The following is a 72089-nucleotide window of genomic DNA, read 5'->3' as shown; positions in this document are numbered from 1 at the left end:
CATTTTGCCATAGCTCGCTTCGTTTCCGAGATATTTGCAGATTTATCTCAAGGGAAGGGGCCTGACGGACATATTTCGAGATATTTCTTCTTCTTGTTGTTCTTCTTCTGCACAGCTAAGCTGGAAGTGGCATTTGCGGCTCGCACTAGTGCAGAGTTATCTCAAAGAAAGGGGCCACGGTGTTTCTGTATCTCTATTATGTTGGTGCGGCTTCGGAACTTTTAAATATCTTGATATATCTCGAGAACTACGCATCTGATCAAAAAATATCATAGAACATAAAAAGTAGGAAACTTAATTCTCTACAAATAAGGTCTCTTAACATTTTGCCATAGCTCGCTTCGTTTCCGAGATATTTGCAGATTTATCTCAAGGGAAGGGGTCTGACGGACATATTCCGAGATATTTCTTCTTCTTGTTGTTCCACTTCTGCACAGCTAAGCTGGAAGTGGCATTTGCAGCTCGCAAAAGTGCAGAGTTATCTCAAAGAAAGAGGCCACGGTGTTTCTGTACCTCTATTATGTTGGTGCAGCTTCGGAACTTTTAAATATCTTGATATATCTCGAGAACTACGCATCTGATCAAAAAATATCATAGAACATAAAAAGTAGGAAACCTAATTCTCTACAAAAGAGGTCTCTTAACATTTTGCCGTAGCTCGCTTCGTTTCCGAGATATTTGCACATTTATGTCAAGGGAAGGGGCCTGACGGACATATTTCGAGATATTTCTTCTTCTTGTTGTTCTTCTTCTGCACAGCTAAGCTGGAAGTGGCATTTGCCGCTCGCACTAGTGCACAGTTATCTCAAAGAAAGGGGCCACGGTGTTTCTGTATCTCTATTATGTTGGTGCGTCTTCGGAACTTTTAAATATCTCGATATATCTCGAAAACTACGCTTCTGATCAAAAAATATCATAGAATATAAATTGTAGGAAACATAATTCTCTACAAAAAACGCCTCTTAACATTTTGCCATAGCTCGCTTCGTTTCCGAGATATTTGCAGATTCAGCTCAAAGGAACTGGCCTGACGGACATATTTCGAGATATTTCTTCTTCTTGTTGTTCTTCCTCTGCACAGCTAAGCTGGAAGTGGCATTTGCAGCTCGCAATAGTGCAGAGTTATCTCAAAGAAAGGGGCCACGGTGTTTCTGTATCTCTATTATGTTGGTGCGGCTTCGGAACTTTTAAATATCTTGATATATCTCGAGAACTACGCGTCTGATCAAAAAATATCATAGAACATAAAAAGTAGGAAACTTAATTCTCTACAAAAAAGGTCTCTTAACATTTTGCCATAGATCGCTTCGTTTCCGAGATATTTGCAGATTTATCTCAAGGGAAGGGGCCTAACGGACATATTTCGAGATATTTCTTCTTCTTGATGTTCTTCTTCTGCACAGCTAAACTGGAAGTGGCATTTCCAGCTCGCAATAGTGCAGAGTTATCTCAAAGAAAGGGGCCACGGTGTTTCTGTATCTCTATTATGTTGGTGCGGCTTCGGAACTTTTAAATATCTGGATATATCTCGAGAACTACGCATCTGATCAAAAAATATCATAGAACATAAAAAGTAGGAAACTTAATTCTCTACAAAAAAGGTCTCTTAACATTTTGCCATAGCTCGCTTCGTTTCCGAGATATTTGCAGATTTATCTCAAGGGAAGGGGCCTGACGGACATATTTCGAGATATTTCTTCTTCTTGTTGTTCTTCTTCTGCACAGCTAAGCTGGAAGTGGCATTTGCTGCTCGCACTAGTGCAGAGTTATCTCAAAGAAAGGGGCCACGGTGTTTCTGTATCTCTATTATGTTGGTGCGGCTTCGGAACTTTTAAATATCTTGATATATCTCGAGAACTGCGCATCTGATCAAAAAATATCATAGAACATAAAAAGTAGGAAACTTAATTCTCTACAAAAAAGGTCTCTTACCATTTTGCCATAGCTCGCTTCGTTTCCGAGATATTTGCAGATTTATCTCGCGGGAAGGGGCCTAACGGACATATTTCGAGATATTTCTTCTTCTTGATGTTCTTCTTCTGCACAGCTAAACTGGAAGTGGCATTTCCAGCTCGCAATAGTGCAGAGTTATCTCAAAGAAAGGGGCCACGGTGTTTCTGTATCTCTATTATGTTGGTGCGGCTTCGGAACTTTTAAATATCTTGATATATCTCGAGAACTACGCATCTGATCAAAAAATATCATAGAACATAAAAAGTAGGAAACTTAATTCTCTGCAAAAAAGGTCTCTTAACATTTTGCCATAGCTCGCTTCGTTTCCGAGATATTTGCAGATTTATCTCAAGGGAAGGGGCCTGACGGACATATTTCGAGATATTTCTTCTTCTTGTTGTTCTTCTTCTGCACAGCTAAGCTGGAAGTGGCATTTGCGGCTCGCACTAGTGCAGAGTTATCTCAAAGAAAGGGGCCACGGTGTTTCTGTATCTCTATTATGTTGGTGCGGCTTCGGAACTTTTAAATATCTTGATATATCTCGAGAACTACGCATCTGATCAAAAAATATCATAGAACATAAAAAGTAGGAAACTTAATTCTCTTCCAAAAATGTCTCTTAACATTTTGCCATAGCTCGCTTCGTTTCCGAGATATTTGCAGATTTATCTCGAGGGAAGGGGCCTGACGGACATATTTCGAGATATTTCTTCTTCTTGTTGTTCTTCTTCTGCACAGCTAAGCTGGAAGTGGCATTTGCGGCTCGCACTAGTGCAGAGTTATCTCAAAGAAAGGGGCCACGGTGTTTCTGTATCTCTATTATGTTGGTGCGGCTTCGGAACTTTTAAATATCTCGATATATCTCGAAAACTACGCTTCTGATCAAAAAATATCATAGAACATAAATTGTAGGAAACATAATTCTCTACAAAAAAGGTCTCTTAACATTTTGCCATAGCTCGCTTCGTTTCCGAGATATTTGCAGATTTATCTCAAGGGAAGGGGCCTGACGGACATATTTCGAGATATTTCTTCTTCTTGTTGTTCTTCTTCTGCACAGCTAAGCTGGAAGTGGCATTTGCGGCTCGCACTAGTGCACAGTTATCTCAAAGAAAGGGGCCACGGTGTTTCTGTATCTCTATTATGTTGGTGCGTCTTCGGAACTTTTAAATATCTCGATATATCTCGAAAACTACGCTTCTGATCAAAAAATATCATAGAATATAAATTGTAGGAAACATAATTCTCTACAAAAAACGTCTCTTAACATTTTGCCATAGCTCGCTTCGTTTCCGAGATATTTGCAGATTCAGCTCAAAGGAACTGGCCTGACGGACATATTTCGAGATATTTCTTCTTCTTGTTGTTCTTCCTCTGCACAGCTAAGCTGGAAGTGGCATTTGCAGCTCGCAATAGTGCAGAGTTATCTCAAAGAAAGGGGCCACGGTGTTTCTGTATCTCTATTATGTTGGTGCGGCTTCGGAACTTTTAAATATCTTGATATATCTCGAGAACTGCGCATCTGATCAAAAAATATCATAGAACATAAAAAGTAGGAAACTTAATTCTCTACAAAAAAGGTCTCTTAACATTTTGCCATAGCTCGCTTCGTTTCCGAGATATTTGCAGATTTATCTCAAGGGAAGGGGCCTAACGGACATATTTCTAGATATTTCTTCTTCTTGATGTTCTTCTTCTGCACAGCTAAACTGGAAGTGGCATTTCCAGCTCGCAATAGTGCAGAGTTATCTCAAAGAAAGGGGCCACGGTGTTTCTGTATCTCTATTATGTTGGTGCGGCTTCGGAACTTTTGAATATCTTGATATATCTCGAGAACTACGCATCTGATCAAAAAATATCATAGAACATAAAAAGTAGGAAACTTAATTCTCTACAAAAAAGGTCTCTTAACATTTTGCCATAGCTCGCTTCGTTTCCGAGATATTTGCAGATTTATCTCAAGGGAAGGGGCCTGACGGACATATTTCGAGATATTTCTTCTTCTTGTTGTTCTTCTTCTGCACAGCTAAGCTGGAAGTGGCATTTGCGGCTCGCACTAGCGCAGAGTTATCTCAAAGAAAGGGGCCACGGTGTTTCTGTATCTCTATTATGTTGGTGCGGCTTCGGAACTTTTAAATATCTTGATATATCTCGAGAACTGCGCATCTGATCAAAAAATATCATAGAACATAAAAAGTAGGAAACTTAATTCTCTACAAAAAAGGTCTCTTAACATTTTGCCATAGCTCGCTTCGTTCCCGAGATATTTGCAGATTTATCTCGCGGGAAGGGGCCTAACGGACATATTTCGAGATATTTCTTCTTCTTGATGTTCTTCTTCTGCACAGCTAAACTGGAAGTGGCATTTCCAGCTCGCAATAGTGCAGAGTTATCTCAAAGAAAGGGGCCACGGTGTTTCTGTATCTCTATTATGTTGGTGCGGCTTCGGAACTTTTAAATATCTTGATATATCTCGAGAACTACGCATCTGATCAAAAAATATCATAGAACATAAAAAGTAGGAAACTTAATTCTCTACAAAAAAGGTCTCTTAACATTTTGCCATAGCTCGCTTCGTTTCCGAGATATTTGCAGATTTATCTCAAGGGAAGGGGCCTGACGGACATATTTCGAGATATTTCTTCTTCTTGTTGTTCTTCTTCTGCACAGCTAAGCTGGAAGTGGCATTTGCGGCTCGCACTAGTGCAGAGTTATCTCAAAGAAAGGGGCCACGGTGTTTCTGTATCTCTATTATGTTGGTGCGGCTTCGGAACTTTTAAATATCTTGATATATCTCGAGAACTACGCATCTGATCAAAAAATATCATAGAACATAAAAAGTAGGAAACTTAATTCTCTTCCAAAAATGTCTCTTAACATTTTGCCATAGCTCGCTTCGTTTCCGAGATATTTGCAGATATATCTCAAGGGAAGGGGCCTGACGGACATATCTCGAGATATTTCTTCTTCTTGTTGTTCTTCTTCTGCACAGCTAAGCTGGAAGTGGCATTTACAGCTCGCAATAGTGCAGAGTTATCTCAAAGAAAGGGGCCACGGTGTTTCTGTATCTCTATTATGTTGGTGCGGCTTCGGAACTTTTAAATATCTTGATATATCTCGAGAACTACGCATCTGATCAAAAAATATCATAGAACATAAAAAGTAGGAAACTTAATTCTCTACAAAAAAGGTCTCTTAACATTTTGCCATAGCTCGCTTCGTTTCCGAGATATTTGCAGATTTATCTCAAGGGAAGGGGCCTGACGGACATATTTCGAGATATTTCTTCTTCTTGTTGTTCTTCTTCTGCACAGCTAAGCTGGAAGTGGCATTTGCGGCTCGCACTAGTGCAGAGTTATCTCAAAGAAAGGGGCCACGGTGTTTCTGTATCTCTATTATGTTGGTGCGGCTTCGGAACTTTTAAATATCTTGATATATCTCGAGAACTACGCATCTGATCAAAAAATATCATAGAACATAAAAAGTAGGAAACTTAATTCTCTTCCAAAAATGTCTCTTAACATTTTGCCATAGCTCGCTTCGTTTCCGAGATATTTGCAGATATATCTCAAGGGAAGGGGCCTGACGGACATATTTCGAGATATTTCTTCTTCTTGTTGTTCTTCTTCTGCACAGCTAAGCTGGAAGTGGCATTTACAGCTCGCAATAGTGCAGAGTTATCTCAAAGAAAGGGGCCACGGTGTTTCTGTATCTCTATTATGTTGGTGCGGCTTCGGAACTTTTAAATATCTTGATATATCTCGAGAACTACGCATCTGATCAAAAAATATCATAGAACATAAAAAGTAGGAAACTTAATTCTCTACAAAAAAGGTCTCTTAACATTTTGCCATAGCTCGCTTCGTTTCCGAGATATTTGCAGATTTATCTCAAGGGAAGGGGCCTGACGGACATATTTCGAGATATTTCTTCTTCTTGTTGTTCTTCTTCTGCACAGCTAAGCTGGAAGTGGCATTTGCGGCTCGCACTAGTGCAGAGTTATCTCAAAGAAAGGGGCCACGGTGTTTCTGTATCTCTATTATGTTGGTGCGGCTTCGGAACTTTTAAATATCTCGATATATCTCGAAAACTACGCTTCTGATCAAAAAATATCATAGAACATAAATTGTAGGAAACATAATTCTCTACAAAAAAGGTCTCTTAACATTTTGCCATAGCTCGCTTCGTTTCCGTGATATTTGCAGATATATCTCAAGGGAAGGGGCCTGACGGACATATTTCGAGATATTTCTTCTTCTTGTTGTTCTTCTTCTGCACAGCTAAGCTGGAAGTGGCATTTACAGCTCGCAATAGTGCCGAGTTATCTCAAAGAAAGGGGCCACGGTGTTTCTGTATCTCTATTATGTTGGTGCGGCTTCGGAACTTTTAAATATCTTGATATATCTCGAGAACTACGCATCTGATCAAAAAATATCATAGAACATGAAAAGTAGGAAACTTAATTCTCTACAAAAAAGGTCTCTTAACATTTGGCCATAGCTCTCTTCGTTTCCGAGATATTTGCAGATTTATCTCAAGGGAAGGGGCCTGACGGACATATTTCGAGATATTTCTTCTTCTTGTTGTTCTTCTTCCGCACAGCTAAGCTGGAAGTGGCATTTCCAGCTCGCAATAGTGCAGAGTTATCTCAAAGAAAGGGGCCACGGTGTTTCTGTATCTCTATTATGTTGGTGCGGCTTCGGAACTTTTAAATATCTTGATATATCTCGAGAACTGCGCATCTGATCAAAAAATATCATAGAACATAAAAAGTAGGAAACTTAATTCTCTACAAAAAAGGTCTCTTAACATTTTGCCATAGCTCGCTTCGTTTCCGAGATATTTGCAGATTTATCTCAAGGGAAGGGGCCTGACGGACATATTTCGAGATATTTCTTCTTCTTGTTGTTCTTCTTCTGCACAGCTAAGCTGGAAGCGGCATTTACAGCTCGCAATAGTGCAGAGTTATCTCAAAGAAAGGGACCACGGTGTTTCTGTATCTCTATTATGTTGGTGCGGCTTCGGAACTTTTAAATATCTTGATATATCTCGAGAACTACGCATCTGATCAAAAAATATCATACAACATAAAAAGTAGGAAACTTAATTCTCTACAAAAACTGTCTCTTAACATTTTGCCATAGCTCGCTTCGTTTCCGAGATATTTGCAGATATATCTCAAGGGAAGGGGCCTGACGGACATATTTCGAGATATTTCTTCTTCTTGTTGTCCTTCTTCTGCACAGCTAAGCTGGAAGTGGCATTTGCGGCTCGCACTAGTGCACAGTTATCTCAAAGAAAGGGGCCACGGTGTTTCTGTATCTCTATTATGTTGGTGCGTCTTCGGAACTTTTAAATATCTCGATATATCTCGAAAACTACGCTTCTGATCAAAAAATATCATAGAATATAAATTGTAGGAAACATAATTCTCTACAAAAAACGTCTCTTAACATTTTGCCATAGCTCGCTTCGTTTCCGAGATATTTGCAGATTCAGCTCAAAGGAACTGGCCTGACGGACATATTTCGAGATATTTCGTCTTCTTGTTGTTCTTCCTCTGCACAGCTAAGCTGGAAGTGGCATTTGCAGCTCGCAATAGTGCAGAGTTATCTCAAAGAAAGGGGCCACGGTGTTTCTGTATCTCTATTATGTTGGTGCGGCTTCGGAACTTTTAAATATCTCGATATATCTCGAAAACTACGCTTCTGATCAAAAAATATCATAGAACATAAAAAGTAGGAAACTTAATTCTCTACAAAAAACGTCTCTTAACATTTTGCCATAGCTCGCTTCGTTTCCGAGATATTTGCAGATTTATCTCAAGGGAAGGGGCCTAACGGACATATTTCGAGATATTTCTTCTTCTTGTTGTTCTTCTTCTGCACAGCTAAACTGGAAGTGGCATTTCCAGCTCGCAATAGTGCAGAGTTATCTCAAAGAAAGGGGCCACGGTGTTTCTGTATCTCTATTATGTTGGTGCGGCTTCGGAACTTTTAAATATCTTGATATATCTCGAGAACTGCGCATCTGATCAAAAAATATCATAGAACATAAAAAGTAGGAAACTTAATTCTCTACAAAAAAGGTCTCTTAACATTTTGCCATAGCTCGCTTCGTTCCCGAGATATTTGCAGATTTATCTCAAGGGAAGGGGCCTAACGGACATATTTCGAGATATTTCTTCTTCTTGATGTTCTTCTTCTGCACAGCTAAACTGGAAGTGGCATTTCCAGCTCGCAATAGTGCAGAGTTATCTCAAAGAAAGGGGCCACGGTGTTTCTGTATCTCTATTATGTTGGTGCGGCTTCGGAACTTTTAAATATCTTGATATATCTCGAGAACTACGCATCTGATCAAAAAATATCATAGAACATAAAAAGTAGGAAACTTAATTCTCTTCCAAAAATGTCTCTTAACATTTTGCCATAGCTCGCTTCGTTTCCGAGATATTTGCAGATATATCTCAAGGGAAGGGGCCTGACGGACATATTTCGAGATATTTCTTCTTCTTGTTGTTCTTCTTCTGCACAGCTAAGCTGGAAGTGGCATTTGCGGCTCGCACTAGTGCAGAGTTATCTCAAAGAAAGGGGCCACGGTGTTTCTGTATCTCTATTATGTTGGTGCGGCTTCGGAACTTTTAAATATCTTGATATATCTCGAGAACTACGCATCTGATCAAAAAATATCATAGAACATAAAAAGTAGGAAACTTAATTCTCTTCCAAAAATGTCTCTTAACATTTTGCCATAGCTCGCTTCGTTTCCGAGATATTTGCAGATATATCTCAAGGGAAGGGGCCTGACGGACATATTTCGAGATATTTCTTCTTCTTGTTGTTCTTCTTCTGCACAGCTAAGCTGGAAGTGGCATTTACAGCTCGCAATAGTGCAGAGTTATCTCAAAGAAAGGGGCCACGGTGTTTCTGTATCTCTATTATGTTGGTGCGGCTTCGGAACTTTTAAATATCTTGATATATCTCGAGAACTACGCATCTGATCAAAAAATATCATAGAACATAAAAAGTAGGAAACTTAATTCTCTACAAAAAAGGTCTCTTAACATTTTGCCATAGCTCGCTTCGTTTCCGAGATATTTGCAGATTTATCTCAAGGGAAGGGGCCTGACGGACATATTTCGAGATATTTCTTCTTCTTGTTGTTCTTCTTCTGCACAGCTAAGCTGGAAGTGGCATTTGCGGCTCGCACTAGTGCAGAGTTATCTCAAAGAAAGGGGCCACGGTGTTTCTGTATCTCTATTATGTTGGTGCGGCTTCGGAACTTTTAAATATCTCGATATATCTCGAAAACTACGCTTCTGATCAAAAAATATCATAGAACATAAATTGTAGGAAACATAATTCTCTACAAAAAAGGTCTCTTAACATTTTGCCATAGCTCGCTTCGTTTCCGTGATATTTGCAGATATATCTCAAGGGAAGGGGCCTGACGGACATATTTCGAGATATTTCTTCTTCTTGTTGTTCTTCTTCTGCACAGCTAAGCTGGAAGTGGCATTTACAGCTCGCAATAGTGCCGAGTTATCTCAAAGAAAGGGGCCACGGTGTTTCTGTATCTCTATTATGTTGGTGCGGCTTCGGAACTTTTAAATATCTTGATATATCTCGAGAACTACGCATCTGATCAAAAAATATCATAGAACATGAAAAGTAGGAAACTTAATTCTCTACAAAAAAGGTCTCTTAACATTTGGCCATAGCTCTCTTCGTTTCCGAGATATTTGCAGATTTATCTCAAGGGAAGGGGCCTGACGGACATATTTCGAGATATTTCTTCTTCTTGTTGTTCTTCTTCTGCACAGCTAAGCTGGAAGTGGCATTTCCAGCTCGCAATAGTGCAGAGTTATCTCAAAGAAAGGGGCCACGGTGTTTCTGTATCTCTATTATGTTGGTGCGGCTTCGGAACTTTTAAATATCTTGATATATCTCGAGAACTGCGCATCTGATCAAAAAATATCATAGAACATAAAAAGTAGGAAACTTAATTCTCTACAAAAAAGGTCTCTTAACATTTTGCCATAGCTCGCTTCGTTTCCGAGATATTTGCAGATTTATCTCAAGGGAAGGGGCCTGACGGACATATTTCGAGATATTTCTTCTTCTTGTTGTTCTTCTTCTGCACAGCTAAGCTGGAAGCGGCATTTACAGCTCGCAATAGTGCAGAGTTATCTCAAAGAAAGGGACCACGGTGTTTCTGTATCTCTATTATGTTGGTGCGGCTTCGGAACTTTTAAATATCTTGATATATCTCGAGAACTACGCATCTGATCAAAAAATATCATACAACATAAAAAGTAGGAAACTTAATTCTCTACAAAAACTGTCTCTTAACATTTTGCCATAGCTCGCTTCGTTTCCGAGATATTTGCAGATATATCTCAAGGGAAGGGGCCTGACGGACATATTTCGAGATATTTCTTCTTCTTGTTGTCCTTCTTCTGCACAGCTAAGCTGGAAGTGGCATTTGCGGCTCGCACTAGTGCACAGTTATCTCAAAGAAAGGGGCCACGGTGTTTCTGTATCTCTATTATGTTGGTGCGTCTTCGGAACTTTTAAATATCTCGATATATCTCGAAAACTACGCTTCTGATCAAAAAATATCATAGAATATAAATTGTAGGAAACATAATTCTCTACAAAAAACGTCTCTTAACATTTTGCCATAGCTCGCTTCGTTTCCGAGATATTTGCAGATTCAGCTCAAAGGAACTGGCCTGACGGACATATTTCGAGATATTTCGTCTTCTTGTTGTTCTTCCTCTGCACAGCTAAGCTGGAAGTGGCATTTGCAGCTCGCAATAGTGCAGAGTTATCTCAAAGAAAGGGGCCACGGTGTTTCTGTATCTCTATTATGTTGGTGCGGCTTCGGAACTTTTAAATATCTTGATATATCTCGAGAACTACGCGTCTGATCAAAAAATATCATAGAACATAAAAAGTAGGAAACTTAATTCTCTACAAAAAAGGTCTCTTAACATTTTGCCATAGCTCGCTTCGTTTCCGAGATATTTGCATATTTATCTCAAGGGAAGGGGCCTGACGGACATATTTCGAGATATTTCTTCTTCTTGTTGTTCTTCTTCTGCACAGCTAAGCTGGAAGTGGCATTTGCGGCTCGCACTAGTGCAGAGTTATCTCAAAGAAAGGGGCCACGGTGTTTCTGTATCTCTATTATGTTGGTGCGGCTTCGGAACTTTTAAATATCTCGATATATCTCGAAAACTACGCTTCTGATCAAAAAATATCATAGAACATAAAAAGTAGGAAACTTAATTCTCTACAAAAAACGTCTCTTAACATTTTGCCATAGCTCGCTTCGTTTCCGAGATATTTGCAGATTTATCTCAAGGGAAGGGGCCTAACGGACATATTTCGAGATATTTCTTCTTCTTGTTGTTCTTCTTCTGCACAGCTAAACTGGAAGTGGCATTTCCAGCTCGCAATAGTGCAGAGTTATCTCAAAGAAAGGGGCCACGGTGTTTCTGTATCTCTATTATGTTGGTGCGGCTTCGGAACTTTTAAATATCTTGATATATCTCGAGAACTGCGCATCTGATCAAAAAATATCATAGAACATAAAAAGTAGGAAACTTAATTCTCTACAAAAAAGGTCTCTTAACATTTTGCCATAGCTCGCTTCGTTTCCGAGATATTTGCAGATTTATCTCAAGGGAAGGGGCCTAACGGACATATTTCGAGATATTTCTTCTTCTTGATGTTCTTCTTCTGCACAGCTAAACTGGAAGTGGCATTTCCAGCTCGCAATAGTGCAGAGTTATCTCAAAGAAAGGGGCCACGGTGTTTCTGTATCTCTATTATGTTGGTGCGGCTTCGGAACTTTTAAATATCTTGATATATCTCGAGAACTACGCATCTGATCAAAAAATATCATAGAACATAAAAAGTAGGAAACTTAATTCTCTACAAAAAAGGTCTCTTCACATTTTGCCATAGCTCGCTTCGTTTCCGAGATATTTGCAGATTTATCTCAAGGGAAGGGGCCTAACGGACATATTTCGAGATATTTCTTCTTCTTGTTGTTCTTCTTCTGCACAGCTAAACTGGAAGTGGCATTTCCAGCTCGCAATAGTGCAGAGTTATCTCAAAGAAAGGGGCCACGGTGTTTCTGTATCTCTATTATGTTGGTGCGGCTTCGGAACTTTTAAATATCTTGATATATCTCGAGAACTGCGCATCTGATCAAAAAATATCATAGAACATAAAAAGTAGGAAACTTAATTCTCTACAAAAAAGGTCTCTTAACATTTTGCCATAGCTCGCTTCGTTTCCGAGATATTTGCAGATTTATCTCAAGGGAAGGGGCCTGACGGACATCTTTCGAGATATTTCTTCTTCTTGTTGTTCTTCTTCTGCACAGCTAAGCTGGAAGCGGCATTTACAGCTCGCAATAGTGCAGAGTTATCTCAAAGAAAGGGACCACGGTGTTTCTGTATCTCTATTATGTTGGTGCGGCTTCGGAACTTTTAAATATCTTGATATATCTCGAGAACTACGCATCTGATCAAAAAATATCATAGAACATGAAAAGTAGGAAACTTAATTCTCTACAAAAAAGGTCTCTTAACATTTTGCCATAGCTCTCTTCGTTTCCGAGATATTTGCAGATATATCTCAAGGGAAGGGGCCTGACGGACATATTTCGAGATATTTCTTCTTCTTGTTGTTCTTCTTCTGCACAGCTAAGCTGGAAGTGGCATTTGCGGCTCGCACTAGTGCACAGTTATCTCAAAGAAAGGGGCCACGGTGTTTCTGTATCTCTATTATGTTGGTGCGGCTTCGGAACTTTTAAATATCTTGATATATCTCGAGAACTACGCGTCTGATCAAAAAATATCATAGAACATAAAAAGTAGGAAACTTAATTCTCTACAAAAAAGGTCTCTTAACATTTTGCCATAGCTCGCTTCGTTTCCGAGATATTTGCATATTTATCTCACGGGAAGGGGCCTGACGGACATATTTCGAGATATTTCTTCTTCTTGTTGTTCTTCTTCAGCACAGCTAAGCTGGAAGTGGCATTTGCGGCTCGCACTAGTGCAGAGTTATCTCAAAGAAAGGGGCCACGGTGTTTCTGTATCTCTATTATGTTGGTGCGGCTTCGGAACTTTTAAATATCTTGATATATCTCGAGAACTACGCATCTGATCAAAAAATATCATAGAACATAAAAAGTAGGAAACTTAATTCTCTACAAAAAAGGTCTCTTAACATTTTGCCATAGCTCGCTTCGTTTCCGAGATATTTGCATATTTATCTCACGGGAAGGGGCCTGACGGACATATTTCGAGATATTTCTTCTTCTTGTTGTTCTTCTTCAGCACAGCTAAGCTGGAAGTGGCATTTGCGGCTCGCACTAGTGCAGAGTTATCTCAAAGAAAGGGGCCACGGTGTTTCTGTATCTCTATTATGTTGGTGCGGCTTCGGAACTTTTAAATATCTTGATATATCTCGAGAACTACGCATCTGATCAAAAAATATCATAGAACATGAAAAGTAGGAAACTTAATTCTCTACAAAAAAGGTCTCTTAACATTTTGCCATAGCTCTCTTCGTTTCCGAGATATTTGCAGATATATCTCAAGGGAAGGGGCCTGACGGACATATTTCGAGATATTTCTTCTTCTTGTTGTTCTTCTTCTGCACAGCTAAGCTGGAAGCGGCATTTACAGCTCGCAATAGTGCAGAGTTATCTCAAAGAAAGGGACCACGGTGTTTCTGTATCTCTATTATGTTGGTGCGGCTTCGGAACTTTTAAATATCTTGATATATCTCGAGAACTACGCATCTGATCAAAAAATATCATAGAACATGAAAAGTAGGAAACTTAATTCTCTACAAAAAAGGTCTCTTAACATTTTGCCATAGCTCTCTTCGTTTCCGAGATATTTGCAGATATATCTCAAGGGAAGGGGCCTGACGGACATATTTCGAGATATTTCTTCTTCTTGTTGTTCTTCTTCTGCACAGCTAAGCTGGAAGTGGCATTTGCGGCTCGCACTAGTGCACAGTTATCTCAAAGAAAGGGGCCACGGTGTTTCTGTATCTCTATTATGTTGGTGCGGCTTCGGAACTTTTAAATATCTTGATATATCTCGAGAACTACGCGTCTGATCAAAAAATATCATAGAACATAAAAAGTAGGAAACTTAATTCTCTACAAAAAAGGTCTCTTAACATTTTGCCATAGCTCGCTTCGTTTCCGAGATATTTGCATATTTATCTCACGGGAAGGGGCCTGACGGACATATTTCGAGATATTTCTTCTTCTTGTTGTTCTTCTTCAGCACAGCTAAGCTGGAAGTGGCATTTGCGGCTCGCACTAGTGCAGAGTTATCTCAAAGAAAGGGGCCACGGTGTTTCTGTATCTCTATTATGTTGGTGCGGCTTCGGAACTTTTAAATATCTTGATATATCTCGAGAACTACGCATCTGATCAAAAAATATCATAGAACATGAAAAGTAGGAAACTTAATTCTCTACAAAAAAGGTCTCTTAACATTTTGCCATAGCTCTCTTCGTTTCCGAGATATTTGCAGATATATCTCAAGGGAAGGGGCCTGACGGACATATTTCGAGATATTTCTTCTTCTTGTTGTTCTTCTTCTGCACAGCTAAGCTGGAAGTGGCATTTGCGGCTCGCACTAGTGCACAGTTGTCTCAAAGAAAGGGGCCACGGTGTTTCTGTATCTCTATTATGTTGGTGCGGCTTCGGAACTTTTAAATATCTTGATATATCTCGAGAACTACGCGTCTGATCAAAAAATATCATAGAACATAAAAAGTAGGAAACTTAATTCTCTACAAAAACTGTCTCTTAACATTTTGCCATAGCTCGCTTCGTTTCCGAGATATTTGCAGATATATCTCAAGGGAAGGGGCCTGACGGACATATTTCGAGATATTTCTTCTTCTTGTTGTTCTTCTTCTGCACAGCTAAGCTGGAAGTGGCATTTGCGGCTCGCACTAGTGCACAGTTATCTCAAAGAAAGGGGCCACGGTGTTTCTGTATCTCTATTATGTTGGTGCGGCTTCGGAACTTTTAAATATCTTGATATATCTCGAGAACTACGCGTCTGATCAAAAAATATCATAGAACATAAAAAGTAGGAAACTTAATTCTCTACAAAAAAGGTCTCTTAACATTTTGCCATAGCTCGCTTCGTTTCCGAGATATTTGCATATTTATCTCACGGGAAGGGGCCTGACGGACATATTTCGAGATATTTCTTCTTCTTGTTGTTCTTCTTCAGCACAGCTAAGCTGGAAGTGGCATTTGCGGCTCGCACTAGTGCAGAGTTATCTCAAAGAAAGGGGCCACGGTGTTTCTGTATCCCTATTATGTTGGTGCGGCTTCGGAACTTTTAAATATCTCGATATATCTCGAAAACTACGCTTCTGATCAAAAAATATCATAGAACATAAAAAGTAGGAAACTTAATTCTCTACAAAAAACGTCTCTTAACATTTTGCCATAGCTCGCTTCGTTTCCGAGATATTTGCAGATTTATCTCAAGGGAAGGGGCCTAACGGACATATTTCGAGATATTTCTTCTTCTTGTTGTTCTTCTTCTGCACAGCTAAACTGGAAGTGGCATTTCCAGCTCGCAATAGTGCAGAGTTATCTCAAAGAAAGGGGCCACGGTGTTTCTGTATCTCTATTATGTTGGTGCGGCTTCGGAACTTTTAAATATCTTGATATATCTCGAGAACTGCGCATCTGATCAAAAAATATCATAGAACATAAAAAGTAGGAAACTTAATTCTCTACAAAAAAGGTCTCTTAACATTTTGCCATAGCTCGCTTCGTTTCCGAGATATTTGCAGATTTATCTCAAGGGAAGGGGCCTAACGGACATATTTCGAGATATTTCTTCTTCTTGATGTTCTTCTTCTGCACAGCTAAACTGGAAGTGGCATTTCCAGCTCGCAATAGTGCAGAGTTATCTCAAAGAAAGGGGCCACGGTGTTTCTGTATCTCTATTATGTTGGTGCGGCTTCGGAACTTTTAAATATCTTGATATATCTCGAGAACTACTCGTCTGATCAAAAAATATCGTAGAACATAAAAAGTAGGAAACTTAATTCTCTACAAAAACTGTCTCTTAACATTTTGCCATAGCTCGCTTCGTTTCCGAGATATTTGCAGATATATCTCAAGGGAAGGGGCCTGACGGACATATTTCGAGATATTTCTTCTTCTTGTTGTTCTTCTTCAGCACAGCTAAGCTGGAAGTGGCATTTGCGGCTCGCACTAGTGCAGAGTTATCTCAAAGAAAGGGGCCACGGTGTTTCTGTATCTCTATTATGTTGGTGCGGCTTCGGAACTTTTAAATATCTTGATATATCTCGAGAACTACGCATCTGATCAAAAAATATCATAGAACATGAAAAGTAGGAAACTTAATTCTCTACAAAAAAGGTCTCTTAACATTTTGCCATAGCTCTCTTCGTTTCCGAGATATTTGCAGATATATCTCAAGGGAAGGGGCCTGACGGACATATTTCGAGATATTTCTTCTTCTTGTTGTTCTTCTTCTGCACAGCTAAGCTGGAAGCGGCATTTACAGCTCGCAATAGTGCAGAGTTATCTCAAAGAAAGGGACCACGGTGTTTCTGTATCTCTATTATGTTGGTGCGGCTTCGGAACTTTTAAATATCTTGATATATCTCGAGAACTACGCATCTGATCAAAAAATATCATAGAACATGAAAAGTAGGAAACTTAATTCTCTACAAAAAAGGTCTCTTAACATTTTGCCATAGCTCTCTTCGTTTCCGAGATATTTGCAGATATATCTCAAGGGAAGGGGCCTGACGGACATATTTCGAGATATTTCTTCTTCTTGTTGTTCTTCTTCTGCACAGCTAAGCTGGAAGTGGCATTTGCGGCTCGCACTAGTGCACAGTTATCTCAAAGAAAGGGGCCACGGTGTTTCTGTATCTCTATTATGTTGGTGCGGCTTCGGAACTTTTAAATATCTTGATATATCTCGAGAACTACGCGTCTGATCAAAAAATATCATAGAACATAAAAAGTAGGAAACTTAATTCTCTACAAAAAAGGTCTCTTAACATTTTGCCATAGCTCGCTTCGTTTCCGAGATATTTGCATATTTATCTCACGGGAAGGGGCCTGACGGACATATTTCGAGATATTTCTTCTTCTTGTTGTTCTTCTTCAGCACAGCTAAGCTGGAAGTGGCATTTGCGGCTCGCACTAGTGCAGAGTTATCTCAAAGAAAGGGGCCACGGTGTTTCTGTATCTCTATTATGTTGGTGCGGCTTCGGAACTTTTAAATATCTTGATATATCTCGAGAACTACGCATCTGATCAAAAAATATCATAGAACATGAAAAGTAGGAAACTTAATTCTCTACAAAAAAGGTCTCTTAACATTTTGCCATAGCTCTCTTCGTTTCCGAGATATTTGCAGATATATCTCAAGGGAAGGGGCCTGACGGACATATTTCGAGATATTTCTTCTTCTTGTTGTTCTTCTTCTGCACAGCTAAGCTGGAAGTGGCATTTGCGGCTCGCACTAGTGCACAGTTATCTCAAAGAAAGGGGCCACGGTGTTTCTGTATCTCTATTATGTTGGTGCGGCTTCGGAACTTTTAAATATCTTGATATATCTCGAGAACTACGCGTCTGATCAAAAAATATCATAGAACATAAAAAGTAGGAAACTTAATTCTCTACAAAAACTGTCTCTTAACATTTTGCCATAGCTCGCTTCGTTTCCGAGATATTTGCAGATATATCTCAAGGGAAGGGGCCTGACGGACATATTTCGAGATATTTCTTCTTCTTGTTGTTCTTCTTCTGCACAGCTAAGCTGGAAGTGGCATTTGCGGCTCGCACTAGTGCACAGTTATCTCAAAGAAAGGGGCCACGGTGTTTCTGTATCTCTATTATGTTGGTGCGGCTTCGGAACTTTTAAATATCTTGATATATCTCGAGAACTACGCGTCTGATCAAAAAATATCATAGAACATAAAAAGTAGGAAACTTAATTCTCTACAAAAAAGGTCTCTTAACATTTTGCCATAGCTCGCTTCGTTTCCGAGATATTTGCATATTTATCTCACGGGAAGGGGCCTGACGGACATATTTCGAGATATTTCTTCTTCTTGTTGTTCTTCTTCAGCACAGCTAAGCTGGAAGTGGCATTTGCGGCTCGCACTAGTGCAGAGTTATCTCAAAGAAAGGGGCCACGGTGTTTCTGTATCCCTATTATGTTGGTGCGGCTTCGGAACTTTTAAATATCTCGATATATCTCGAAAACTACGCTTCTGATCAAAAAATATCATAGAACATAAAAAGTAGGAAACTTAATTCTCTACAAAAAACGTCTCTTAACATTTTGCCATAGCTCGCTTCGTTTCCGAGATATTTGCAGATTTATCTCAAGGGAAGGGGCCTAACGGACATATTTCGAGATATTTCTTCTTCTTGTTGTTCTTCTTCTGCACAGCTAAACTGGAAGTGGCATTTCCAGCTCGCAATAGTGCAGAGTTATCTCAAAGAAAGGGGCCACGGTGTTTCTGTATCTCTATTATGTTGGTGCGGCTTCGGAACTTTTAAATATCTTGATATATCTCGAGAACTGCGCATCTGATCAAAAAATATCATAGAACATAAAAAGTAGGAAACTTAATTCTCTACAAAAAAGGTCTCTTAACATTTTGCCATAGCTCGCTTCGTTTCCGAGATATTTGCAGATTTATCTCAAGGGAAGGGGCCTAACGGACATATTTCGAGATATTTCTTCTTCTTGATGTTCTTCTTCTGCACAGCTAAACTGGAAGTGGCATTTCCAGCTCGCAATAGTGCAGAGTTATCTCAAAGAAAGGGGCCACGGTGTTTCTGTATCTCTATTATGTTGGTGCGGCTTCGGAACTTTTAAATATCTTGATATATCTCGAGAACTACTCGTCTGATCAAAAAATATCGTAGAACATAAAAAGTAGGAAACTTAATTCTCTACAAAAACTGTCTCTTAACATTTTGCCATAGCTCGCTTCGTTTCCGAGATATTTGCAGATATATCTCAAGGGAAGGGGCCTGACGGACATATTTCGAGATATTTCTTCTTCTTGTTGTTCTTCTTCTGCACAGCTAAGCTGGAAGTGGCATTTCCAGCTCGCAATAGTGCAGAGTTATCTCAAAGAAAGGAGCCACGGTGTTTCTGTATCTCTATTATGTTGGTGCGGCTTCGGAACTTTTAAATATCTTGATATATCTCGAGAACTACGCATCTGATCGAAAAATATCATAGAACATAAAAAGTAGGAAACTTAATTATCTACAAAAAAGGTCTCTTAACATTTTGCCATAGCTCGCTTCGTTTCCGAGATATTTGCAGATTTATCTCAAGGGAAGGGGCCTGACGGACATATTTCGAGATATTTCTTCTTCTTGTTGTTCTTGTTCTGCACAGCTAAGCTGGAAGTGGCATTTGCGGCTCGCACTAGTGCAGAGTTATCTCAAAGAAAGGGGCCACGGTGTTTCTGTATCTCTATTATGTTGGTGCGGCTTCGGAACTTTTAAATATCTTGATATATCTCGAGAACTACGCATCTGATCAAAAAATATCATAGAACATAAAAAGTAGGAAACTTAATTCTCTACAAAAAAGGTCTCTTAACATTTTGCCATAGCTCGCTTCGCTTCCGAGATATTTGCAGATTTATCTCAAGGGAAGGGGCCTAACGGACATATTTCGAGATATTTCTTCTTCTTGTTGTTCTTCTTCTGCACAGCTAAGCTGGAAGTGGCACTTGCGGCTCGCACTATTGCAGAGTTATCTCAAAGAAAGGGGCCACGGTGTTTCTGTATCTCTATTATGTTGGTGCGGCTTCGGAACTTTTAAATATCTTGATATATCTCGAGAACTACGCGTCTGATCAAAAAATATCATAGAACATAAAAAGTAGGAAACATAATTCTCTACAAAAAAGGTCTCTTAACATTTTGCCATAGCTCGCTTCGTTTCCGAGATATTTGCCGATTTATCTCAAGGGACGTGGCCTGACGGACATATTTCGAGATATTTCTTCTTCTTGTTGTTCTTCTTCTGCACAGCTAAGCTGGAAGTGGCATTTGCAGCTCGCAATAGTGCAGAGTTATCCCAAAGAAAGGGGCCACGGTGTGTCTGTATCTCTATTATGTTGGTGCGGCTTCGGAACTTTTAAATATCTCAATATATCTCGAAAACTACGCTTCTGATCAAAAAATCTCATAGAACATAAATTGTAGGAAACATAATTCTCTACAAAAAAGGTCTCTTAACATTTTGCCATAGCTCGCTTCGTTTCCGAGATATTTGCAGATTTATCTCAAGGGAAGGGTCCTGATGGACATATTTCGAGATATTTCTTCTTCTTGTTGTTCTTCTTCTGCACAGCTAAACTGGAAGTGGCATTTACAGCTCGCAATCGTGCAGGGTTATCTCAAAGAAAGGGGCCACGGTGTTTCTGTATCTCTATTATGTTGGTGCGGCTTCGGAACTTTTAAATATCTTGATATATCTCGAGAACTACGCATCTGATCAAAAAATATCATACTACATAAAAAGTAGGAAACTTAATTCTCTACAACAAAGGTCTCTAAACATTTTGCCATAGCTCGCTTCGTTTCCGAGATATTTGCAGATTTATCTCAAGGGAAGGGGCGTGACGGACATATTTCGAGATATTTCTTCTTCTTGTTGTTCTTCTTCTGCACAGCTAAGCTGGAAGTGGCATTTGCAGCTCGCAATAGTGCAGAGTTATCTCAAAGAAAGGGGCCACGGTGTTTCTGTATCTCTATTATGTTGGTGCGGCTTCGGAACTTTTAAATATCTTGATATATCTCGAGAACTGCGCATCTGATCAAAAAATATCATAGAACATAAAAAGTAGGAAACTTAATTCTCTACAAAAAAGGTCTCTTAACATTTTGCCATAGCTCGCTTCGTTTCCGAGATATTTGCAGATTTATCTCAAGGGAAGGGGCCTGACGGACATATTTCGAGATATTTCTTCTTCTTGTTGTTCTTCTTCTGCACAGCTAAGCGGGAAGTGGCATTTCCAGCTCGCAATAGTGCAGAGTTATCTCAAAGAAAGGAGCCACGGTGTTTCTGTATCTCTATTATGTTGGTGCGGCTTCGGAACTTTTAAATATCTTCATATATCTCGAGAACTACGCATCTGATCGAAAAATATCATAGAACATAAAAAGTAGGAAACTTAATTATCTACAAAAAAGGTCTCTTAACATTTTGCCATAGCTCGCTTCGTTTCCGAGATATTTGCAGATTTATCTCAAGGGAAGGGGCCTGACGGACATATTTCGAGATATTTCTTCTTCTTGTTGTTCTTCTTCTGCACAGCTAAGCTGGAAGTGGCATTTGCGGCTCGCACTAGTGCAGAGTTATCTCAAAGAAAGGGGCCACGGTGTTTCTGTATCTCTATTATGTTGGTGCGGCTTCGGAACTTTTAAATATCTTGATATATCTCGAGAACTACGCGTCTGATCAAAAAATATCATAGAACACAAAAAGTAGGAAACATAATTCTCTACAAAAAAGGTCTCTTAACATTTTGCCATAGCTCGCTTCGTTTCCGAGATATTTGCCGATTTATCTCAAGGGAAGTGGCCTGACGGACATATTTCGAGATATTTCTTCTTCTTGTTGTTCTTCTTCTGCACAGCTAAGCTGGAAGTGGCATTTGCAGCTCGCAATAGTGCAGAGTTATCCCAAAGAAAGGGGCCACGGTGTGTCTGTATCTCTATTATGTTGGTGCGGCTTCGGAACTTTTAAATATCTCAATATATCTCGAAAACTACGCTTCTGATCAAAAAATATCATAGAACATAAATTGTAGGAAACATAATTCTCTACAAAAAAGGTCTCTTAACATTTTGCCATAGCTCGCTTCGTTTCCGAGATATTTGCAGATTTATCTCAAGGGAAGGGTCCTGATGGACATATTTCGAGATATTTCTTCTTCTTGTTGTTCTTCTTCTGCACAGCTAAGCTGGAAGTGGCATTTGCAGCTCGCAATAGTGCAGAGTTATCTCAAAGAAAGGGGCCACGGTGTTTCTGTATCTCTATTATGTTGGTGCGGCTTCGGAACTTTTAAATATCTTGATATATCTCGAGAACTGCGCATCTGATCAAAAAATATCATAGAACATAAAAAGTAGGAAACTTAATTCTCTACAAAAAAGGTCTCTTAACATTTTGCCATAGCTCGCTTCGCTTCCGAGATATTTGCAGATTTATCTCAAGGGAAGGGGCCTAACGGACATATTTCGAGATATTTCTTCTTCTTGTTGTTCTTCTTCTGCACAGCTAAGCTGGAAGTGGCACTTGCGGCTCGCACTATTGCAGAGTCATCTCAAAGAAAGGGGCCACGGTGTTTCTGTATCTCTATTATGTTGGTGCGGCTTCGGAACTTTTAAATATCTTGATATATCTCGAGAACTACGCATCTGATCGAAAAATATCATAGAACATAAAAAGTAGGAAACTTAATTCTCTACAAAAAAGGTCTCTTAACATTTTGCCATAGCTCGCTTCGTTTCCGAGATATTTGCAGATTTATCTCAAGGGAAGGGGCCTGACGGACATATTTCGAGATATTTCTTCTTCTTGTTGTTCTTCTTCTGCACAGCTAAGCTGGAAGTGGCATTTGCGGCTCGCACTAGTGCAGAGTTATCTCAAAGAAAGGGGCCACGGTGTTTCTGTATCTCTATTATGTTGGTGCGGCTTCGGAACTTTTAATTATCTTGATATATCTCGAGAACTACGCATCTGATCAAAAAATATCATACTACATAAAAAGTAGGAAACTTAATTCTCTACAAGAAAGGTCTCTAAACATTTTGCCATAGCTCGCTTCGTTTCCGAGATATTTGCAGATTTATCTCAAGGGAAGGGGCGTGACGGACATATTTCGAGATATTTCTTCTTCTTGTTGTTCTTCTTCTGCACAGCTAAGCTGGAAGTGGCATTTGCAGCTCGCAATAGTGCAGAGTTATCTCAAAGAAAGGGGCCACGGTGTTTCTGTATCTCTATTATGTTGGTGCGGCTTCGGAACTTTTAAATATCTTGATATATCTCGAGAACTGCGCATCTGATCAAAAAATATCATAGAACATAAAAAGTAGGAAACTTAATTCTCTACAAAAAAGGTCTCTTAACATTTTGCCATAGCTCGCTTCGTTTCCGAGATATTTGCAGAGTTATCTCAAGGGAAGGGGCCTGACGGACATATTTCGAGATATTTCTTCTTCTTGTTGTTCTTCTTCTGCACAGCTAAGCTGGAAGTGGCATTTGCAGCTCGCAATAGTGCAGAGTTATCTCAAAGAAAGGGGCCACGGTGTTTCTGTATCTCTATTATGTTGGTGCGGCTTCGGAACTTTTAAATATCTTGATATATCTCGGGAACTACGCATCTGATCAAAAAATATCATAGAACATAAAAAGTAGGAAACTTAATTCTCTACAAAAAAGGTCTCTTAACATTTTGCCATAGCTCGCTTCGTTTCCGAGATATTTGCAGATTTATCTCAAGGGAAGGGGCCTGACGGACATATTTCGAGATATTTCTTCTTCTTGTTGTTCTTCTTCTGCACAGCTAAGCTGGAAGTGGCATTTGCGGCTCGCACTAGTGCAGAGTTATCTCAAAGAAAGGGGCCACGGTGTTTCTGTATCTCTATTATGTTGGTGCGGCTTCGGAACTTTTAAATATCTTGATATATCTCGAGAACTACGCATCTGATCAAAAAATATCATAGAACATAAAAAGTAGGAAACTTAATTCTCTACAAAAAAGGTCTCTTAACATTTTGCCATAGCTCGCTTCGCTTCCGAGATATTTGCAGATATATCTCAAGGGAAGGGGCCTAACGGACATATTTCGAGATATTTCTTCTTCTTGTTGTTCTTCTTCTGCACAGCTAAGCTGGAAGTGGCATTTGCGGCTCGCACTATTGCAGAGTTATCTCAAAGAAAGGGGCCACGGTGTTTCTGTATCTCTATTATGTTGGTGCGGCTTCGGAACTTTTAAATATCTTGATATATCTCGAGAACTACGCGTCTGATCAAAAAATATCATAGAACATAAAAAGTAGGAAACATAATTCTCTACAAAAAAGGTCTCTTAACATTTTGCCATAGCTCGCTTCGTTTCCGAGATATTTGCAGATTTATCTCAAGGGAAGGGGCCTGACGGACATATTTCGAGATATTTCTTCTTCTTGTTGTTCTTCTTCTGCACAGCTAAGCTGGAAGTGGCATTTGCGGCTCGCACTAGTGCAGAGTTATCTCAAAGAAAGGGGCCACGGTGTTTCTGTATATTATGTTGGTGCGGCTTAGGAACTTTTAAATATCTCGATATATCTCGAAAACTACGCTTCTGATCAAAAAATATGATAGAACATAAAAAGTAGGAAACTTAATTCTCTACAAAAAAGGTCTCTTAACATTTTGCCATAGCTCGCATCGTTTCCGAGATATTTGCAGATTTATCTTAAGGGAAGGGGCCTGACGGACATATTTCGAGATATTTCTTCTTCTTGTTGTTCTTCTTCCGCACAGCTAAGCTGGAAGTGGCATTTGCGGCTCGCACTAGTGCAGAGTTATCTCAAAGAAAGGGGCCACGGTGTTTCTGTATCTGTATTATGTTGGTGCGGCTTCGGAACTTTTAAATATCTTGATATATCTCGAGAACTACGCATCTGATCAAAAAATATCATAGAAGATAAAAAGTAGGAAACTTAATTCTCTACAAAAAAGGTCTCTTAACATTTCGCCATAGCTCGCTTCGTTTCCGAGATATTTGCAGATTTATCTCAAGGGAAGGGGCCTGTCGGACATATTTCGAGATATTTCTTCTTCTTGTTGTTCTTCTTCTGCACAGCTAAGCTGGAAGTGGCATTTGCGGCTCGCACTAGTGCAGAGTTATCTCAAAGAAAGGGGCCACGGTGTTTCTGTATCTCTATTATGTTGGTGCGGCTTCGGAACTTTTAAATATCTTGATATATCTCGAGAACTACGCATCTGATCAAAAAATATCATAGAACATAAAAAGTAGGAAACTTAATTCTCTACAAAAAAGGTCTCTCAACATTTTGCCATAGCTCGCTTCGTTTCCGAGATATTTGCAGATTTATCTCAAGGGAAGGGGCCTGACGGACATATTTCGAGATATTTCTTCTTCTTGTTGTTCTTCTTCTGCACAGCTAAGCTGGAAGTGGCATTTGCGGCTCGCACTAGTGCAGAGTTATCTCAAAGAAAGGGGCCACGGTGTTTCTGTATCTCTATTATGTTGGTGCGGCTTTGGAACTTTTAAATATCTTGATATATCTCGAGAACTACGCATCTGATCAAAAAATATCATAGAAGATAAAAAGTAGGAAACTTAATTCTCTACAAAAAAGGTCTCTTAACATTTCGCCATAGCTCGCTTCGTTTCCGAGATATTTGCAGATTTATCTCAAGGGAAGGGGCGTGACGGACATATTTCGAGATATTTCTTCTTCTTGTTGTTCTTCTTCTGCACAGCTAAGCTGGAAGTGGCATTTGCAGCTCACAATAGTGCAGAGTTATCTCAAAGAAAGGGGCCACGGTGTTTCTGTATCTCTATTATGTTGGTGCGGCTTCGGAACTTTTAAATATCTTGATATATCTCGGGAACTACGCATCTGATCAAAAAATATCATAGAACATAAAAAGTAGGAAACTTAATTCTCTACAAAAAAGGTCTCTTAACATTTTGCCATAGCTCGCTTCGTTTCCGAGATATTTGCAGATTTATCTCAAGGGAAGGGGCCTAACGGACATATTTCGAGATATTTCTTCTTCTTGTTGTTCTTCTTCTGCACAGCTAAGCTGGAAGTGGCATTTGCGGCTCGCACTATTGCAGAGTTATCTCAAAGAAAGGGGCCACGGTGTTTCTGTATCTCTATTATGTTGGTGCGGCTTCGGAACTTTTGAATATCTTGATATATCTCGAGAACTACGCATCTGATCAAAAAATATCATAGAACATAAAAAGTAGGAAACATAATTCTCTACAAAAAAGGTCTCTTAACATTTTGCCATAGCTCGCTTCGTTTCCGAGATATTTGCAGATTTATCTCAAGGGAAGGGGCCTGACGGACATATTTCGAGATATTTCTTCTTCTTGTTGTTCTTCTTCTGCACAGCTAAGCTGGAAGTGGCATTTGCGGCTCGCACTAGTGCAGAGTTATCTCAAAGAAAGGGGCCACGGTGTTTCTGTATATTATGTTGGTGCGGCTTAGGAACTTTTAAATATCTCGATATATCTCGAAAACTACGCTTCTGATCAAAAAATATCATAGAACATAAAAAGTAGGAAACTTAATTCTCTACAAAAAAGGTCTCTTAACATTTTGCCATAGCTCGCATCGTTTCCGAGATATTTGCAGATTTATCTTAAGGGAAGGGGCCTGACGGACATATTTCGAGATATTTCTTCTTCTTGTTGTTCTTCTTCTGCACAGCTAAGCTGGAAGTGGCATTTGCAGCTCGCAATAGTGCAGAGTTATCTCAAAGAAAGGGGCCACGGTGTTTCTGTATCTCTATTATGTTGGTGCGGCTTCGGAACTTTTAAATATCTTGATATATCTCGGGAACTACGCATCTGATCAAAAAATATCATAGAACATAAAAAGTAGGAAACTTAATTCTCTACAAAAAAGGTCTCTTAACATTTTGCCATAGCTCGCTTCGTTTCCGAGATATTTGCAGATTTATCTCAAGGGAAGGGGCCTGACGGACATATTTCGAGATATTTCTTCTTCTTGTTGTTCTTCTTCTGCACAGCTAAGCTGGAAGTGGCATTTGCGGCTCGCACTAGTGCAGAGTTATCTCAAAGAAAGGGGCCACGGTGTTTCTGTATCTCTATTATGTTGGTGCGGCTTCGGAACTTTTAAATATCTTGATATATCTCGAGAACTGCGCATCTGATCAAAAAATATCATAGAACATAAAAAGTAGGAAACTTAATTCTCTACAAAAAACGTGTCTTAACATTTCGCCATAGCTCGCTTCGTTTCCGAGATATTTGCAGATTTATCTCAAGGGAAGGGGCCTGTCGGACATATTTCGAGATATTTCTTCTTCTTGTTGTTCTTCTTCTGCACAGCTAAGCTGGAAGTGGCATTTGCGGCTCGCACTAGTGCAGAGTTATCTCAAAGAAAGGGGCCACGGTGTTTCTGTATCTCTATTATGTTGGTGCGGCTTCGGAACTTTTAAATATCTCGATATATCTCGAAAACTACGCTTCTGATCAAAAAATATCATAGAACATATATTGTAGGAAACATAATTCTCTACAAAAAACGTCTCTTAACATTTTGCCATAGCTCGCTTCGTTTCCGAGATATTTGCAGATTCAGCGCAAAGGAACGGGCCTGACGGACATATTTCGAGATACTTCTTTTTCTTGTTGTTCTTCCTCTGCACAGCTAAGCTGGAAGTGGCATTTGCAGCTCGCAATAATGCAGAATTATCTCAAAGAAAGGGGCCACGGTGTTTCTGTATCTCTATTATGTTGGTGCGGCTTCGGAACTTTTAAATATCTTGATATATCTCGAGAACTACGCATCTGATCAAAAAATATCATAGAACATAAAAAGTAGGAAACTTAATTCTCTACAAAAAAGGTCTCTTAACATTTTGCCATAGCTCGCTTCGTTTCCGAGATATTTGCAGATTTATCTCAAGGGAAGGGGCCTGACGGACATATTTCGAGATATTTCTTCTTCTTGTTGTTCTTCTTCTGCACAGCTAAGCTGGAAGTGGCATTTGCGGCTCGCACTAGTGCAGAGTTATCTCAAAGAAAGGTGCCACGGTGTTTCTGTATCTCTATTATGTTGGTGCGGCTTTGGAACTTTTAAATATCTTGATATATCTCGAGAACTACGCATCTGACCAAAAAATATCATAGAAGATAAAAAGTAGGAAACTTAATTCTCTACAAAAAAGGTCTCTTAACATTTCGCCATAGCTCGCTTCGTTTCCGAGATATTTGCAGATTTATCTCAAGGGAAGGGGCCTGACGGACATATTTCGAGATATTTCTTCTTCTTGTTGTTCTTCTTCTGCACAGCTAAGCTGGAAGTGGCATTTGCAGCTCGCAATAGTGCAGAGTTATCTCAAAGAAAGGGGCCACGGTGTTTCTGTATCTCTATTATGTTGGTGCGGCTTCGGAACTTTTAAATATATTGATATATCTCGGGAACTACGCATCTGATCAAAAAATATCATAGAACATAAAAAGTAGGAAACTTAATTCTCTACAAAAAAGGTCTCTTAACATTTTGCCATAGCTCGCTTCGTTTCCGAGATATTTGCAGATTTATCTCAAGGGAAGGGGCCTAACGGACATATTTCGAGATATTTCTTCTTCTTGTTGTTCTTCTTCTGCACAGCTAAGCTGGAAGTGGCATTTGCAGCTCGCAATAGTGCAGAGTTATCTCAAAGAAAGGGGCCACGGTGTTTCTGTATCTCTATTATGTTGGTGCGGCTTCGGAACTTTTAAATATCTTGATATATCTCGGGAACTACGCATCTGATCAAAAAATATCATAGAACATAAAAAGTAGGAAACTTAATTCTCTACAAAACAGGTCTCTTAACATTTTGCCATAGCTCGCTTCGTTTCCGAGATATTTGCAGATTTATCTCAAGGGAAGGGGCCTGACGGACATATTTCGAGATACTTCTTCTTCTTGTTGTTCTTCTTCTGCACAGCTAAGCTGGAAGTGGCATTTGCGGCTCGCACTAGTGCAGAGTTATCTCAAAGAAAGGGGCCACGGTGTTTCTGTATCTCTATTATGTTGGTGCGGCTTCGGAACTTTTAAATATCTTGATATATCTCGAGAACTACGCATCTGATCAAAAAATATCATAGAACATAAAAAGTAGGAAACTTAATTCTCTACAAAAAAGGTCTCTTAACATTTCGCCATAGCTCGCTTCGTTTCCGAGATATTTGCAGATTTATCTCAAGGGAAGGGGCCTGTCGGACATATTTCGAGATATTTCTTCTTCTTGTTGTTCTTCTTCTGCACAGCTAAGCTGGAAGTGGCATTGCGGCTCGCACTAGTGCAGAGTTATCTCAAAGAAAGGGGCCACGGTGTTTCTGTATCTCTATTATTTTGGTGCGGCTTCGGAACTTTTAAATATCTCGATATATCTCGAAAACTACGCTTCTGATCAAAAAATATCATAGAACATAAATTGTAGGAAACATAATTCTCTACAAAAAACGTCTCTTAACATTTTGCCATAGCTCGCTTCGTTTCCGAGATATTTGCAGATTCAGCTCAAAGGAACGGGCCTGACGGACATATTTCGAGATACTTCTTTTTCTTGTTGTTCTTCCTCTGCACAGCTAAGCTGGAAGTGGCATTTGCAGCTCGCAATAATGCAGAGTTATCTCAAAGAAAGGGGCCACGGTGTTTCTGTATCTCTATTATGTTGGTGCGGCTTCGGAACTTTTAAATATCTTGATATATCTCGAGAACTACGCATCTGATCAAAAAATATCATAGAACATAAAAAGTAGGAAACTTAATTCTCTACAAAAAAGGTCTCTGAACATTTCGCCATAGCTCGCTTCGTTTCCGAGATATTTGCAGATTTATCTCAAGGGAAGGGGCGTGACGGACATATTTCGAGATATTTCTTCTTCTTGTTGTTCTTCTTCTGCACAGCTAAGCTGGAAGTGGCATTTGCAGCTCGCAATAGTGCAGAGTTATCTCAAAGAAAGGGGCCACGGTGTTTCTGTATCTCTATTATGTTGGTGCGGCTTCGGAACTTTTAAATATCTTGATATATCTCGGGAACTACGCATCTGATCAAAAAATATCATAGAACATAAAAAGTAGGAAACTTAATTCTCTACAAAAAAGGTCTCTTAACATTTTGCCATAGCTCGCTTCGTTTCCGAGATATTTGCAGATTTATCTCAAGGGAAGGGGCCTAACGGACATATTTCGAGATATTTCTTCTTCTTGTTGTTCTTCTTCTGCACAGCTAAACTGGAAGTGGCATTTCCAGTTCGCAATAGTGCAGAGTTATCTCAAAGAAAGGAGCCACGATGTTTCTGTATCTCTATTATGTTGGTGCGGCTTCGGAACTTTTAAATATCTTGATATATCTCGAGAACTACGCATCTGATCAAAAAATATCATAGAACATAAAAAGTAGGAAACTTAATTCTCCACAAAAAAGGTCTCTTAACATTTTGCCATAGCTCGCTTCGTTTCCGAGATATTTGCAGATTTATCTCAAGGGAAGGGGCCTGACGGACATATTTCGAGATATTTCTTCTTCTTGTTGTTCTTCTTCTGCACAGCTAAGCTGGAAGTGGCATTTGCAGCTCGCAATAGTGCAGAGTTATCTCAAAGAAAGGGGCCACGGTGTTTCTGTATCTCTATTATGTTGGTGCGGCTTCGGAACTTTTAAATATCTTGATATATCTCGAGAACTACGCATCTGATCAAAAAATATCATAGAACATAAAAAGTAGGAAACTTAATTCTCTACAAAAAAGGTCTCTTAACATTTTGCCATAGCTCGCTTCGTTTCCGAGATATTTGCAGATTTATCTCAAGGGAAGGGGCCTGACGGACATATTTCGAGATATTTCTTCTTCTTGTTGTTCTTCTTCTGCACAGCTAAGCTGGAAGTGGCATTTGCGGCTCGCACTAGTGCAGAGTTATCTCAAAGAAAGGGGCCACGGTGTTTCTGTATCTCTATTATGTTGGTGCGGCTTTGGAACTTTTAAATATCTTGATATATCTCGAGAACTATGCATCTGATCAAAAAATATCATAGAAGATAAAAAGTAGGAAACTGAATTCTCTACAAAAAAGGTCTCTTAACATTTCGCCATAGCTCGCTTCCTTTCCGAGATATTTGCAGATTTATCTCAAGGGAAGGGGCCTGACGGACATATTTCGAGATATTTCTTCTTCTTGTTGTTCTTCTTCTGCACAGCTAAGCTGGAAGTGGCATTTGCGGCTCGCACTAGTGCAGAGTTATCTCAAAGAAAGGGGCCACGGTGTTTCTGTATCTCTATTATGTTGGTGCGGCTTTGGAACTTTTAAATATCTTGATATATCTCGAGAACTACGCATCTGATCAAAAAATATCATAGAAGATAAAAAGTAGCAAACTTAATTCTCTACAAAAAAGGTCTCTCAACATTTCTCCATAGCTCGCTTCGTTTCCGAGATATTTGCAGATTTATCTCAAGGGAAGGGGCGTGACGGACATATTTCGAGATATTTCTTCTTCTTGTTGTTCTTCTTCTGCACAGCTAAGCTGGAAGTGGCATTTGCAGCTCGCAATAGTGCAGAGTTATCTCAAAGAAAGGGGCCACGGTGTTTCTGTATCTCTATTATGTTGGTGCGGCTTCGGAAATTTTAAATATCTTGATATATCTCGGGAACTACGCATCTGATCAAAAAATATCATAGAACATAAAAAGTAGGAAACTTAATTCTCTACAAAAAAGGTCTCTTAACATTTTGCCATAGCTCGCTTCGTTTCCGAGATATTTGCAGATTTATCTCAAGGGAAGGGGCCTAACGGACATATTTCGAGATATTTCTTCTTCTTGTTGATCTTCTTCTGCACAGCTAAACTGGAAGTGGCATTTCCAGCTCGCAATAGTGCAGAGTGATCTCAAAGAAAGGAGCCACGATGTTTCTGTATCTCTATTATGTTGGTGCGGTTTCGGAACTTTTAAATATCTTGATATATCTCGAGAACTACGCATCTGATCAAAAAATATCATAGAACATAAAAAGTAGGAAACTTAATTCTCTACAAAAAAGGTCTCTTAACATTTTGCCATAGCTCGCTTCGTTTCCGAGATATTTGCAGATTTATCTCAAGGGAAGGGGCCTGACGGACATATTTCGAGATATTTCTTCTTCTTGTTGTTCTTCTTCTGCACAGCTAAGCTGGAAGTGGCATTTGCAGCTCGCAATAGTGCAGAGTTATCTCAAAGAAAGGGGCCACGGTGTTTCTGTATCTCTATTATGTTGGTGCGGCTTCGGAACTTTTAAATATCTTGATATATCTCGAGAACTACGCATCTGATCGAAAAACATCATAGAACATAAAAAGTAGGAAACTTAATTCTCTGCAAAAAAGGTCTCTTAACATTTTGCCATAGCTCGCTTCGTTTCCGAGATATTTGCAGATTTATCTCAAGGGAAGGGGCCTGTCGGACATATTTCGAGATATTTCTTCTTCTTGTTGTTCTTCTTCTGCACAGCTAAGCTGGAAGTGGCATTTGCGGCTCGCACTAGTGCAGAGTTATCTCAAAGAAAGGGGCCACGGTGTTTCTGTATCTCTATTATGTTGGTGCGGCTTCGGAACTTTCAAATATCTTGATATATCTCGAGAACTACGCATCTGATCAAAAAATATCATAGAACATAAAAAGTAGGAAACTTAATTCTCTACAAAAAAGGTCTCTTAACATTTTGCCATAGCTCGCTTCGTTTCCGAGATATTTGCAGATTTATCTCAAGGGAAGGGGCCTGACGGACATATTTCGAGATATTTCTTCTTCTTGTTGTTCTTCTTCTGCACAGCTAAGCTGGAAGTGGCATTTGCGGCTCGCACTAGTGCAGAGTTATCTCAAAGAAAGGGGCCACGGTGTTTCTGTATCTCTATTATGTTGGTGCGGCTTTGGAACTTTTAAATATCTTGATATATCTCGAGAACTACGCATCTGATCAAAAAATATCATAGAAGATAAAAAGTAGGAAACTTAATTCTCTACAAAAAAGGTCTCTTAACATTTCGCCATAGCTCGCTTCGTTTCCGAGATATTTGCAGATTTATCTCAAGGGAAGGGGCGTGACGGACATATTTCGAGATATTTCTTCTTCTTGTTGTTCTTCTTCTGCACAGCTAAGCTGGAAGTGGCATTTGCAGCTCGCAATAGTGCAGAGTTATCTCAAAGAAAGGGGCCACGGTGTTTCTGTATCTCTATTATGTTGGTGCGGCTTCGGAACTTTTAAATATCTTGATATATCTCGGGAACTACGCATCTGATCAAAAAATATCATAGAACATAAAAAGTAGGAAACTTAATTCTCTACAAAAAAGGTCTCTTAACATTTTGCCATAGCTCGCTTCGTTTCCGAGATATTTGCAGATTTATCTCAAGGGAAGGGGCCTAACGGACATATTTCGAGATATTTCTTCTTCTTGTTGTTCTTCTTCTGCACAGCTAAGCTGGAAGTGGCATTTGCGGCTCGCACTATTGCAGAGTTATCTCAAAGAAAGGGGCCACGGTGTTTCTGTATCTCTATTATGTTGGTGCGGCTTCGGAACTTTTAAATATCTTGATATATCTCGAGAACTACGCATCTGATCAAAAAATATCATAGAACATAAAAAGTAGGAAACATAATTCTCTACAAAAAAGGTCTCTTAACATTTTGCCATAGCTCGCTTCGTTTCCGAGATATTTGCAGATTTATCTCAAGGGAAGGGGCCTGACGGACATATTTCGAGATATTTCTTCTTCTTGTTGTTCTTCTTCTGCACAGCTAAGCTGGAAGTGGCATTTGCGGCTCGCACTAGTGCAGAGTTATCTCAAAGAAAGGGGCCACGGTGTTTCTGTATATTATGTTGGTGCGGCTTAGGAACTTTTAAATATCTCGATATATCTCGAAAACTACGCTTCTGATCAAAAAATATCATAGAACATATATTGTAGGAAACATAATTCTCTACAAAAAACGTCTCTTAACATTTTGCCATAGCTCGCTTCGTTTCCGAGATATTTGCAGATTCAGCGCAAAGGAACGGGCCTGACGGACATATTTCGAGATACTTCTTTTTCTTGTTGTTCTTCCTCTGCACAGCTAAGCTGGAAGTGGCATTTGCAGCTCGCAATAATGCAGAATTATCTCAAAGAAAGGGGCCACGGTGTTTCTGTATCTCTATTATGTTGGTGCGGCTTCGGAACTTTTAAATATCTTGATATATCTCGAGAACTACGCATCTGATCAAAAAATATCATAGAACATAAAAAGTAGGAAACTTAATTCTCTACAAGAAAGGTCTCTTAACATTTTGCCATAGCTCGCTTCGTTTCCGAGATATTTGCAGATTTATCTCAAGGGAAGGGGCCTGACGGACATATTTCGAGATATTTCTTCTTCTTGTTGTTCTTCTTCTGCACAGCTAAGCTGGAAGTGGCATTTGCGGCTCGCACTAGTGCAGAGTTATCTCAAAGAAAGGTGCCACGGTGTTTCTGTATCTCTATTATGTTGGTGCGGCTTTGGAACTTTTAAATATCTTGATATATCTCGAGAACTACGCATCTGACCAAAAAATATCATAGAAGATAAAAAGTAGGAAACTTAATTCTCTACAAAAAAGGTCTCTTAACATTTCGCCATAGCTCGCTTCGTTTCCGAGATATTTGCAGATTTATCTCAAGGGAAGGGGCCTGACGGACATATTTCGAGATATTTCTTCTTCTTGTTGTTCTTCTTCTGCACAGCTAAGCTGGAAGTGGCATTTGCAGCTCGCAATAGTGCAGAGTTATCTCAAAGAAAGGGGCCACGGTGTTTCTGTATCTCTATTATGTTGGTGCGGCTTCGGAACTTTTAAATATATTGATATATCTCGGGAACTACGCATCTGATCAAAAAATATCATAGAACATAAAAAGTAGGAAACTTAATTCTCTACAAAAAAGGTCTCTTAACATTTTGCCATAGCTCGCTTCGTTTCCGAGATATTTGCAGATTTATCTCAAGGGAAGGGGCCTAACGGACATATTTCGAGATATTTCTTCTTCTTGTTGTTCTTCTTCTGCACAGCTAAGCTGGAAGTGGCATTTGCAGCTCGCAATAGTGCAGAGTTATCTCAAAGAAAGGGGCCACGGTGTTTCTGTATCTCTATTATGTTGGTGCGGCTTCGGAACTTTTAAATATCTTGATATATCTCGGGAACTACGCATCTGATCAAAAAATATCATAGAACATAAAAAGTAGGAAACTTAATTCTCTACAAAAAAGGTCTCTTAACATTTTGCCATAGCTCGCTTCGTTTCCGAGATATTTGCAGATTTATCTCAAGGGAAGGGGCCTAACGGACATATTTCGAGATATTTCTTCTTCTTGTTGTTCTTCTTCTGCACAGCTAAACTGGAAGTGGCATTTCTAGCTCGCAATAGTGCAGAGTTATCTCAAAGAAAGGAGCCACGGTGTTTCTGTATCTCTATTATGTTGGTGCGGCTTCGGAACTTTTAAATATCTTGATATATCTCGAGAACTACGCATCTGATCGAAAAATATCATAGAACATAAAAAGTAGGAAACTTAATTCTCTACAAAAAAGGTCTCTTAACATTTTGCCATAGCTCGCTTCGTTTCCGAGATATTTGCAGATTTATCTCAAGGGAAGGGGCCTGACGGACATATTTCGAGATATTTCTTCTTCTTGTTGTTCTTCTTCTGCACAGCTAAGCTGGAAGAGGCATTTGCGGCTCGCACTAGTGCAGAGTTATCTCAAAGAAAGGGGCCACGGTGTTTCTGTATCTCTATTATGTTGGTGCGGCTTCGGAACTTTTAAATATCTTGATATATCTCGAGAACTGCGCATCTGATCAAAAAATATCATAGAACATAAAAAGTAGGAAACCTAATTCTCTACAAAAAAGGTCTCTTAACATTTTGCCATAGCTCGCTTCGTTTCCGAGATATTTGCAGATTTATCTCAAGGGAAGGGGCCTGACGGACATATTTCGAGATACTTCTTCTTCTTGTTGTTCTTCTTCTGCACAGCTAAGCTGGAAGTGGCATTTGCGGCTCGCACTAGTGCAGAGTTATCTCAAAGAAAGGGGCCACGGTGTTTCTGTATCTCTATTATGTTGGTGCGGCTTCGGAACTTTTAAATATCTTGATATATCTCGAGAACTGCGCATCTGATCAAAAAATATCATAGAACATAAAAAGTAGGAAACTTAATTCTCTACAAAAAACGTCTCTTAACATTTCGCCATAGCTCGCTTCGTTTCCGAGATATTTGCAGATTTATCTCAAGGGAAGGGGCCTGTCGGACATATTTCGAGATATTTCTTCTTCTTGTTGTTCTTCTTCTGCACAGCTAAGCTGGAAGTGGCATTTGCGGCTCGCACTAGTGCAGAGTTATCTCAAAGAAAGGGGCCACGGTGTTTCTGTATCTCTATTATGTTGGTGCGGCTTCGGAACTTTTAAATATCTCGATATATCTCGAAAACTACGCTTCTGATCAAAAAATATCATAGAACATATATTGTAGGAAACATAATTCTCTACAAAAAACGTCTCTTAACATTTTGCCATAGCTCGCTTCGTTTCCGAGATATTTGCAGATTCAGCGCAAAGGAACGGGCCTGACGGACATATTTCGAGATACTTCTTTTTCTTGTTGTTCTTCCTCTGCACAGCTAAGCTGGAAGTGGCATTTGCAGCTCGCAATAATGCAGAATTATCTCAAAGAAAGGGGCCACGGTGTTTCTGTATCTCTATTATGTTGGTGCGGCTTCGGAACTTTTAAATATCTTGATATATCTCGAGAACTACGCATCTGATCAAAAAATATCATAGAACATAAAAAGTAGGAAACTTAATTCTCTACAAGAAAGGTCTCTTAACATTTTGCCATAGCTCGCTTCGTTTCCGAGATATTTGCAGATTTATCTCAAGGAAAGGGGCCTGACGGACATATTTCGAGATATTTCTTCTTCTTGTTGTTCTTCTTCTGCACAGCTAAGCTGGAAGAGGCATTTGCGGCTCGCACTAGTGCAGAGTTATCTCAAAGAAAGGGGCCACGGTGTTTCTGTATCTCTATTATGTTGGTGCGGCTTCGGAACTTTTAAATATCTTGATATATCTCGAGAACTGCGCATCTGATCAAAAAATATCATAGAACATAAAAAGTAGGAAACCTAATTCTCTACAAAAAAGGTCTCTTAACATTTTGCCATAGCTCGCTTCGTTTCCGAGATATTTGCAGATTTATCTCAAGGGAAGGGGCCTGACGGACATATTTCGAGATACTTCTTCTTCTTGTTGTTCTTCTTCTGCACAGCTAAGCTGGAAGTGGCATTTGCGGCTCGCACTAGTGCAGAGTTATCTCAAAGAAAGGGGCCACGGTGTTTCTGTATCTCTATTATGTTGGTGCGGCTTCGGAACTTTTAAATATCTTGATATATCTCGAGAACTGCGCATCTGATCAAAAAATATCATAGAACATAAAAAGTAGGAAACTTAATTCTCTACAAAAAACGTCTCTTAACATTTCGCCATAGCTCGCTTCGTTTCCGAGATATTTGCAGATTTATCTCAAGGGAAGGGGCCTGTCGGACATATTTCGAGATATTTCTTCTTCTTGTTGTTCTTCTTCTGCACAGCTAAGCTGGAAGTGGCATTTGCGGCTCGCACTAGTGCAGAGTTATCTCAAAGAAAGGGGCCACGGTGTTTCTGTATCTCTATTATGTTGGTGCGGCTTCGGAACTTTTAAATATCTCGATATATCTCGAAAACTACGCTTCTGATCAAAAAATATCATAGAACATATATTGTAGGAAACATAATTCTCTACAAAAAACGTCTCTTAACATTTTGCCATAGCTCGCTTCGTTTCCGAGATATTTGCAGATTCAGCGCAAAGGAACGGGCCTGACGGACATATTTCGAGATACTTCTTTTTCTTGTTGTTCTTCCTCTGCACAGCTAAGCTGGAAGTGGCATTTGCAGCTCGCAATAATGCAGAATTATCTCAAAGAAAGGGGCCACGGTGTTTCTGTATCTCTATTATGTTGGTGCGGCTTCGGAACTTTTAAATATCTTGATATATCTCGAGAACTACGCATCTGATCAAAAAATATCATAGAACATAAAAAGTAGGAAACTTAATTCTCTACAAGAAAGGTCTCTTAACATTTTGCCATAGCTCGCTTCGTTTCCGAGATATTTGCAGATTTATCTCAAGGGAAGGGGCCTGACGGACATATTTCGAGATATTTCTTCTTCTTGTTGTTCTTCTTCTGCACAGCTAAGCTGGAAGTGGCATTTGCGGCTCGCACTAGTGCAGAGTTATCTCAAAGAAAGGTGCCACGGTGTTTCTGTATCTCTATTATGTTGGTGCGGCTTTGGAACTTTTAAATATCTTGATATATCTCGAGAACTACGCATCTGACCAAAAAATATCATAGAAGATAAAAAGTAGGAAACTTAATTCTCTACAAAAAAGGTCTCTTAACATTTCGCCATAGCTCGCTTCGTTTCCGAGATATTTGCAGATTTATCTCAAGGGAAGGGTCCTGACGGACATATTTCGAGATATTTCTTCTTCTTGTTGTTCTTCTTCTGCACAGCTAAGCTGGAAGTGGCATTTGCAGCTCGCAATAGTGCAGAGTTATCTCAAAGAAAGGGGCCACGGTGTTTCTGTATCTCTATTATGTTGGTGCGGCTTCGGAACTTTTAAATATATTGATATATCTCGGGAACTACGCATCTGATCAAAAAATATCATAGAACATAAAAAGTAGGAAACTTAATTCTCTACAAAAAAGGTCTCTTAACATTTTGCCATAGCTCGCTTCGTTTCCGAGATATTTGCAGATTTATCTCAAGGGAAGGGGCCTAACGGACATATTTCGAGATATTTCTTCTTCTTGTTGTTCTTCTTCTGCACAGCTAAGCTGGAAGTGGCATTTGCAGCTCGCAATAGTGCAGAGTTATCTCAAAGAAAGGGGCCACGGTGTTTCTGTATCTCTATTATGTTGGTGCGGCTTCGGAACTTTTAAATATCTTGATATATCTCGGGAACTACGCATCTGATCAAAAAATATCATAGAACATAAAAAGTAGGAAACTTAATTCTCTACAAAAAAGGTCTCTTAACATTTTGCCATAGCTCGCTTCGTTTCCGAGATATTTGCAGATTTATCTCAAGGGAAGGGGCCTAACGGACATATTTCGAGATATTTCTTCTTCTTGTTGTTCTTCTTCTGCACAGCTAAACTGGAAGTGGCATTTCTAGCTCGCAATAGTGCAGAGTTATCTCAAAGAAAGGAGCCACGGTGTTTCTGTATCTCTATTATGTTGGTGCGGCTTCGGAACTTTTAAATATCTTGATATATCTCGAGAACTACGCATCTGATCGAAAAATATCATAGAACATAAAAAGTAGGAAACTTAATTCTCTACAAAAAAGGTCTCTTAACATTTTGCCATAGCTCGCTTCGTTTCCGAGATATTTGCAGATTTATCTCAAGGGAAGGGGCCTGACGGACATATTTCGAGATATTTCTTCTTCTTGTTGTTCTTCTTCTGCACAGCTAAGCTGGAAGAGGCATTTGCGGCTCGCACTAGTGCAGAGTTATCTCAAAGAAAGGGGCCACGGTGTTTCTGTATCTCTATTATGTTGGTGCGGCTTCGGAACTTTTAAATATCTTGATATATCTCGAGAACTGCGCATCTGATCAAAAAATATCATAGAACATAAAAAGTAGGAAACCTAATTCTCTACAAAAAAGGTCTCTTAACATTTTGCCATAGCTCGCTTCGTTTCCGAGATATTTGCAGATTTATCTCAAGGGAAGGGGCCTGACGGACATATTTCGAGATATTTCTTCTTCTTGTTGTTCTTCTTCTGCACAGCTAAGCTGGAAGTGGCATTTGCAGCTCGCAATAGTGCAGAGTTATCTCAAAGAAAGGGGCCACGGTGTTTCTGTATCTCTATTATGTTGGTGCGGCTTCGGAACTTTTAAATATCTTGATATATCTCGGGAACTACGCATCTGATCAAAAAATATCATAGAACATAAAAAGTAGGAAACTTAATTCTCTACAAAAAAGGTCTCTTAACATTTTGCCATAGCTCGCTTCGTTTCCGAGATATTTGCAGATTTATCTCAAGGGAAGGGGCCTGACGGACATATTTCGAGATACTTCTTCTTCTTGTTGTTCTTCTTCTGCACAGCTAAGCTGGAAGTGGCATTTGCGGCTCGCACTAGTGCAGAGTTATCTCAAAGAAAGGGGCCACGGTGTTTCTGTATCTCTATTATGTTGGTGCGGCTTCGGAACTTTTAAATATCTTGATATATCTCGAGAACTACGCATCTGATCAAAAAATATCATAGAACATAAAAAGTAGGAAACTTAATTCTCTACAAAAAAGGTCTCTTAACATTTCGCCATAGCTCGCTTCGTTTCCGAGATATTTGCAGATTTATCTCAAGGGAAGGGGCCTGTCGGACATATTTCGAGATATTTCTTCTTCTTGTTGTTCTTCTTCTGCACAGCTAAGCTGGAAGTGGCATTGCGGCGCGCACTAGTGCAGAGTTATCTCAAAGAAAGGGGCCACGGTGTTTCTGTATCTCTATTATTTTGGTGCGGCTTCGGAACTTTTAAATATCTCGATATATCTCGAAAACTACGCTTCTGATCAAAAAATATCATAGAACATAAATTGTAGGAAACATAATTCTCTACAAAAAACGTCTCTTAACATTTTGCCATAGCTCGCTTCGTTTCCGAGATATTTGCAGATTCAGCTCAAAGGAACGGGCCTGACGGACATATTTCGAGATACTTCTTTTTCTTGTTGTTCTTCCTCTGCACAGCTAAGCTGGAAGTGGCATTTGCAGCTCGCAATAATGCAGAGTTATCTCAAAGAAAGGGGCCACGGTGTTTCTGTATCTCTATTATGTTGGTGCGGCTTCGGAACTTTTAAATATCTTGATATATCTCGAGAACTACGCATCTGATCAAAAAATATCATAGAACATAAAAAGTAGGAAACTTAATTCTCTACAAAAAAGGTCTCTGAACATTTCGCCATAGCTCGCTTCGTTTCCGAGATATTTGCAGATTTATCTCAAGGGAAGGGGCGTGACGGACATATTTCGAGATACTTCTTCTTCTTGTTGTTCTTCTTCTGCACAGCTAAGCTGGAAGTGGCATTTGCAGCTCGCAATAGTGCAGAGTTATCTCAAAGAAAGGGGCCACGGTGTTTCTGTATCTCTATTATGTTGGTGCGGCTTCGGAACTTTTAAATATCTTGATATATCTCGGGAACTACGCATCTGATCAAAAAATATCATAGAACATAAAAAGTAGGAAACTTAATTCTCTACAAAAAAGGTCTCTTAACATTTTGCCATAGCTCGCTTCGTTTCCGAGATATTTGCAGATTTATCTCAAGGGAAGGGGCCTAACGGACATATTTCGAGATATTTCTTCTTCTTGTTGTTCTTCTTCTGCACAGCTAAACTGGAAGTGGCATTTCCAGTTCGCAATAGTGCAGAGTTATCTCAAAGAAAGGAGCCACGATGTTTCTGTATCTCTATTATGTTGGTGCGGCTTCGGAACTTTTAAATATCTTGATATATCTCGAGAACTACGCATCTGATCAAAAAATATCATAGAACATAAAAAGTAGGAAACTTAATTCTCTACAAAAAAGGTCTCTTAACATTTTGCCATAGCTCGCTTCGTTTCCGAGATATTTGCAGATTTATCTCAAGGGAAGGGGCCTGACGGACATATTTCGAGATATTTCTTCTTCTTGTTGTTCTTCTTCTGCACAGCTAAGCTGGAAGTGGCATTTGCAGCTCGCAATAGTGCAGAGTTATCTCAAAGAAAGGGGCCACGGTGTTTCTGTATCTCTATTATGTTGGTGCGGCTTCGGAACTTTTAAATATCTTGATATATCTCGAGAACTACGCATCTGATCAAAAAATATCATAGAACATAAAAAGTAGGAAACTTAATTCTCTACAAAAAAGGTCTCTTAACATTTTGCCATAGCTCGCTTCGTTTCCGAGATATTTGCAGATTTATCTCAAGGGAAGGGGCCTGACGGACATATTTCGAGATATTTCTTCTTCTTGTTGTTCTTCTTCTGCACAGCTAAGCTGGAAGTGGCATTTGCGGCTCGCACTAGTGCAGAGTTATCTCAAAGAAAGGGGCCACGGTGTTTCTGTATCTCTATTATGTTGGTGCGGCTTTGGAACTTTTAAATATCTTGATATATCTCGAGAACTATGCATCTGATCAAAAAATATCATAGAAGATAAAAAGTAGGAAACTGAATTCTCTACAAAAAAGGTCTCTTAACATTTCGCCATAGCTCGCTTCGTTTCCGAGATATTTGCAGATTTATCTCAAGGGAAGGGGCCTGACGGACATATTTCGAGATATTTCTTCTTCTTGTTGTTCTTCTTCTGCACAGCTAAGCTGGAAGTGGCATTTGCGGCTCGCACTAGTGCAGAGTTATCTCAAAGAAAGGGGCCACGGTGTTTCTGTATCTCTATTATGTTGGTGCGGCTTTGGAACTTTTAAATATCTTGATATATCTCGAGAACTACGCATCTGATCAAAAAATATCATAGAAGATAAAAAGTAGCAAACTTAATTCTCTACAAAAAAGGTCTCTCAACATTTCGCCATAGCTCGCTTCGTTTCCGAGATATTTGCAGATTTATCTCAAGGGAAGGGGCGTGACGGACATATTTCGAGATATTTCTTCTTCTTGTTGTTCTTCTTCTGCACAGCTAAGCTGGAAGTGGCATTTGCAGCTCGCAATAGTGCAGAGTTATCTCAAAGAAAGGGGCCACGGTGTTTCTGTATCTCTATTATGTTGGTGCGGCTTCGGAACTTTTAAATATCTTGATATATCTCGGGAACTACGCATCTGATCAAAAAATATCATAGAACATAAAAAGTAGGAAACTTAATTCTCTACAAAAAAGGTCTCTTAACATTTTGCCATAGCTCGCTTCGTTTCCGAGATATTTGCAGATTTATCTCAAGGGAAGGGGCCTAACGGACATATTTCGAGATATTTCTTCTTCTTGTTGATCTTCTTCTGCACAGCTAAACTGGAAGTGGCATTTCCAGCTCGCAATAGTGCAGAGTGATCTCAAAGAAAGGAGCCACGATGTTTCTGTATCTCTATTATGTTGGTGCGGCTTCGGAACTTTTAAATATCTTGATATATCTCGAGAACTACGCATCTGATCAAAAAATATCATAGAACATAAAAAGTAGGAAACTTAATTCTCTACAAAAAAGGTCTCTTAACATTTTGCCATAGCTCGCTTCGTTTCCGAGATATTTGCAGATTTATCTCAAGGGAAGGGGCCTGACGGACATATTTCGAGATATTTCTTCTTCTTGTTGTTCTTCTTCTGCACAGCTAAGCTGGAAGTGGCATTTGCAGCTCGCAATAGTGCAGAGTTATCTCAAAGAAAGGGGCCACGGTGTTTCTGTATCTCTATTATGTTGGTGCGGCTTCGGAACTTTTAAATATCTTGATATATCTCGAGAACTACGCATCTGATCGAAAAACATCATAGAACATAAAAAGTAGGAAACTTCATTCTCTGCAAAAAAGGTCTCTTAACATTTTGCCATAGCTCGCTTCGTTTCCGAGATATTTGCAGATTTATCTCAAGGGAAGGGGCCTGACGGACATATTTCGAGATATTTCTTCTTCTTGTTGTTCTTCTTCTGCACAGCTAAGCTGGAAGTGGCATTTGCGGCTCGCACTAGTGCAGAGTTATCTCAAAGAAAGGGGCCACGGTGTTTCTGTATCTCTATTATGTTGGTGCGGCTTCGGAACTTTCAAATATCTTGATATATCTCGAGAACTACGCATCTGATCAAAAAATATCATAGAACATAAAAAGTAGGAAACTTAATTCTCTACAAAAAAGGTCTCTTAACATTTTGCCATAGCTCGCTTCGTTTCCGAGATATTTGCAGATTTATCTCAAGGGAAGGGGCCTAACGGACATATTTCGAGATATTTCTTCTTCTTGTTGTTCTTCTTCTGCACAGCTAAGCTGGAAGTGGCATTTGCGGCTCGCACTATTGCAGAGTTATCTCAAAGAAAGGGGCCACGGTGTTTCTGTATCTCTATTATGTTGGTGCGTCTTCGGATCTTTTAAATATCTTGATATATCTCGAGAACTACGCGTCTGATCAAAAAATATCATAGAACATAAAAAGTAGGAAACATAATTCTCTACAAAAAAGGTCTCTTAACATTTTGCCATAGCTCGCTTCGTTTCCGAGATATTTGCAGATTTATCTCAAGGGAAGGGGCCTGACGGACATATTTCGAGATATTTCTTCTTCTTGTTGTTCTTCTTCTGCACAGCTAAGCTGGAAGTGGCATTTGCGGCTCGCACTAGTGCAGAGTTATCTCAAAGAAAGGGGCCACGGTGTTTCTGTATCTCTATTATGTTGGTGCGGCTTCGGAACTTTTAAATATCTCGATATATCTCGAAAACTACGCTTCTGATCGAAAAATATCATAGAACATAAATTGTAGGAAACATAATTCTCTACAAAAAACGTCTCTTAACATTTTGCCATAGCTCGCTTCGTTTCCGAGATATTTGCAGATTCAGCTCAAAGGAACGGGCCTGACGGACATATTTCGAGATACTTCTTTTTCTTGTTGTTCTTCCTCTGCACAGCTAAGCTGGAAGTGGCATTTGCAGCTCGCAATAGTGCAGAGTTATCTCAAAGAAAGGGGCCACGGTGTTTCTGTATCTCTATTATGTTGGTGCGGCTTCGGAACTTTTAAATATCTTGATATATCTCGAGAACTACGCATCTGATCAAAAAATATCATAGAACGTAAAAAGTAGGAAACTTAGTTCTCTACAAAAAAGGTCTCTTAACATTTTGCCATAGCTCGCTTCGTTTCCGAGATATTTGCATATTTATCTCAAGGGAAGGGGCCTGACGGACATATTTCGAGATATTTCTTCTTCTTGTTGTTCTTCTTCTGCACAGCAAAGCTGGAAGTGGCATTTGCGGCTCGCACTAGTGCAGAGTTATCTCAAAGAAAGGGGCCACGGTGTTTCTGTATCTCTATTATGTTGGTGCGGCTTCGGAACTTTTAAATATCTTGATATATCTCGAGAACTACGCATCTGAGCAAAAAATATCATAGAAGATAAAAAGTAGGAAACTTAATTCTCTACAAAAAAGGTCTCTTAACATTTCGCCATAGCTCGCTTCGTTTCCGAGATATTTGCAGATTTATCTCAAGGGAAGGGGCCTGTCGGACATATTTCGAGATATTTCTTCTTCTTGTTGTTCTTCTTCAGCACAGCTAAGCTGGAAGTGGCATTTGCGGCTCGCACTAGTGCAGAGTTATCTCAAAGAAAGGGGCCACGGTGTTTCTGTATCTCTATTATGTTGGTGCGGCTTCGGAACTTTTAAATATCTTGATATATCTCGAGAACTACGCATCTGATCAAAAAATATCATAGAACATAAAAAGTAGGAAACTTCATTCTCTACAAAAAAGGTCTCTTAACATTTTGCCATAGCTCGCTTCGTTTCCGAGATATTTGCAGATTTATCTCAAGGGAAGGGGCCTGACGGACATATTTCAAGATATTTCTTCTTCTTGTTGTTCTTCTTCTGCACAGCTAAGCTGGAAGTGGCATTTGCGGCTCGCACTATTGCAGAGTTATCTCAAAGAAAGGGGCCACGGTGTTTCTGTATCTCTATTATGTTGGTGCGGCTTCGGAACTTTTAAATATCTAGATATATCTCGAAAAGTACGGTTCTGATCAAAAAATATCATACAACATAAATTGTAGGAAACATAATTCTCTACAAAAAAGGTCTCTTAACATTTTGCCATAGCTCGCCTCGTTTCCGAGATATTTGCAGATTTATCTCAAGGGAAGGGGCCTGACGGACATATTTCGAGATATTTCTTCTTCTTGTTGTTCTTCTTCTGCACAGCTAAGCTGGAAGTGGCATTTGCGGCTCGCACTAGTGCAGAGTTATCTCAAAGAAAGGGGCCACGGTGTTTCTGTATCTGTATTATGTTGGTGCGGCTTCGGAACTTTTAAATATCTTGATATATCTCGAGAACTACGCATCTGATCAAAAAATATCATAGAACATAAAAAGTAGGAAACTTAATTCTCTACAAAAAAGGTCTCTTAACATTTTGCCATAGCTCGCTTCGTTTCCGAGATATTTGCAGATTTATCTCAAGGGAAGGGGCCTGACGGACATATTTCAAGATATTTCTTCTTCTTGTTGTTCTTCTTCTGCACAGCTAAGCTGGAAGTGGCATTTGCGGCTCGCACTAGTGCACAGTTATCTCAAAGAAAGGGGCCACGGTGTTTCTGTATCTCTATTATGTTGGTGCGGCTTCGGAACTTTTAAATATCTCGATATATCTCGAAAACTACGCTTCTGATCAAAAAATATCATAGAACATAAATTGTAGGAAACATAATTCTCTACAAAAAACGTGTCTTAACATTTTGCCATAGCTCGCTTCGTTTTCGAGATATTTGCAGATTCAGCTCAAAGGAACTGGCCTGACGGACATATTTCGAGATATTTCTTCTTCTTGTTGTTCTTCCTCTGCACAGCTAAGCTGGAAGTGGCATTTGCGGCTCGCACTAGTGCAGAGTTATCTCAAAGAAAGGGGCCACGGTGTTTCTGTATCTCTATTATGTTGGTGCGGCTTCGGAACTTTTAAATATCTCGATATATCTCGAAAACTACGCTTCTGATCAAAAAATATCATAGAGCGTAAATTGTAGGAAACATTATTCTCTACAAAAAAGGTCTCTTAACATTTTGCCATAGCTCGCTTCGTTTCCCAGATATTTGCAGATTCATCTCAAGGGAAGGGGTCTGACGGACATATTTCGAGATATTTCTTCTTCTTGTTGTTCTTCTTCTGCACAGCTAAGCTCGAAGCGGCATTTGCAGCTCGCAATAGTGCAGAGTTATCTCAAAGAGAGAGGCCACGGTGTTTCTGTACCTCTATTATGTTGGTGCTGCTTCGGAACTTTTAAATATCTTGATATATCTCGAGAACTACGCATCTGATCAAAAAATATCATCGAACATAAAAAGTAGGAAACTTAATTCTCTACAAAAAAGGTCTCTTAACATTTTGCCATAGCTCGCTTCGTTTCCGAGATATTTGCAGATTTATCTCAAGGGAAGTGGCCTGACGGACATATTTCGAGATATTTCTTCTTCTTGTTGTTCTTCTTCTGCACAGCTAAGCTGGAAGTGGCATTTGCAGCTCGCAATAGTGCAGAGTTATCCCAAAGAAAGGGGCCACGGTGTTTCTGTATCTCTATTATGTTGGTGCGGCTTCGGAACTTTTAAATATCTTGATATATCTCGAGAACTACGCATCTGATCAAAAAATATCATACTACATAAAAAGTAGGAAACTTGATTCTCTACAAGAAAGGTCTCTAAACATTTTGCCATAGCTCGCTTCGTTTCCGAGATATTTGCAGATTTATCTCAAGGGAAGGGGCCTGACGGACATATTTCGAGATATTTCTTCTTCTTGTTGTTCTTCTTCTGCACAGCTAAGCTGGAAGTGGCATTTGCGGCTCGCACTAGTGCACAGTTATCTCAAAGAAAGGGGCCACGGTGTTTCTGTATCTCTAATATGTTGGTGCGGCTTCGGATCTTTTAAGTATCTCGATATATCTCGAAAACTACGCTTCTGATCAAAAAATATCATAGAACATAAATTGTAGGAAACATAATTCTCTACAAAAAACGTGTCTTAACATTTTGCCATAGCTCGCTTCGTTTCCGAGATATTTGCAGATTCAGCTCAAAGGAACTGGCCTGACGGACATATTTCGAGATATTTCTTCTTCTTGTTGTTCTTCCTCTGCACAGCTAAGCTGGAAGTGGCATTTGCGGCTCGCACTAGTGCAGAGTTATCTCAAAGAAAGGGGCCACGGTGTTTCTGTATCTCTATTATGTTGGTGCGGCTTCGGAACTTTTAAATATCTCGATATATCTCGAAAACTACGCTTCTGATCAAAAAATATCATAGAGCGTAAATTGTAGGAAACATTATTCTCTACAAAAAAGGTCTCTTAACATTTTGCCATAGCTCGCTTCGTTTCCCAGATATTTGCAGATTCATCTCAAGGGAAGGGGTCTGACGGACATATTTCGAGATATTTCTTCTTCTTGTTGTTCTTCTTCTGCACAGCTAAGCTCGAAGCGGCATTTGCAGCTCGCAATAGTGCAGAGTTATCTCAAAGAGAGAGGCCACGGTGTTTCTGTACCTCTATTATGTTGGTGCTGCTTCGGAACTTTTAAATATCTTGATATATCTCGAGAACTACGCATCTGATCAAAAAATATCATCGAACATAAAAAGTAGGAAACTTAATTCTCTACAAAAAAGGTCTCTTAACATTTTGCCATAGCTCGCTTCGTTTCCGAGATATTTGCAGATTTATCTCAAGGGAAGTGGCCTGACGGACATATTTCGAGATATTTCTTCTTCTTGTTGTTCTTCTTCTGCACAGCTAAGCTGGAAGTGGCATTTGCAGCTCGCAATAGTGCAGAGTTATCCCAAAGAAAGGGGCCACGGTGTTTCTGTATCTCTATTATGTTGGTGCGGCTTCGGAACTTTTAAATATCTTGATATATCTCGAGAACTACGCATCTGATCAAAAAATATCATACTACATAAAAAGTAGGAAACTTGATTCTCTACAAGAAAGGTCTCTAAACATTTTGCCATAGCTCGCTTCGTTTCCGAGATATTTGCAGATTTATCTCAAGGGAAGGGGCCTGACGGACATATTTCGAGATATTTCTTCTTCTTGTTGTTCTTCTTCTGCACAGCTAAGCTGGAAGTCGCATTTGCAGCTCGCAATAGTGCAGAGTTATCTCAAAGAAAGGGGCCACGGTGTTTCTGTATCTCTATTATGTTGGTGCGGCTTCGGAACTTTTAAATATCTCGATATATCTCGAAAACTACGCTTCTGATCAAAAAATGTCATAGAGCGTAAATTGTAGGAAACATTATTCTCTACAAAAAAGGTCTCTTAACATTTTGCCATAGCTCGCTTCGTTTCCGAGATATTTGCAGATTCATCTCAAGGGAAGGGGTCTGACGGACATATTTCGAGATATTTCTTCTTCTTGTTGTTCTTCTTCTGCACAGCTAAGCTCGAAGCGGCATTTGCAGCTCGCAATAGTGCAGAGTTATCCCAAAGAAAGGGGCCACGGTGTTTCTGTATCTCTATTATGTTGGTGCGGCTTCGGAACTTTTAAATATCTTGATATATCTCGAGAACTACGCATCTGATCAAAAAATATCATCGAACATAAAAAGTAGGAAACTTAATTCTCTACAAAAAAGGTCTCTTAACATTTTGCCATAACTCGCATCGTTTCCGAGATATTTGCAGATTTATCTCAAGGGAAGTGGCCTGACGGACATATTTCGAGATATTTCTTCTTCTTGTTGTTCTTCTTCTGCACAGCTAAGCTGGAAGTGGCATTTGCAGCTCGCAATAGTGCAGAGATATCCCAAAGAAAGGGGCCACGGTGTTTCTGTATCTCTATTATGTTGGTGCGGCTTCGGAACTTTTAAATATCTTGATATATCTCGAGAACTACGCATCTGATCAAAAAATATCATACTACATAAAAAGTAGGAAACTTAATTCTCTACAAGAAAGGTCTCTAAACATTTTGCCATAGCTCGCTTCGTTTCCGAGATATTTGCAGATTTATCTCAAGGGAAGGGGCCTGACGGACATATTTCGAGATATTTCTTCTTCTTGTTGTTCTTCTTCTGCACAGCTAAGCTGGAAGTGGCATTTGCAGCTCGCAATAGTGCAGAGTTATCTCAAAGAGAGGGGCCACGGTGTTTCTGTATCTCTATTATGTTGGTGCGGCTTCGGAACTTTTAAATATCTTGATATATCTCGAGAACTACGCATCTGATCAAAAAATATCATAGAAGATAAAAAGTAGGAAACTTAATTCTCTACAAAAAAGGTCTCTTAACATTTTGCCATAGCTCGCTTCGTTTCCGAGATATTTGCATATTTATCTCAAGGGAAGGGGCCTGACGGACATATTTCGAGATATTTCTTCTTCTTGTTGTTCTTCTTCTGCACAGCTAAGCTGGAAGTGGCATTTGCGGCTCGCACTAGTGCAGAGTTATCTCAAAGAAAGGGGCCACGGTGTTTCTGTATCTCTATTATGTTGGTGCGGCTTCGGAACTTTTAAATATCTCGATATATCTCGAAAACTACGCTTCTGATCAAAAAATATCATAGAACATAAAAAGTAGGAAACTTAATTCTCTACAAAAAAGGTCTCTTAACATTTTGCCATAGCTCGCTTCGTTTCCGAGATATTTGCAGATTTATCTCAAGGGAAGGGGCCTAACGGACATATTTCGAGATATTTCTTCTTCTTGTTGTTCTTCTTCTGCACTGCTAAGCTGGAAGTGGCATTTCCAGCTCGCAATAGTGCCGAGTTATCTCAAAGAAAGGGGCCACGGTGTTTCTGTATCTCTATTATGTTGGTGCGGCTTCGGAACTTTTAAATATCTTGATATATCTCGAGAACTACGCATCTGATCAAAAAATATCATAGAACATAAAAAGTAGGAAACTTAATTCTCTACAAAAAAGGTCTCTTAACATTTTGCCATAGCTCGCTTCGTTTCCGAGATATTTGCAGATTTATCTCAAGGGAAGGGGCCTGACGGACATATTTCGAGATATTTCTTCTTCTTGTTGTTCTTCTTCTGCACAGCTGAGCTGGAAGTGGCATTTGCAGGTCGCAATAGTGCAGAGTTATCTCAAAGAAAGGGGCCACGGTGTTTCTGTATCTCTATTATGTTGGTGCGGCTTCGGAACTTTTAAATATCTCGATATATCTCGAAAACTACGCTTCTGATCAAAAAATATCATAGAACGTAAATTGTAGGAAACATTATTCTCTACAAAAAAGGTCTCTTAACATTTTGCCATAGCTCGCTTCGTTTCCGAGATATTTGCAGATTCATCTCAAGGGAAGGGGTCTGACGGACATATTTCGAGATATTTCTTCTTCTTGTTGTTCTTCTTCTGCACAGCTAAGCTCTAAGCGGCATTTGCAGCTCGCAATAGTGCAGAGTTATCTCAAAGAAAGAGGCCACGGTGTTTCTGTACCTCTATTATGTTGGTGCAGCTTCGGAACTTTTAAATATCTTGATATATCTCGAGAACTACGCATCTGATCAAAAAATATCATAGAACATAAAAAGTAGGAAACTTAATTCTCTACAAAAAAGGTCTCTTAACATTTTGCCATAGCTCGCTTCGTTTCCGAGATATTTGCAGATTTATCTCAAAGGAGGGGGCCTAACGGACATATTTCGAGATATTTCTTCTTCTTGTTGTTCTTCTTCTGCACAGCTAAACTGGAAGTGGCATTTCCAGCTCGCAATAGTGCAGAGTTATCTCAAAGAAAGGAGCCACGGTGTTTCTGTATCTCTATTATGTTGGTGCGGCTTCGGAACTTTTAAATATCTTGATATATCTCGAGAACTACGCATCTGATCGAAAAATATCATAGAACATAAAAAGTAGGAAACTTAATTCTCTACAAAAAACGTCTCTTAACATTTTGCCATAGCTCGCTTCGTTTCCGAGATATTTGCAGATTTATCTCAAGGGAAGGGGCCTGACGGACATATTTCGAGATATTTCTTCTTCTTGTTGTTCTTCTTCTGCACAGCTAAGCTGGAAGTGGCATTTGCGGCTCGCACTAGTGCAGAGTTATCTCAAAGAAAGGGGCCACGGTGTTTCTGTATCTCTATTATGTTGGTGCGGCTTCGGAACTTTTAAATATCTTGATATATCTCGAGAACTACGCATCTGATCAAAAAATATCATAGAACATAAAAAGTAGGAAACTTAATTCTCTACAAAAAAGGTCTCTTAACATTTTGACATAGCTCGCTTCGTTTCCGAGATATTTGCAGATTTATCTCAAGGGAAGGGGCCTGACGGACATATTTCAAGATATTTCTTCTTCTTGTTGTTCTTCTTCTGCACAGCTAAGCTGGAAGTGGCATTTGCGGCTCGCACTATTGCAGAGTTATCTCAAAGAAAGGGGCCACGGTGTTTCTGTATCTCTATTATGTTGGTGCGGCTTCGGAACTTTTAAATATCTCGATATATCTCGAAAAGTACGCTTCTGATCAAAAAATATCATAGAACATAAATTGTAGGAAACATAATTCTCTACAAAAAAGGTCTCTTAACATTTTGCCATAGCTCGCTTCGTTTCCGAGATATTTGCAGATTTATCTCAAGGGAAGGGGCCTGACGGACATATTTCGAGATATTTCTTCTTCTTGTTGTTCTTCTTCTGCACAGCTAAGCTGGAAGTGGCATTTGCGGCTCGCACTAGTGCAGAGTTATCTCAAAGAAAGGGGCCACGGTGTTTCTGTATCTGTATTATGTTGGTGCGGCTTCGGAACTTTTAAATATCTTGATATATCTCGAGAACTACGCATCTGATCAAAAAATATCATAGAACATAAAAAGTAGGAAACTTAATTCTCTACAAAAAAGGTCTCTTAACATTTTGCCATAGCTCGCTTCGTTTCCGAGATATTTGCAGATTTATCTCAAGGGAAGGGGCCCGACGGACATATTTCGAAATATTTCTTCTTCTTGTTGTTCTTCTTCTGCACAGCTAAGCTGGAAGTGGCATTTGCGGCTCGCACTAGTGCACAGTTATCTCAAAGAAAGGGGCCACGGTGTTTCTGTATCTCTAATATGTTGGTGCGGCTTCGGAACTTTTAAGTATCTCGATATATCTCGAAAACTGCGCTTCTGATCAAAAAATATCATAGAACATAAATTGTAGGAAACATAATTCTCTACAAAAAACGTCTCTTAACATTTTGCCATAGCTCGCTTCGTTTCCGAGATATTTGCAGATTCAGCTCAAAGGAACTGGCCTGACGGACATATTTCGAGATATTTCTTCTTCTTGTTGTTCTTCCTCTGCACAGCTAAGCTGGAAGTGGCATTTGCGGCTCGCACTAGTGCAGAGTTATCTCAAAGAAAGGGGCCACGGTGTTTCTGTATCTCTATTATGTTGGTGCGGCTTCGGAACTTTTAAATATCTCGATATATCTCGAAAACTACGCTTCTGATCAAAAAATATCATAGAGCGTAAATTGTAGGAAACATTATTCTCTACAAAAAAGGTCTCTTAACATTTTGCCATAGCTCGCTTCGTTTCCGAGATATTTGCAGATTCATCTCAAGGGAAGGGGTCTGACGGACATATTTCGAGATATTTCTTCTTCTTGTTGTTCTTCTTCTGCACAGCTAAGCTCTAAGCGGCATTTGCAGCTCGCAATAGTGCAGAGTTATCTCAAAGAAAGAGGCCACGGTGTTTCTGTACCTCTATTATGTTGGTGCAGCTTCGGAACTTTTAAATATCTTGATATATCTCGAGAACTACGCATCTGATCAAAAAATATCATCGAACATAAAAAGTAGGAAATTTAATTCTCTACAAAAAAGTTCTCTTAACATTTTGCCATAGCTCGCTTCGTTTCCGAGATATTTGCAGATTTATCTCAAGGGAAGTGGCCTGACGGACATATTTCGAGATATCTCTTCTTCTTGTTGTTCTTCTTCTGCACAGCTAAGCTGGAAGTGGCATTTCCAGCTCGCAATAGTGCAGAGTTATCTCAATGAAAGGGGCCACGGTGTTTCTGTATCTCTATTATGTTGGTGCGGCTTCGGAACTTTTAAATATCTCGATATATCTCGAAAACTACGCTTCTGATCGAAAAATATCATAGAACATAAATTGTAGGAAACATAATTCTCTACAAAAAACGTCTCTTAACATTTTGCCATAGCTCGCTTCGTTTCCGAGATATTTGCAGATTCAGCTCAAAGGAACGGGCCTGACGGACATATTTCGAGATACTTCTTTTTCTTGTTGTTCTTCCTCTGCACAGCTAAGCTGGAAGTGGCATTTGCAGCTCGCAATAGTGCAGAGTTATCTCAAAGAAAGGGGCCACGGTGTTTCTGTATCTCTATTATGTTGGTGCGGCTTCGGAACTTTTAAATATCTTGATATATCTCGAGAACTACGCATCTGATCAAAAAATATCATAGAACATAAAAAGTAGAAAACTTAATTCTCTACAAAAAAGGTCTCTTAACATTTTGCCATAGCTCGCTTCGTTTCCGAGATATTTGCAGATTTATCTCAAGGGAAGGGGCCTGACGGACATATTTCAAGATATTTCTTCTTCTTGTTGTTCTTCTTCTGCACAGCTAAGCTGGAAGTGGCATTTGCGGCTCGCACTATTGCAGAGTTATCTCAAAGAAAGGGGCCACGGTGTTTCTGTATCTCTATTATGTTGGTGCGGCTTCGGAACTTTTAAATATCTCGATATATCTCGAAAAGTACGATTCTGATCAAAAAATATCATAGAACATAAATTGTAGGAAACATAATTCTCTACAAAAAAGGTCTCTTAACATTTTGCCATAGCTCGCTTCGTTTCCGAGATATTTGCAGATTTATCTCAAGGGAAGGGGCCTGACGGACATATTTCGAGATATTTCTTCTTCTTGTTGTTCTTCTTCTGCACAGCTAAGCTGGAAGTGGCATTTGCGGCTCGCACTATTGCAGAGTTATCTCAAAGCAAGGGGCCACGGTGTTTCTGTATCTCTATTATGTTGGTGCGGCTTCGTAACTTTTAAATATCTCGATATATCTCGAAAACTACGCTTCTGATCAATAAATATCATAGAACATAAATTGTAGGAAACATAATTCTCTACAAAAAAGGTCTCTTAACATTTTGCCATAGCTCGCTTCGTTTCCGAGATATTTGCAGATTTATCTCAAGGGAAGGGGCCTGACGGACATATTTCGAGATATTTCTTCTTCTTGTTGTTCTTCTTCTGCACAGCTAAGCTGGAAGTGGCATTTGCGGCTCGCACTAGTGCAGAGTTATCTCAAAGCAAGGGGCCACGGTGTTTCTGTATCTCTATTATGTTGGTGCGGCTTCGGAACTTTTAAATATCTCGATATATCTCGAAAACTACGCTTCTGATCAAAAAATATCATAGAGCATAAATTGTAGGAAACATAATTCCCTACAAAAAACGTATCTTAACATTTTGCCATAGCTCGCTTCGTTTCCGAGATATTTGCAGATTCAGCTCAAAGGAACGGGCCTGACGGACATATTTCGAGATACTTCTTCTTCTTGTTGTTCTTCCTCTGCACAGCTAAGCTGGAAGTGGCATTTGCAGCTCGCAATAGTGCAGAGTTATCTCAAAGAAAGGGGCCACGGTGTTTCTGTATCTCTATTATGTTGGTGCGGCTTCGGAACTTTTAAATATCTTGATATATCTCGAGAACTACGCATCTGATCAAAAAATATCATAGAACATAAAAAGTAGAAAACTTAATTCTCTACAGAAAAGGTCTCTCAACATTTTGCCATAGCTCGCTTCGTTTCCGAGATATTTGCAGATTTATCTCAAGGGAAGGGGCCTGACGGACATATTTCGAGATATTTCTTCTTCTTGTTGTTCTTCTTCTGCACAGCTAAGCTGGAAGTGGCATTTGCAGCTCGCACTAGTGCAGAGTTATCTCAAAGAAAGGGGCCACGGTGTTTCTGTATCTCTATTATGTTGGTGCGGCTTCGGAACTTTTAAATATCTCGATATATCTCGAAAACTACGCTTCTGATCAAAAAATATCATAGAACATAAAAAGTAGGAAACTTAATTCTCTACAAAAAAGATCTCTTAACATTTTGCCATAGATCGCTTCGTTTCCGAGATATTTGCAGATTCAGCTCAAAGGAACTGGCCTGACGGACATATTTCGAGATATTTCTTCTTCTTGTTGTTCTTCCTCTGCACAGCTAAGCTGGAAGTGGCATTTGCAGCTCGCAATAGTGCAGAGTTATCTCAAAGAAAGGGGCCACGGTGTTTCTGTATCTCTATTATGTTGGTGCGGCTTCGGAACTTTTAAATATCTTGATATATCTCGAGAACTACGCATCTGATCAAAAAATATCATAGAACATAAAAAGTAGGAAACTTAATTCTCTACAAAAAAGGTCTCTTAACATTTTGCCATAGCTCGCTTCGTTTCCGAGATATTTGCAGATTTATCTCAAGGGAAGGGGCCTGACGGACATATTTCGAGATATTTCTTCTTCTTGTTGTTCTTCTTCTGCACAGCTAAGCTGGAAGCGGCATTTGCGGCTCGCACTAGTGCAGAGTTATCTCAACGAAAGGGGCCACGGTGTTTCTGTATCTCTATTATGTTGGTGCGGCTTCGGAACTTTTAAATATCTCGATATATCTCGAAAACTACGCTTCTGATCAAAAAATATCATAGAACATAAATTGTAGGAAGCATAATTCTCTACAAAAAAGGTCTCTTAACATTTTGCCATAGCTCGCTTCGTTTCCGAGATATTTGCAGATATATCTCAAGGGAAGCGGCCTGACGGACATATTTCGAGATATTTCTTCTTCTTGTTGTTCTTCTTCTGCACAGCTAAGCTGGAAGTGGCATTTGCAGCTCGCAATAGTGCAGAGTTATCTCAAAGAAAGGGGCCACGGTGTTTCTGTATCTCTATTATGTTGGTGCGGCTTCGGAACTTTTAAATATCTTGATATATCTCGAGAACTACGCATCTGATCAAAAAATATCATAGAACATAAAAAGTAGGAAACTTAATTCTCTACAAAAAAGGTCTCTTAACATTTTGCCATAGCTCGCTTCGTTTCCGAGATATTTGCATATTTATCTCAAGGGAAGGGGCCTGACGGACATATTTCGAGATATTTCTTCTTCTTGTTGTTCTTCTTCTGCACAGCTAAGCTGGAAGTGGCATTTGCGGCTCGCACTAGTGCAGAGTTATCTCAAAGAAAGGGGCCACGGTGTTTCTGTATCTCTATTATGTTGGTGCGGCTTCGGAACTTTTAAATATCTCGATATATCTCGAAAACTACGCTTCTGATCAAAAAATATCATACAACATAAATTGTAGGAAACATAATTCTCTAGAAAAGACGTCTCTTAACATTTTGCCATAGCTCGCTTCGTTTCCGAGATATTTGCAGATTCAGCTCAAAGGAACGGGCCTGACGGACATATTTCGAGATACTTCTTCTTCTTGTTGTTCTTCCTCTGCACAGCTAAGCTGGAAGTGGCATTTGCAGCTCGCAATAGTGCAGAGTTATCTCAAAGAAAGGGGCCACGGTGTTTCTGTATCTCTATTATGTTGGTGCGGCTTCGGAACTTTTAAATATCTTGATATATCTCGAGAACTACGCATCTGATCAAAAAATATCATAGAACATAAAAAGTAGAAAACTTAATTCTCTACAAAAAAGGTCTCTTAACATTTTGCCATAGCTCGCTTCGTTTCCGAGATATTTGCAGATTTATCTCAAGGGAAGGGGCCTGACGGACATATTTCGAGATATTTCTTCTTCTTGTTGTTCTTCTTCTGCACAGCTAAGCTGGAAGTGGCATTTGCAGCTCGCACTAGTGCAGAGTTATCTCAAAGAAAGGGGCCACGGTGTTTCTGTATCTCTATTATGTTGGTGCGGCTTCGGAACTTTTAAATATCTCGATATATCTCGAAAACTACGCTTCTGATCAAAAAATATCATAGAACATAAAAAGTAGGAAACTTAATTCTCTACAAAAAAGATCTCTTAACATTTTGCCATAGCTCGCTTCGTTTCCGAGATATTTGCAGATTTATCTCAAGGGAAGGGGCCTGACGGACATATTTCGAGATATTTCTTCTTCTTGTTGTTCTTCTTCTGCACAGCTAAGCTGGAAGTGGCATTTGCGGCTCGCACTAGTGCAGAGTTATCTCAAAGAAAGGGGCCACGGTGTTTCTGTATCTCTATTATGTTGGTGCGGCGTCGGAACTTTTAAATATCTTGATATATCTGGAGAACTACGCATCTGATCAAAAAATATCATACTACATAAAAAGTAGGAAACTTAATTCTCTACAAGAAAGGTCTCTAAACATTTTGCCATAGCTCGCTTCGTTTCCGAGATATTTGCAGATTTATCTCAAGGGAAGGGGCCTGACGGACATATTTCGAGATATTTCTTCTTCTTGTTGTTCTTCTTCTGCACAGCTAAGCTGGAAGTGGCATTTGCGGCTCGCACTAGTGCAGAGTTATCTCAAAGAAAGGGGCCACGGTGTTTCTGTATCTCTATTATGTTGGTGAGGCTTCGGAACTTTTAAATATCTCGATATATCTCGAAAACTACGCTTCTGATCAAAAAATATCATAGAGCATAAATTGTAGGAAACATAATTCTCTACAAAAAACCTATCTTAACATTTTGCCATAGCTCGCTTCGTTTCCGAGATATTTGCAGATTCAGCTCAAAGGAACGGGCCTGACGGACATATTTCGAGATACTTCTTCTTCTTGTTGTTCTTCCTCTGCACAGCTAAGCTGGAAGTGGCATTTGCAGCTCGCAATAGTGCAGTGTTATCTCAAAGAAAGGGGCCACGGTGTTTCTGTATCTCTATTATGTTGGTGCGGCTTCGGAACTTTTAAATATCTTGATATATCTCGAGAACTACGCATCTGATCAAAAAATATCATAGAACATAAAAAGTAGAAAACTTAATTCTCTACAAAAAAGGTCTCTTAACATTTTGCCATAGCTCGCTTCGTTTCCGAGATATTTGCAGATTTATCTCAAGGGAAGGGGCCTGACGGACATATTTCGAGATATTTCTTCTTCTTGTTGTTCTTCTTCTGCACAGCTAAGCTGGAAGTGGCGTTTGCAGCGCGCAATAGTGCAGAGTTATCTCAAAGAAAGGGGCCACGGTGTTTCTGTATCTCTATTATGTTGGTGCGGCTTCGGAACTTTTAAATATCTTGATATATCTCGAGAACTACGCATCTGATCAAAAAATATCATACTACATAAAAAGTAGGAAACTTAATTCTCTACAAGAAAGGACTCTAAACATTTTGCCATAGCTCGCTTCGTTTCCGAGATATTTGCAGATTTATCTCAAGGGAAGGGGCCTGACGGACATATTTCGAGATATTTCTTCTTCTTGTTGTTCTTCTTCTGCACAGCTAAGCTGGAAGTGGCATTTGCGGCTCGCACTAGTGCAGAGTTATCTCAAAGCAAGGGGCCACGGTGTTTCTGTATCTCTATTATGTTGGTGCGGCTTCGGAACTTTTAAATATCTCGATATATCTCGAAAACTACGCTTCTGATCAAAAAATATCATAGAGCATAAATTGTAGGAAACATAATTCCCTACAAAAAACGTATCTTAACATTTTGCCATAGCTCGCTTCGTTTCCGAGATATTTGCAGATTCAGCTCAAAGGAACGGGCCTGACGGACATATTTCGAGATACTTCTTCTTCTTGTTGTTCTTCCTCTGCACAGCTAAGCTGGAAGTGGCATTTGCAGCTCGCAATAGTGCAGAGTTATCTCAAAGAAAGGGGCCACGGTGTTTCTGTATCTCTATTATGTTGGTGCGGCTTCGGAACTTTTAAATATCTTGATATATCTCGAGAACTACGCATCTGATCAAAAAATATCATAGAACATAAAAAGTAGAAAACTTAATTCTCTACAGAAAAGGTCTCTCAACATTTTGCCATAGCTCGCTTCGTTTCCGAGATATTTGCAGATTTATCTCAAGGGAAATGGCCTGACGGACATATTTCGAGATATTTCTTCTTCTTGTTGTTCTTCTTCTGCACAGCTAAGCTGGAAGTGGCATTTGCAGCTCGCACTAGTGCAGAGTTATCTCAAAGAAAGGGGCCACGGTGTTTCTGTATCTCTATTATGTTGGTGCGGCTTCGGAACTTTTAAATATCTCGATATATCTCGAAAACTACGCTTCTGATCAAAAAATATCATAGAACATAAAAAGTAGGAAACTTAATTCTCTACAAAAAAGATCTCTTAACATTTTGCCATAGATCGCTTCGTTTCCGAGATATTTGCAGATTCAGCTCAAAGGAACTGGCCTGACGGACATATTTCGAGATATTTCTTCTTCTTGTTGTTCTTCCTCTGCACAGCTAAGCTGGAAGTGGCATTTGCAGCTCGCAATAGTGCAGAGTTATCTCAAAGAAAGGGGCCACGGTGTTTCTGTATCTCTATTATGTTGGTGCGGCTTCGGAACTTTTAAATATCTTGATATATCTCGAGAACTACGCATCTGATCAAAAAATATCATAGAACATAAAAAGTAGGAAACTTAATTCTCTACAAAAAAGGTCTCTTAACATTTTGCCATAGCTCGCTTCGTTTCCGAGATATTTGCAGATTTATCTCAAGGGAAGGGGCCTGACGGACATATTTCGAGATATTTCTTCTTCTTGTTGTTCTTCTTCTGCACAGCTAAGCTGGAAGCGGCATTTGCGGCTCGCACTAGTGCAGAGTTATCTCAACGAAAGGGGCCACGGTGTTTCTGTATCTCTATTATGTTGGTGCGGCTTCGGAACTTTTAAATATCTCGATATATCTCGAAAACTACGCTTCTGATCAAAAAATATCATAGAACATAAATTGTAGGAAGCATAATTCTCTACAAAAAAGGTCTCTTAACATTTTGCCATAGCTCGCTTCGTTTCCGAGATATTTGCAGATATATCTCAAGGGAAGCGGCCTGACGGACATATTTCGAGATATTTCTTCTTCTTGTTGTTCTTCTTCTGCACAGCTAAGCTGGAAGTGGCATTTGCAGCTCGCAATAGTGCAGAGTTATCTCAAAGAAAGGGGCCACGGTGTTTCTGTATCTCTATTATGTTGGTGCGGCTTCGGAACTTTTAAATATCTTGATATATCTCGAGAACTACGCATCTGATCAAAAAATATCATAGAACATAAAAAGTAGGAAACTTAATTCTCTACAAAAAAGGTCTCTTAACATTTTGCCATAGCTCGCTTCGTTTCCGAGATATTTGCATATTTATCTCAAGGGAAGGGGCCTGACGGACATATTTCGAGATATTTCTTCTTCTTGTTGTTCTTCTTCTGCACAGCTAAGCTGGAAGTGGCATTTGCGGCTCGCACTAGTGCAGAGTTATCTCAAAGAAAGGGGCCACGGTGTTTCTGTATCTCTATTATGTTGGTGCGGCTTCGGAACTTTTAAATATCTCGATATATCTCGAAAACTACGCTTCTGATCAAAAAATATCATACAACATAAATTGTAGGAAACATAATTCTCTAGAAAAGACGTCTCTTAACATTTTGCCATAGCTCGCTTCGTTTCCGAGATATTTGCAGATTCAGCTCAAAGGAACGGGCCTGACGGACATATTTCGAGATACTTCTTCTTCTTGTTGTTCTTCCTCTGCACAGCTAAGCTGGAAGTGGCATTTGCAGCTCGCAATAGTGCAGAGTTATCTCAAAGAAAGGGGCCACGGTGTTTCTGTATCTCTATTATGTTGGTGCGGCTTCGGAACTTTTAAATATCTTGATATATCTCGAGAACTACGCATCTGATCAAAAAATATCATAGAACATAAAAAGTAGAAAACTTAATTCTCTACAAAAAAGGTCTCTTAACATTTTGCCATAGCTCGCTTCGTTTCCGAGATATTTGCAGATTTATCTCAAGGGAAGGGGCCTGACGGACATATTTCGAGATATTTCTTCTTCTTGTTGTTCTTCTTCTGCACAGCTAAGCTGGAAGTGGCATTTGCAGCTCGCACTAGTGCAGAGTTATCTCAAAGAAAGGGGCCACGGTGTTTCTGTATCTCTATTATGTTGGTGCGGCTTCGGAACTTTTAAATATCTCGATATATCTCGAAAACTACGCTTCTGATCAAAAAATATCATAGAACATAAAAAGTAGGAAACTTAATTCTCTACAAAAAAGATCTCTTAACATTTTGCCATAGCTCGCTTCGTTTCCGAGATATTTGCAGATTTATCTCAAGGGAAGGGGCCTGACGGACATATTTCGAGATATTTCTTCTTCTTGTTGTTCTTCTTCTGCACAGCTAAGCTGGAAGTGGCATTTGCGGCTCGCACTAGTGCAGAGTTATCTCAAAGAAAGGGGCCACGGTGTTTCTGTATCTCTATTATGTTGGTGCGGCGTCGGAACTTTTAAATATCTTGATATATCTGGAGAACTACGCATCTGATCAAAAAATATCATACTACATAAAAAGTAGGAAACTTAATTCTCTACAAGAAAGGTCTCTAAACATTTTGCCATAGCTCGCTTCGTTTCCGAGATATTTGCAGATTTATCTCAAGGGAAGGGGCCTGACGGACATATTTCGAGATATTTCTTCTTCTTGTTGTTCTTCTTCTGCACAGCTAAGCTGGAAGTGGCATTTGCGGCTCGCACTAGTGCAGAGTTATCTCAAAGAAAGGGGCCACGGTGTTTCTGTATCTCTATTATGTTGGTGAGGCTTCGGAACTTTTAAATATCTCGATATATCTCGAAAACTACGCTTCTGATCAAAAAATATCATAGAGCATAAATTGTAGGAAACATAATTCTCTACAAAAAACCTATCTTAACATTTTGCCATAGCTCGCTTCGTTTCCGAGATATTTGCAGATTCAGCTCAAAGGAACGGGCCTGACGGACATATTTCGAGATACTTCTTCTTCTTGTTGTTCTTCCTCTGCACAGCTAAGCTGGAAGTGGCATTTGCAGCTCGCAATAGTGCAGTGTTATCTCAAAGAAAGGGGCCACGGTGTTTCTGTATCTCTATTATGTTGGTGCGGCTTCGGAACTTTTAAATATCTTGATATATCTCGAGAACTACGCATCTGATCAAAAAATATCATAGAACATAAAAAGTAGAAAACTTAATTCTCTACAAAAAAGGTCTCTTAACATTTTGCCATAGCTCGCTTCGTTTCCGAGATATTTGCAGATTTATCTCAAGGGAAGGGGCCTGACGGACATATTTCGAGATATTTCTTCTTCTTGTTGTTCTTCTTCTGCACAGCTAAGCTGGAAGTGGCGTTTGCAGCGCGCAATAGTGCAGAGTTATCTCAAAGAAAGGGGCCACGGTGTTTCTGTATCTCTATTATGTTGGTGCGGCTTCGGAACTTTTAAATATCTTGATATATCTCGAGAACTACGCATCTGATCAAAAAATATCATACTACATAAAAAGTAGGAAACTTAATTCTCTACAAGAAAGGACTCTAAACATTTTGCCATAGCTCGCTTCGTTTCCGAGATATTTGCAGATATATCTCAAGGGAAGCGGCCTGACGGACATATTTCGAGATATTTCTTCTTCTTGTTGTTCTTCTTCTGCACAGCTAAGCTGGAAGTGGCATTTGCAGCTCGCAATAGTGCAGAGTTATCTCAAAGAAAGGGGCCACGGTTTTTCTGTATCTCTATTATGTTGGTGCGTCTTCGGAACTTTTAAATATCTCGATATATCTCGAAAACTACGCTTCTGATCAAAAAATATCATAGAACATAAATTGTAGGAAACATAATTCTCTACAAAAAACGTCTCTTAACATTTTGCCATAGCTCGCTTCGTTTCCGAGATATTTGCAGATTCAGCTCAAAGGAACTGGCCTGACGGACATATTTCGAGATATTTCTTCTTCTTGTTGTTCTTCTTCTGCACAGCTAAGCTCGAAGCCGCATTTGCAGCTCGCAATAGTGCAGAGTTATCTCAAAGAAAGAGGCCACGGTGTTTCTGTACCTCTATTATGTTGGTGCAGCTTCGGAACTTTTAAATATCTTGATATATCTCGGGAACTACGCATCTGATCAAAAAATATCATCGAACATAAAAAGTAGGAAACTTAATTCTCTACAAAAAGGGTCTCTTAACATTTTGCCATAGTTCGCTTCGTTTCCGAGATATTTGCAGATTCATCTCAAGGGAAGTGGCCTGACGGACATATTTCGAGATATTTCTTCTTCTTGTTGTTCTTCTTCTGCACAGCTAAGCTGGAAGTGGCATTTGCAGCTCGCAATAGTGCAGAGTTATCCCAAAGAAAGGGGCCACGGTGTTTCTGTATCTCTATTATGTTGGTGCGGCTTCGGAACTTTTAAATATCTCGATATATCTCGAAAACTACGCTTCTGATAAAAAATATCATACAACATAAAAAGTAGGAAACTTAATTCTCTACAAAAAAGGTCTCTTAACATTTTGCCATAGTTCGCTTCGTTTCCGAGATATTTGCAGATTCATCTCAAGGGAAGGGGTCTGACGGACATATTTCGAGATATTTCTTCTTCTTGTTGTTCTTCTTCTGCACAGCTAAGCTCGAAGTGGCATTTGCAGCTCGCAATAGTGCAGAGTTATCCCAAAGAAAGGGGCCACGATGTTTCTGTATCTCTATTATGTTGGTGCGGCTTCGGAACTTTTAAATATCTCGATATATCTCGAAAATTACGCTTCTGATCAAAAAATATCATAGAACATAAATTGTAGGAAACATAATTCTCTACAAAAAAGGTCTCTTAACATTTTGCCATAGCTCGCTTCGTTTCCGAGATATTTGCAGATTTATCTCAAGGGAAGGGGCCTGACGGACATATTTCGAGATATTTCTTCTTCTTGTTGTTCTTCTTCTGCACAGCTAAGCTGGAAGTGGCATTTGCAGCGCGCAATAGTGCAGAGTTATCTCAAAGAAAGGGGCCACGGTGTTTCTGTATCTCTATTATGTTGGTGCGGCTTCGGAACTTTTAAATATCTTGATATATCTCGAGAACTACGCATCTGATCAAAAAATATCATACTGCATAAAAAGTAGGAAACTTAATGCTCTACAAGAAAGGTCTCTAAACATTTTGCCATAGCTCGCTTCGTTTCCGAGATATTTGCAGATTTATCTCAAGGGAAGTGGCCTGACGGACATATTTCGAGATATTTCTTCTTCTTGTTGTTCTTCTTCTGCACAGCTAAGCTGGAAGTGGCATTTGCGGCTCGCACTAGTGCAGAGTTATCTCAAAGAAAGGGGCCACGGTGTTTCTGTATCCCTATTATGTTGGTGCGGCTTCGGAACTTTTAAATATCTCGATATATCTCGAAAACTACGCTTCTGATCAAAAAATATCACAGAACATAAATTGTAGGAAACATTATTCTCTACAAAAAACGTCTCTTAACATTTTGCCATAGCTCGCTTCGTTTCCGAGATATTTGCAGATTCAGCTCAAAGGAACTGGCCTGACGGACATATTTCGAGATATTTCTTCTTCTTGTTGTTCTTCCTCTGCACAGCTAAGCTGGAAGTGGCATTTGCAGCTCGCAATAGTGCAGAGTTATCTCAAAGAAAGGGGCCACGGTGTTTCTGTATCTCTATTATGTTGGTGCGGCTTCGGAACTTTTAAATATCTCGATATATCTCGAAAACTACGCTTCTGATCAAAAAATATCATAGAACATATAAAGTAGGAAACTTAATTCTCTACAAAAAAGGTCTCTTAACATTTTGCCATAGCTCGCTTCGTTTCCGAGATATTTGCAGATTTATCTCAAGGGAAGGGGCCTGACGGACATATTTCGAGATATTTCTTCTTCTTGTTGTTCTTCTTCTGCACAGCTGAGCTGGAAGTGGCATTTGCAGGTCGCAATAGTGCAGAGTTATCTCAAAGAAAGGGGCCACGGTGTTTCTGTATCTCTATTATGTTGGTGCGGCTTCGGAACTTTTAAATATCTCGATATATCTCGAAAACTACGCTTCTGATCAAAAAATATCATAGAACGTAAATTGTAGGAAACATTATTCTCTACAAAAAAGGTCTCTTAACATTTTGCCATAGCTCGCTTGGTTTCCGAGATATTTGCAGATTCATCTCAAGGGAAGGGGTCTGACGGACATATTTCGAGATATTTCTTCTTCTTGTTGTTCTTCTTCTGCACAGCTAAACTCGAAGCGGCATTTGCAGCTCGCAATAGTGCAGAGTTATCTCAAAGAAAGAGGCCACGGTGTTTCTGTACCTCTATTATGTTGATGTAGCTTCGGAACTTTTAAATATCTTGATATATCTCGAGAACTACGCATCTGATCAAAAAATATCATCGAACATAAAAAGTAGGAAACTTAATTCTCTACAAAAAAGGTCTCTTAACATTTTGCCATAGTTCGCTTCGTTTCCGAGATATTTGCAGATTTATCTCAAGGGAAGTGGCCTGACGGACATATTTCGAGATATTTCTTCTTCTTGTTGTTCTTCTTCTGCACAGCTAAGCTGGAAGTGGCATTTGCAGCTCGCAATAGTGCAGAGTTATCCCAAAGAAAGGGGCCACGGTGTTTCTGTATCTCTATTATGTTGGTGCGGCTTCGGAACTTTTAAATATCTCGATATATCTCGAAAACTACGCTTCTGATAAAAAATATCATACAACATAAAAAGTAGGAAACTTAATTCTCTACAAAAAAGGTCTCTTAACATTTCGCCATAGCTCGCATCGTTTCCGAGATATTTGCAGATTTATCTCAAGGGAAGGGGCCTGTCGGACATATTTCGAGATATTTCTTCTTCTTGTTGTTCTTCTGCACAGCTAAGCTGGAAGTGGCATTTGCAGCTCGCACTAGTGCAGAGTTATCTCAAAGAAAGGGGCCACGGTGTTTCTGTATCTCTATTATGTTGGTGCGGCTTCGGAACTTTTAAATATCTCGATATATCTCGAAAACTACGCTTCTGATCAAAAAATATCGTAGAACATAAATTGTAGGAAACATAATTCTCTACAAAAAAGGTCTCTTAACATTTTGCGATAGCTCGCTTCGTTTCCGAGATATTTGCAGATTTATCTCAAGGGAAGGGGCCTGACGGACATATTTCGAGATACTTCTTCTTCTTGTTGTTCTTCTTCTGCACAGCTAAGCTGGAAGTGGCATTTGCAGCTCGCAATAGTGCAGAGTTATCTCAAAGAGAGGGGCCACGGTGTTTCTGTATCTCTATTATGTTGGTGCGGCTTCGGAACTTTTAAGTATCTTGATCTATCTCGAGAACTACGCATCTGATCAAAAAATATCATAGAAGATAAAAAGTAGGAAACATAATTCTCTACAAAAAACGTCTCTTAACATTTTGCCATACCTCGCTTCGTTTCCGAGATATTTGCAGATTTATCTCAAGGGAAGTGGCCTGACGGACATATTTCGAGATATTTCTTCTTCTTGTTGTTCTTCTTCTGCACAGCTAAGCTGGAAGTGGCATTTGCGGCTCGCACTAGTGCAGAGTTATCTCAAAGAAAGGGGCCACGGTGTTTCTGTATCCCTATTATGTTGGTGCGGCTTCGGAACTTTTAAATATCTCGATATATCTCGAAAACTACGCATCTGATCAAAAAATATCATAGAACATAAAAAGTAGGAAACTTAATTCTCTACAAAAAAGGTCTCTTAACATTTTGCCATAGCTCGCTTCGTTTCCGAGATATTTGCAGATTTATCTCAAGGGAAGGGGCCTGTCGGACATATTTCGAGATATTTCTTCTTCTTGTTGCTCTTCTTCTGCACAGCTAAGCTGGAAGTGGCATTTGCGGCTCGCAATAGTGCAGAGTTATCTCAAAGAGAGGGGCCACGGTGTTTCTGTATCTCTATTATATTGGTGCGGCTTCGGAACTTTTAAGTATCTTGATCTATCTCGAGAACTACGCATCTGATCAAAAAATATCATAGAAGATAAAAAGTAGGAAACTTAATTCTCTACAAAGAAGGTCTCTTAACATTTCGCCATAGCTCGCATCGTTTCCGAGATATTTGCAGATTTATCTCAAGGGAAGGGGCCTGTCGGACATATTTCGAGATATTTCTTCTTCTTGTTGTTCTTCTTCTGCACAGCTAAGCTGGAAGTGGCATTTGCAGCTCGCACTAGTGCAGAGTTATCTCAAAGAAAGGGGCCACGGTGTTTCTGTATCTCTATTATGTTGGTGCGGCTTCGGAACTTTTAAATATCTCGATATATCTCGAAAACTACGCTTCTGATCAAAAAATATCGTAGAACATAAATTGTAGGAAACATAATTCTCTACAAAAAAGGTCTCTTAACATTTTGCGATAGCTCGCTTCGTTTCCGAGATATTTGCAGATTTATCTCAAGGAAAGGGGCCTGACGGACATATTTCGAGATATTTCTTCTTCTTGTTGTTCTTCTTCTGCACAGCTAAGCTGGAAGTGGCATTTGCGGCTCGCACTAGTGCAGAGTTATCTCAAAGAAAGGGGCCACGGTGTTTCTGTATCCCTATTATGTTGGTGCGGCTTCGGAACTTTTAAATATCTTGATATATCTCGAGAACTACGCATCTGATCAAAAAATATCATAGAGCATAAAAAGTAGGAAACTTAATTCTCTACAAAAAAGGTCTCTTAACATTTTGCCATAGCTCGCTTCGTTTCCGAGATATTTGCAGATTTATCTCAAGGGAAGGGGCCTGTCGGACATATTTCGAGATATTTCTTCTTCTTGTTGCTCTTCTTCTGCACAGCTAAGCTGGAAGTGGCATTTGCGGCTCGCACTAGTGCAGAGTTATCTCAAAGAAAGGGACCACGGTGTTTCTGTATCTCTATTATGTTGGTGCGGCTTCGGAACTTTTAAATATCTCGATATATCTCGAAAACTACGCTTCTGATCAAAAAATATCATGGAACATAAATTGTAGGAAACATAATTCTCTACAAAAAACGTCTCTTAACATTTTGCCATAGCTCGCTTCGTTTCCGAGATATTTGCAGATTTATCTCAAGGGAAGTGGCCTGACGGACATATTTCGAGATATTTCTTCTTCTTGTTGTTCTTCTTCTGCACAGCTAAGCTGGAAGTGGCATTTGCGGCTCGCACTAGTGCAGAGTTATCTCAAAGAAAGGGGCCACGGTGTTTCTGTATCCCTATTATGTTGGTGCGGCTTCGGAACTTTTAAATATCTCGATATATCTCGAAAACTACGCTTCTGATCAAAAAATATCGTAGAACATAAATTGTAGGAAACATAATTCTCTACAAAAAAGGTCTCTTAACATTTTGCGATAGCTCGCTTCGTTTCCGAGATATTTGCAGATTTATCTCAAGGGAAGAGGCCTGACGGACATATTTCGAGATATTTCTTCTTCTTGTTGTTCTTCTTCTGCACAGCTAAGCTGGAAGTGGCATTTGCGGCTCGCACTAGTGCAGAGTTATCTCAAAGAAAGGGGCCACGGTGTTTCTGTATCCCTATTATGTTGGTGCGGCTTCGGAACTTTGAAATATCTTGATATATCTCGAGAACTACGCATCTGATCAAAAAATATCATAGAACATAAAAAGTAGGAAACTTAATTCTCTACAAAAAAGGTCTCTTAACATTTTGCCATAGCTCGCTTCGTTTCCGAGATATTTGCAGATTTATCTCAAGGGAAGGGGCCTGACGGACATATTTCGAGATATTTCTTCTTCTTGTTGTTCTTCTTCTGCACAGCTAAGCTGGAAGTGGCATTTGCGGCTGGCACTAGTGCAGAGTTATCTCAAAGAAAGGGGCCACGGTGTTTCTGTATCTCTATTATGTTGGTGCGGCTTCGGAACTTTTAAATATCTTGATATATCTCGAGAACTACGCATCTGATCAAAAAATATCATAGAACATGAAAAGTAGCAAACTTAATTCTCTACAAAAAAGGTCTCTTAACATTTTGCCATAGCTCGCTTCGTTTCCGAGATATTTGCAGATTTATCTCAAGGGAAGGGGCCAGACGGACATATTTCGAGATATTTCTTCTTCTTGTTGTTCTTCTTCTGCACGGCTAAGCTGGAAGTGGCATTTGCAGCTCGCACTAGTGCAGAGTTATCTCAAAGAAAGGGGCCACGGTGTTTCTGTATCTCTATTATGTTGGTGCGGCTTCGGAACTTTTAAATATCTCGATATATCTCGAAAACTACGCTTCTGATCAAAAAATATCGTAGAACATAAATTATAGGAACCATAATTCTCTACAAAAAAGGTCTCTTAACATTTTGCGATAGCTCGCTTCGTTTCCGAGATATTTGCAGATTTATCTCAAGGGAAGGGGCCTGACGGACATATTTCGAGATATTTCTTCTTCTTGTTGTTCTTCTTCTGCACAGCTAAGCTGGAAGTGGCATTTGCGGCTCGCACTAGTGCAGAGTTATCTCAAAGAAAGGGGCCACGGTGTTTCTGTATCCCTATTATGTTGGTGCGGCTTCGGAACTTTTAAATATCTTGATATATCTCGAGAACTACGCATCTGATCAAAAAATATCATAGAACATAAAAAGTAGGAAACTTAATTCTCTACAAAAAATGTCTCTTTACATTTTGCCATAGCTCGCTTCGTTTCCGAGATATTTGCAGATTTATCTCAAGGGAAGGGTCCTGACGGACATATTTCGAGATATTTCTTCTTCTTGTTGTTCTTCTTCTGCACAGCTAAACTGGAAGTGGCATTTCCAGCTCGCAATAGTGCAGAGTTATCCCAAAGAAAGGGGCCACGATGTTGCTGTATCTCTATTATGTTGGTGCGGCTTCGGAACTTTTAAATATTTCGATATATCTCGAAAACTACGCTTCTGATCAAAAAATATCATAGAAGATAAATTGTAGGAAACATAATTCTCTACAAAAAAGGTCTCTTAACATTTTGCCATAGCTCGCTTCGTTTCCGAGATATTTGCAGATTTATCTCAAGGGAAGGGGCCTGACGGACATATTTCGACATATTTCTTCTTCTTGTTGTTCTTCTTCTGCACAGCTAAGCTGGAAGTGGCATTTGCAGCGCGCAATAGTGCAGAGTTATCTCAAAGAAAGGGGCCACGGTGTTTTTGTATCTCTATTATGTTGGTGCGGCTTCGGAACTTTTAAATATCTTGATATATCTCGAGAACTACGCATCTGATCAAAAAATATCATACTACATAAAAAGTAGGAAACTTAATTCTCTACAAGAAAGGTCTCTAAACATTTTGCCATAGCTCGCTTCGTTTCCGAGATCTTTGCAGATTTATCTCAAGGGAAGGGGCCTGACGGACATATTTCGAGATATTTCTTCTTCTTGTTGTTCTTCTTCTGCACAGCTAAGCTGGAAGTGGCATTTGCAGCTCGCAATAGTGCAGAGTTATCTCAAAGAGAGGGGCCACGGTGTTTCTGTATCTCTATTATGTTGGTGCGGCTTCGGAACTTTTAAGTATCTTGATCTATCTCGAGAACTACGCATCTGATCAAAAAATATCATAGAAGATAAAAAGTAGGAAACTTAATTCTCTACAAAAAAGGTCTCTTAACATTTTGCCATAGCTCGCTTCGTTTCCGAGATATTTGCAGATTTATCTCAAGGGAAGGGGCCTGACGGACATATTTCGAGATATTTCTTCTTCTTGTTGTTCTTCTTCTGCACAGCTAAGCTGGAAGTGGCATTTGCGGCTCGCACTAGTGCAGAGTTATCTCAAAGAAAGGGGCCACGGTGTTTCTGTATCCCTATTATGTTGGTGCGGCTTCGGAACTTTTAAATATCTTGATATATCTCGAGAACTACGCATCTGATCAAAAAATATCATAGAACATAAAAAGTAGGAAACTTAATTCTCTACAAAAAAGGTCTCTTAACATTTTGCCATAGCTCGCTTTGTTTCCGAGATATTTGCAGATTTATCTCAAGGGAAGGGGCCTGACGGACATATTTCGAGATATTTCTTCTTCTTGTTGTTCTTCTTCCGCACAGCTAAGCTGGAAGTGGCATTTGCGGCTCGCACTAGTGCAGAGTTATCTCAAAGAAAGGGGCCACGGTGTTTCTGTATCTCTATTATGTTGGTGCGGCTTCGGAACTTTTAAATATCTTGATATATCTCGAGAACTACGCATCTGATCAAAAAATATCATAGAACATGAAAAGTAGGATACTTAATTCTCTACAAAAAAGGTCTCTTAACATTTTGCCATAGCTCTCTTCGTTTCCGAGATATTTGCAGATTTATCTCAGGGAAGGGGCCTGACGGACATATTTCGAGATATTTCTTCTTCTTGTTGTTCTTCTTCTGCACAGCTAAGCTGGAAGTGGCATTTGCAGCTCGCAATAGTGCAGAGTTATCTCAAAGAAAGGGGCCACGGTGTTTCTGTATCTCTATTATGTTGGTGCGGCTTCGGAACTTTTAAATATCTTGATATATCTCGAGAACTACGCATCTGATCAAAAAATATCATACTACATAAAAAGTAGGAAACTTAATTCTC

The sequence above is a fragment of the Osmia lignaria genome, unplaced genomic scaffold (assembly GCF_051020975.1).
Source record: "Osmia lignaria lignaria isolate PbOS001 unplaced genomic scaffold, iyOsmLign1 scaffold0002, whole genome shotgun sequence".
Taxonomy (NCBI): Eukaryota; Metazoa; Arthropoda; class Insecta; order Hymenoptera; family Megachilidae; genus Osmia; species Osmia lignaria.
This window is presented reverse-complemented; position numbering follows the sequence as displayed.